The sequence below is a fragment of the Buteo buteo genome, chromosome 12 (assembly GCF_964188355.1).
Source record: "Buteo buteo chromosome 12, bButBut1.hap1.1, whole genome shotgun sequence".
Lineage (NCBI taxonomy): Eukaryota > Metazoa > Chordata > Aves > Accipitriformes > Accipitridae > Buteo > Buteo buteo.
This window is the reverse complement of record NC_134182.1, coordinates 22,491,634-22,562,191: the sequence shown is the minus strand read 5'-3', so window position 1 is coordinate 22,562,191 and position 70,558 is coordinate 22,491,634. Positions and strand designations below refer to the sequence as shown.

The following is a 70,558-nucleotide window of genomic DNA, read 5'->3' as shown; positions in this document are numbered from 1 at the left end:
AGCCTTCCTTTTTGCAGTGGTATTTCTGGCATAGTTACAACCCCAGAAGCAGCAAAGACAGCTCCTGGCCGGAATGTTGTGGGCACCTTGATACTGGAGAGAGCAATAAAAACCAGCTAAAAAGCTCTGTTTTATGTAAGAGAAAACACATGCTACAGGTGCCCTGCCAAGTCAAAATACAACCAGGTTTATGGCCTTGTTTGTTTGTTGACATTGTGTGATCAGGACAAGAAAGAAAAATGGGAAGAGGGAATGGTTGCCTTGATTTTGATGTATGTTTCAGAACCAACAGATGTCTTGTCTAAATTTACAGTGATTGTTGACAAAGATGTTATTCTTTTCCTATGTTTATTAGGTGCCAATATTAAGAAAAAGAACTGAATCCTTCAACTTAAAATGTCTACATGCTATTCTTTTTTTTCTTATGATGTAAGAACTGTCAATAGTTCTCACACCATCTCTTGATACTCAGGTTATAGGAGTCTGAGTACGAGAATGAAGAGAAATCACTCCTTTTAAAAATGCTATGAAAGCATTATTAAACATCTAACTCTTAAAGTCTATAAATTCAAACAGCTTTTATTGGGAGGTCAACTTTAAAACATTCTTAAAAGATGATGCCATAATACAGAAATTTAGAAGAAGAATCACATTTAGAGGCAATCAGAGATTTTGAGCAATTGTTTTTCTCTAGTTTTGATTCCCATTATCTTTTTTTTCTTCATATCCTTTCTGTTCTTTTTTTTAATTCCTCATGGAGGTCAGACATTTGAGGCATCCAATTCTGATTGATGGCTGTGGAAATTGTGATGGGGCAAAAGTGAGAGCGGTGACATCATGGGAGAAACAGATGGCGAGAGCCGATGAACTTCTAAGAAACAAAGACACTTCTGCCAGTAAGTGTTCCTAGAGAACAAGAAGAAGAAAACTGAGAAAAACAATCTTAGGTCATAGTGCTTGGAAATTACTCTTTACCGGTAGACTGTCTGAAAGGAAGAACAACTAGCGTTATGGCTAGCTTTTTGGACTCCAGTAGGCCTTTGACTCAACCTAAATTAAAGCAGTGTTGAATACTGAAAGAGCAGAGAGTAGAAGGTCATGTAGGGTGCAAAATCTCCCAGACACTTCCACATTATTAGGAAGGTAGTTTAGAGCAAGCTCACAAAAAAACTCCCTCTTTGCTCAGGCATCTTTGGAAAATTTGTTTTTGGGGAACAAGAGTCCTCACAACAAACCAGGCTCTTCTGTTATGGGGTGATATTGCTGTCTTTAATAATCTTGTTGAAATGCTGACATTGTGAAAATGTAGCTAAATTTGAAAAGGAATATGGATAAAATGACAGTCAGCCCTGCTATTAAAGAAAGGAAAAACCCAGAAATCTGCACAAATGGTTGTCTGTTGTCTTCTAGTGTGAAGAACATGAAGAAATGGTTGGTTTGGGGGAGGTGGGTGGCAAGGCTTTTGAGTTTTATTCTACTGCCTATCATGATACTGGCATTACTATTACTTTGGTGCCTAAATGTGAGAGTAGTTTGTGATTACAAGCTTGATTAAAAGCCTGCTATCTAGGGTTGCTGGACTGTCTCTGGCTGCATCATCAGTGGGGGTAGTAATTGCAATGTCTACTTGTGATGTCATTTGGAGGGGGTCTGAGTGTGGCCTCCTGTCATGAGGTGGACAAGATGAGGTCTCACTGGTGACGAATTGCAAACTGTGCTAATGAAGGCAACTGAGTTGACACACCTTCTTGATATAAATTCAGAGATGATAAAGTATTTTGCCTCACACTACTTTGAGGAAACATGAGCTAGCATTATGGAAGACTGCATCTTATTGGCATCTGCTCAGTGACAGCAGACAAGCAGCTCTTTCCTTGAATGGAGTTTGCTGTGAAGTAATTCTTGCTTTTGCTGAGACAGGGCAATCTGACTCCACTGATGGCAGCAAAAATAGTTGAACTGAAGTTGTTGGGTTTGAGGCTAAGGCTAAAGCCTAATTTTCTGTCTTCAGACATGTGAGTGAATACCACTGCAAGACAAGGAGTATAGGGTTGTGATTCCTTCATAGAAAATCCTCTTCCTTACTTTCTATTACTGTTTGATCACTTCATGGAAAACACATAGATATTGCTTCATGTACTACAAAAGACCCAAAGCCCGATGACTATTGAAGTAGCTTTGTATTAGGCACTTTGAGGACCATACACTTTCATCTCTCTTAACTTTTGATGTTTATGTTTGAGCTTCTGCTCCAGGCAATCTTTATAGCCAACGGAGAGAGATAGGCACTTCCAGGGCTTGGTTCATCTAAGCACTTTTCAACATCTACCTTAAATTGTGATTACCCATGCCCCAGAATGCCTGTTTCTCTCTGCTGACTGTTAAAGTAAGTCTAGACGTCTAGCTCTGATGTAAATGCCAACATCTGGACAGGTTTATCCCACCAGCAAAATGTCCCCTGGTAAAATCCAGAGCAATTACTTTGTTCTCTTGAAAGGATAAACAGCTAAATCAGGAGTGAGAGCAGAAAAGAATGAGGCTGATGAGAAAGCCAGGGAGAAAATGATAAAGTGATCAAATTCCCACACCACTTCAGGGCCAGTAAGTAACAGAGTTGGTGCAAAGGCCTGGCTCATCCCCTTATTTATGGATTTGGTGGGAAGAGTTTATAGATTTCAGGAGGAGGAGACAGGAGGATATGAATATTTTGATATGGTCTGTAGAAATAAGCTAATAAGTACTGGCCCTGTATGTAAATGAAATTATCCCATTAGCCTAAACTCTGTGATAGTGTTCTGGCTTTGAAGCATGAGCTGTTATATGCAAAGGATCTGTACATTGTAAAAAAAAAAAAAAAAAAGAGGAAAAAAGAGAAAAAGGAAAAAAGAGAAAATGCTGTGGTGTTCTAGAGGAAAGCAGAGCTGTAAGGATTAGGTCACCCAGTGACAACCATCCTGCTTATCCGCAACAGGAGCAAAAAAGCAGTGCTCAGTGGTGTGTCACCAAAGAAGACCGCTTCTTTTATCAGGTCCCCCAGAACAAAGGAGCCTAGATATCTGCTTTCTCACATACTTGAGAATACTTGACGATTTTTTAATTTCTTTCTTTTCTACCTGTGCTCTTCCATCAAACCAACAGACACTGAATTCTGTCTTTAAATTTGATACCTTAAGATATTGTAGCTGCAGAGTTGCTGAAGACCAAGACAGCACAACACAATATTACTTGGCATTCATTCATATGTATAGATGCATTTTTCTTCTTCCTCTTTTAAAATTTCCCTCTCAAACATTAAAAGTGCATCTGTCTTAAATTTTCAGTGTCCTGTTACTGCTTGTAAAGGCAATTACTATTTTGTGTGAGGAACACTGTGTGACTGCAGTGTATATTTATTACTGGCTTTTCTGCTGTAATGGAGTCAGTTAAAATTCATTTAGTGTAAGGAGTAAAATATCAGTGTGACTGGTAGAAAGTAAACCAGCAAGAAATGTCCTACATAGGTGTCTTCACATATGACTTGTTATAAAATACAACATAAAATAGGAGAAGAAGAATGTTGCTATAATTAAAAACAAAGGACTGGAAGCAAGAATATCTGGTTTCTGCTTTCGGCTGTGTCACAGACGCTCTGTGTGGCTATGGAAAGATCACTGCTCTCCTGTGGGTTTCCCCATCTGGAAAATGGTCTAATGATACCTTTCAAAAAGGTGCTTGAGAAGCATGACTCATTAATATTTGTAAATATCCAGGGATCAAAGGGCCTGTAAGATATACAATGTAGCATATTATTATGCTGCTGTTCTTTGCCAATTTCCCTTCTCTGGAAGGATGAGTTCTTCGAATTTATTGCTTTTGACTTGGGAAGATGGCCCCATAGGACTCTCTGTTTTTATTGACTCCAGATGAAGTTTTCTCATGTTTACAAATAAAGTGATAACTTACTGACCTCCAATGCCCACCATGCAAGCCTGCCCTTGGATCTTGCTCCTGAAAGTGGTTCTATCTGGTGCATGGCAATAAGCAAAATGCCACATTTCTGGTGAGCAGAACCAGTTTTCTCTCTCATAGCTGGATGGGTCCTGTGGGACTAGCACCGAGGGAAATGCCCTGGGTGGGAGTTTCAAGCGTAAGCAGCACAAGGCAGGCACAGAGAGCTCAGCTCTGCCGTAAGGAGTGGTCATGGCTACAGATATTTTGCAGACCATGATATGATGCTGTTCTACTAATGATTGGTCCTGTTTTCCCTGTCCTGGGATGCAGATAGTTTACAGTTCTTCTTACAAGGCAAATCACTTCTGCAGCTGCTCCGCTGTGGGGATCTTTCAGAGTCAGAAGAGCCAGAGAGCAGCTCCTGCAAAATGTTTTCTCTGACTGAAGAGAATGTATCACCAAACAAAAACGGTCTTGGAAATGCTTGAAAATAACACCAGGGTTATAAAATTCCAGCTATTGGAGTGTGTGAGAGAGTCTGAATGCGCTGGAGTCCACTGGTAGATGGACAGAGAACGATTCTGCATAGCTGCAGAGTTGCAAGTGTTTCATTAGCCCTTAAGACAGAATTTACTTCAAAATTTACTTATTGTTATTTTGTTCTCAAGGGACAGCTGAAAGAGTTTGCGATCTGGTAAGATGAATGGGTAGCTTTTATGTACTGGAATACTTATGTCTTTTGGAGGTGGTTATAAACTGTGTTTTTCTTAAAATAAAGTGCTTGAGCATTTCAGATTTAGCTGCATTTCTCCAAATGCACCATACAACCCACTAGAGAAGAAAGAAGTGTGATGGCCTAAAGCCAACATTTGCTAAATTAGGGACAGAAGTTTTACTCAGGGGAAAACTGCTTTAGTTTGGGGTAATTTTTTAAAAAAATTATTATTAAAAAATGTTATCTTCATGGGAACAAGAGGTTGCAGGAGAGGCCAGGGCTGACCACTTTGGGCAGGAAATTATTAACGATTCTTATCTTCTGGAATTTGAGTAGATTTGGTTGGTGATCTTTATAGAACAATATTTATCTTTCCCTGATGGACTTTCTCTTTGTCTGCACTAGCTATCAGAATTATAACCTGGTGTTCTGCATGAGTGGTCTTGTAACTGTGACCTGGGAGCAAAGACAATAGAATTATGATTACAGTTGGCAAATTGTGAAGACTTTTTGTTTAAAGGTTGGATGGTAATCACAGGCGATTGGGTTTTGTGATTACTAATGTCCTTTACTCCCCTTTCCCACGTGAGTCTTTGCATGTACAGAGCTGCAATTAATTGCATGGAGTGAGACTTTCTTTTTTACGTGCTATTAATGTTTCAGTGTGTTTTTCCCCTCCCCCTGTTTATGCTGCTTCTGTGTTTACAAAGGAGAGGAAAAACACAAATGTTCTTTGGAGATCTGGTGTTTAAAACTTTCTCATTCAAACTCGTGTCTTCCTCAATCTTGCAACTGCTCTATGCAAAGTTTCTCGTTTTCTTTTCTTCCTACATCACCTTATCTGTCCTTCTTCATTGTGCTATCTTGTCCCATAAATACCCCAGAATCTATATGTTTGTATGACTTCAACTATTTTTCTTACGCTATCTTGAGCTATTCCTGCTGCATATGCAAGAATAAACAATGATAGCACAAACTCATGGCTTTTTTTACTCTTTGTATATAAATGTGTCTAATCCCAGTTGTTGGGAGAAGTTGCTTTTCACTTCCCTGCTTGAAAACTGGTAGTGTTGTATGGGCTAAGAGTGTGAGAAGTGTCCTACCTCAGAGGAAATCAGTGCTGGATTCCTTACCAGATAGGCCAGAGAAATACTAAAAATTTAGCTTATCACTAGGGGGGGCATGCTGTCCCTGTTACAGCAAGGTCTGTGCTCCCTTATTGCTTTATTCCAAGTGTTTTGTTGGCGGTGCGCAGCCCACAGACCAGGCCACACACTGGTCTGTTGTGTTGGTAGGCACATCAGAATCCTTTTGTACGAAAGCCTGGACCATATTTTCGCCAAGGATCCAAGTTCTTCTGAAAGATAGACTAGGTTGGGTTGGAGGGGGAGCTTCAGCAGGAGGTGGCAGGGTTATTTTGGCAGAAAGATTTTGCCAGAGAGATGGAGGTATACCACGGGCTTCTTGTGCCTCAGCTCTCTCCAACAGGAGTATAGTCCTGGTTTTCTTCTTTGGGATTTAGCAGCCTTGCCCCAAAGTCCTCTACGCACAAAGAAAATGCTCAGAGTAGCTTCAGTGTGCTCAGGGTCAGGCCTTCTAATGGCCTGATGGGAGCTGGGGAGCACAAGAAATATGAGGTGCAAGGCCAGTTGCATTTCACTCTGGAATTTTTCCATCTTCTCGCAGCTAGAATACATTCCCTGGAAAGCCCAACTAACATGCCCCTCCATTAGCTGCATGTTAATTATTACCAGCTATCTCAGAAACGGAAATCTTCACTCATTTTTCTCCTTAATCCCTTAATCTTCAGCAGAAAAGTCCTGTCTTCAGAGGGTGGCTGGCAGGAGGGGACAGACCATTCTTTTGAGTTAGTACTCCCATATCTGGCTTCTTAGTAATAACGACAACAACAACAACAATACTAATAAGTTATTTTTTAACAATCTATTTCTGCTGGGGTTATGACCGTACTGTCAGAGGGTGCAGGTAATGTGCTTCCACTTCCAGCTATGAGTCATGCAAAGTGTGAGGTAACATTCAAGTTAATAACATTCCTGTTCGCACACCTGCGCAATGTCCTTCTGTAGCTCTTTGATGCTGTTGAGTCTTTCCTACAGCGGCATTTGCAGGCAGAGGCTTCCTGGCTTGGGTGACTGTGTTTACATGGGCTTTATTTTCTTGCTAGCATCAGCCGAAAAAAGAGGCATTCCTCATTGCTCCCCTCATCCAGGCAGAAATTCATGCCCTGTCGAAACACATGGATGAGGCATACTTAATCCTGCGTACCTCCAGGCAAAGGACCAGGTGCCGTCGTGATCTTTTTCTGTATTTCACCTCCAGAATTGGAAGTAGCCAGAAAACTAATACAGTGAGAAACGGGCCAGCCTGCAGCGAGGGCCGAGCGCCAGTGTGACCAGCAGGGGGGAGTGTGGACAGCATGAAAATTTAGTCGCTTTGCTGTGCGGGGTAAAACCAACCAACCGACCAAACACGGTCCAAGGTTTTGAATGCTGGTGCAGGAGATGGAATTCTGCTCTGGGTCCCTTCCCCGCTCTGCCACAAACCTGGAGTATGACATGGGCAAGCTGTTCGTCATGGAAGTTGCCCTACCTGCTCAAAAGTTGCCTTCAGCTGCCCCCAAATTTGCCTCTGACTCAAGTCTGAGGCAGTTGCATAGCTGCTCTCTGTAGCCGAAGAGAGACACATGGGCATCTTTCAGGGCATTTCTAGTGTCTTTCTCCAGAGATGTCTCTTGGGATTTAACAGTAGGAGTAGTAGGGATTTAATACTGGCAGAGCGTGAAGACTTGGGCACACTGGGACAGGAATGGAGCTGTGGGGAGCCAGGAGTGGCCTGTGAGGGTTTGAACCTTGTGGAAAGCAAGAGGGAAGGTAATGAAGCAGACTGCTGCTTCTGGCTACAGAGATGAAGGAGGAAAACAGGCCATCAGGAAGGAAATCACTGCCGGATGCAGAGAAACAGCACTGACTGACCAGCAGGAAGGCATGAATCCCTATTGCAATGAGAGCAAGCAACAAGTATACCCACAGAATCCATCAACTTTTATAACAGATTCAGAAACATAGGGCAGAAGGGACTGTGGTGACCATCTCATCTGATCTGTATAACACTTACCAAACAATCTTCCAGAGTTCATCCCTGTTTGAATTAAGGAGAAACATCAAAGATCTTTTCTAAAAGATAAATGACTGAAAGATTTCCAGTTTTCAAAAAAATCCATCAGAGCTTCTTGTAATTTTCCTCAGTTGTATTTTTGCCTCATTTCTAATCTCCAAGATTGCCTTGCATCATTTCCGCCCTTGACTCTTTTAATATTTGTAACTGCTAAACCAAAGAGAACCGTTTGTTATTGCATTGCTATCTCCAATATAAGACTCTTCTATGCCATGACCAAATCACCCACGACCTTCTTTTTCATCCATCAAACAGGCTGTGTCCTGGCAGCTCTACTCCATGGCACCTTTTCCAGTGCTGCGGTCATCCTCTGGCTCTTCTCAGCACCCTCCTGACCCCTCCCTGCCCATGCGGTGATCCCAGCAGCAGTTGTCTTGGTGCTAAAGGCTGGGATAATGCAACCTCCCTTTTCCTGTTTAATATTTCCTGTTTTGCAGCCCAGGATCTTGTTACCCTTGACACTGTATTTCACCCTGGCAGATACTTCCATGACCTCCAACTCCTCTCCAGATTTCTGGCTTGCTTGGGTAGAAATCCCCTTTTGGTAGAGGTCTCTTGCTGTCTTCCACAGCCGTAATTTATACATTTCTGCATTAAAATGCATCATGTTTGCATGAGCCCAGGCAATCTCTATTGTTCTGCAGCAAAGACATATCCTCTTCATTACTTAATAGTTCCATCTTTGTGCTGTCTTCAGACTTCAATAGGAATCATTTCATGTATCCTTCTGAGCTGGATTTGAAGAAGCTGGGCCAAAAGCACCACCTGCCAAATGGTGACTCTTCACTTACAGTATCACTTCTCAAGACCTACTAGTTAGCCAGTTTTTAATCCATTTAATAAGATCCGTGCTTATTTTGTATCATCCTATGGCATGAACTAAAACAGCCTGAAGAAGTCCAAGTGAATTACATCAACCCTGTTACCTCTGCTAAGCAAACTCGTAATGTCCCTGATAAAAGCTGTCATTATTCTAACTAGATCAATTTTCTGTGTATCTAGGCTCACTGATACAAATTATGCTATCCCCTTTAATTCATTTTTCCTAAATGAAACGCTCAGGAATTGAGGCTCCACCAGCTCTCTGGGTAACTTGCTGCAGTATCACACAACCTTCTTTATTTACTCATTTTAATACTGGTACAATGCCACCTTGTTTCTAGGCCTATGAAACTTGTTTTCCAAAACTTATTGAAGCCCCTCAGAGTCTTCTTCTGCCAGCTCTTTTTAATGCTTTGCAGGCTTTTTTTGGTGTGTTCAATCTAAATCGCTGCCTTCAGGTTTCTCGCACTTCTGTTAAATTTTTAAAAAACACCGTAGTCCCTATTGGGAAGGAAATACGTGTCATCACTGTCCAAAGTCTACAACAGTCATACTTGTTGGCTACAACTGTTCTCTGTATCATTATTGGATAATTATTTCACCACTATTTCCACGTAGAAATGGACTAGAATTGTTTTATGATATCCTTTGTTTTTACTCTGCTTAAAAAAGCTGTCTTACTGCCCTTAAATCTCCTGCCCACAGATATCTTCCCATCCTTTTGCTCCCCCTATCAATTTCCTACAGTTGCAATCAATTAAATTATCAGTCACATTAATGATTGCTACCCACTTCTCTCTCCCCCCCACCTTGTATCTATATACACACAAATCCATACAGAGACACCAACACCTACATATTTCATTATTGCAACTGCTTTATTTTCCCTCCAAACCAGCCTTCTTTCTCAATTGTGGTATTTCAGCACCAATAAAAATATTCAGTTTCCCATCTATTCCATTTATTCTGTTTGTGCTTCCACCTCATTTAGCTCAAACCTGAATTGTTTTCACCTTTGGAAACTGGCCCTTTTAAAACTCCAGGTTTGTACATTAGCAGTTTGGACTTTATTCTGTTTGCCTGTAAGAAATCACATTGAGTCACGCTCATTTGACTCTTAACTAATCAATAATTCATTTTAGTTCTGTCTTTAGTTAGCAGTCTTAATCTAGTGCAGAATACCAATAGGGAATGAGTTTTCACCAAAGAAAAGTGTTTTGGAAGGTCCACCCTGACCCCTCCTACCCCACTTGGCCTCCGTTCTGCATGCAGGTATGTGCTAGCTGTTGTGGGATCACATTCCACGTTAGCCTAGGCGCTACTAGTGCTGGTCAGAGTAAAATATGCCCTAGTCACAAGTCTCCTGGGATGCAACAGGCTGTTTTGCTTTTAATCCTGCCATGCTTTGGAGCTGGACGTGCTTTGGTGCCTTCAGGACAGGAACAGCCAGCAATACACTGCCCTGGATAATTTTCCCTATTTGCCAGCAGGTGACTGTCCCCAGGGTGTCTGCAATGACAGAGCACAAGCCATCTTCTGTAAGATGGCACAGAGCTGCTTTGCTGGCTGGCTCCAGCTGTGTGCTTGCATGCCTCCAGCTAACTGTTGTCCATCAGCATGCAGGGACCTCCCCATGGCACACGCCTTGATTCTTGTCTGGTTTCTGCTACCTGGCCACATCTGGTGAGGAGATTGCTCCTGCATGGAGGCCTGTCTCAGTGGTGACCCCATCAGAGACCTTCGTTCTCCCACATGGCCAGGTACATACAGGTGGGATGCCAGGAGAGAAGTGCCAGCATGGTCGTCCTCCCCCTGCCAGGGTGAGCCACAGACCTGGGAGAGCAGGTAGCTGACCTGGTAGCTGCTCTCTGAAGCACACGTGCACGTTGTCGGAGAAAAATGCAGCCATCTCAGGCAGCCTCAGCAGCTGCTTAATGAGTCTTGACTCATCCTAGTGCGCCAAACATTCGACCAGATGAAATTGGTGCTGGCTGATGCAGCTCCTCCATTCCCACTGCTCAGTCCAGAGCAAAATGAAAGGCAAGCGCTTTCAACTGAAACCTGGCACGAGCCCCCAGCCACTGGCCTCAGCTCTCTATGCCATACGATGCTGTCCAGCAGTGAGGCCAGTCTGCACATGGTCTGCACCTGGGTCAAGGACATATGTTATTAAAGAAGACAACTCCCTTGGCAACCACTTCATTCTCTGAGGTGGTAGCCCTTGGGCTTCTCAATGTCTCTGGTGTTGTCAGAGGTGCTCTGTTACATCGTGAACTGACGGGTTGTCCTCTTCCCGTGGAATCCTCCAGGAATGATCCCTCGGGTGAAGCGCTACAGACCTTCCACCATCATCTCCTCACCATGCACTCTCTGCCCAGCCCAGCCTTGTGTGCCCAGACCTCTCCTCAGTCCTGGGCAGGGCAGGAACATGGGTACATGCACAGCAGATGCGTTCATCAGTGAAATAACTGAAGTACAGAACGAATAAGGTATTTCCATTCTGGAAGTCAACTCTTCCCTGCAAAGACTGCAAAGACACCTTCCTTTCAAACACAAAAGGCCAGATAAATCACGGGCACAAATGCTGCCTCAGCAGAGCTTTGAAGCTGGAGCCATTCGCCATTGCAGGGTCCCTCTGCTGAGTACTGCAAAGGATCAAAGCAAGCTCCCCAGGTGAAATGCAGTGAAATGTGTCAGTGTGCAATGGGGAGAGTGAGCAGAAGTGTCAGAGATGGGACTGCTGGTCTCCAGAGCAGGGCTAGCTAGCCAGGCATGGCGCTGCATGAAACACACTTATTCTTGCATTGAGTTCGCTGCTTGGCTTTGTTTGCTTAATTGTTTGTCTTCATAGATAGCACTGGTTTGTGCAATCATTTTCTTTGAAAACGGGATTCAGCTCACGTTATTTCACCTAACTGGGCTGATGCTGAGTGAAGCAAAAGCTGTTTTGCTGATAGCCCTGGTCCCTAGCCAGTGACATGTACTCAGGATGTTGCCTCAGAGAACAGTTGTCTTATCCTGATGTCAGGCGCGTCCCGGGGCCCCAGCACAGCACTGCACATGGCAACTGGGAGACATATAAGCCAACCCCCCAAAAAACAATGGCATGCAGCTCCAGCTGTGGCATAAAGACATTTTGAATGGGCAGGAGGGGCTTTTTGCCTTCCAAGCTTCAGGGTTATGAGCATTAAATAGGTAAAGTGGTTTAAGCATTTAGTCCAAGGTAGAGAGGATGTTTTGAGGCTTTTGAAACTTTTGGGGGATAAATGAGAAAGGAAGATGGAAAGAAATGGCATGCTGTTATTTCTAAAGGGTAAGGGAAGTCTTATTCCAGCTCAGTCTGCTTCTCTTGTATTTGCAAACTGGTTGGCTCTGGACATGGGCTATCCAGATATAAATGTATTGCTGTAAGAGCTGTTTTATGGCTCGCTTTCAGGGAAAACAAACTGCTAGATACTTCATAGCAAGTTTTTTTGGAGCAAGGACTGTGTATTTTCCTTTGCTAGGAAAGCAGCTTGCTCTTTCTCAGTGCTGCTGCCTCACATTGTAATGGTAAGAGAGCACTGCCCTGATGGTCTTGTGCTGCCCTGCAACATAATACAGATGGGTAAGAAGTGAGTGGATAAGGTGGTACTCCACCCACAATGTACCTCTTGTGAAATGTCCAGGAAGGGGATGGAATAAACCTGCACTATATTTCTTGCTACCAGGATAGAGATAATATATTAGATTCAATGATGATTTGCAAACTCACATCCCTTCCTCTGTCCATTGTTCTTTGGAAAAGCGAATATTGCCCCTTGGGGAGAAAAAGAATATATGTGGGAATACAGACAATATTGAAAAGCAACTTCTCTATCAAACTATAGATGCTAGAAGCTAAGCTCTTTGACCTATAGCTTAGTTCCAGAAAAACCACTTCTTTTTAGATGAGCAGAAAATAAGCTGGAAATGATGAAACTGATCATATGTTTGACTTTAATTTTGCTGATGGATGGCAGTTGTATGAGTAGCTGCCCCTACGGTTTTTGTTTTAAGTCATCTGGGCTTTTAGTATTGTCCTTTCTGTGAATTGGTGACATCAGAAAACCTATTACCCAATTCAGATTTTGCCAATCTTCTTCAAAAGTAGTTTTATTTATGAATATCATATTTGTAAGAAAGGGGACATTTCTGGCATCTCAGGCATCTTAAGCCTTGGCTATGTTTTCTCCTACTGGTGTAAATGAAGTTTTCCCAGAACTGACACTACTGGAGTGTTGTCTCAAGCTGAGGCTGTTTTGGACCAAAGTTCCTTCCTCCAAGATTTGCCCTAAGAACTTGGTTTCAAAATGCTGAGAGGAAAAAGGAATTTGGGAAATTATAATTAGCAAGGAGGAGGCTGATGAGCTTGGCCAAGGATGAGGAAGGCGCTCTCAAATTCTGTTCTTGAGAAACGCTGTTCGGGCTGCATTTCAGTTCCAGAGCTGAGAAGTACTCCCCCAGGAGACTGAGAGCTGGCAAATTTAGGAGCCTCCTAACAGCCTATTTGTCCTTGTTTTGATCTTTTATTAGTTGGAGTATTGCCCAGCCTTTTTTTGGGTGTGAAGGTGTGGCTCTGGGCAGACGGCCACCAAGGTGTGTGGGCATCTGTAGAGTCCAGAGGCAGAAGGAATTTAAGAAAACTCCCCTGCTTTGAGCAACCCAGTGTGCTCTCATGAAATTGCTCACTGACCTGTACTCAATACGCTCTACTTACGGTCCTGACGAAACTGAAATACTATCTTGTGTAAACTGTGATTCAAAAGAGTTATCAAATTTCCATTTATCCAAAACAATTTGTTGAATTCTGTTATTTAAAAAAAAAATCTCATGTTTTTGGAGTGTAGAGCCAGACATTAATATACCTCTGAGATGGAAGCTTTACAATTGTACATATTGTTTGTGGTTTACACATCAGATAATAATCTAGCATAAGTATGAAAATATATAACTGGCATCCAGTTGTAGATTTGATTGGAGCATCCTTTGGTTGGGGTTTATAGCCTGCACAGTTGAGTGGGCAGGATTTCCTGAAGGGATTGGGCCCCGGGTAATCTGTGGAGGTGAGACTGGGATGAACACAAGTTACTTGTGGGAAAGATGGTGGGAGAAGGAAATGGTGCAAGGAGGTCCAGAGTCACCTGTGGGGAAGTGGTGTTTGAGGATGGGGAGGTTCCCTACCTCAGACCCTAAATGCTGGAGAAGAGGCACAGGTGTTGCTTTGGTGCAGATACTTTTCACTCTCCTCTGGTACCCTGGGATGGGGAACCACAAATGGCTGGCTGCTCCCCAGCTTTTCAACCTAAGGAAGTTATAACTCCCAAATCTCCCCCTTTCATTGTAGCGGGGCTTTTGAGTCTCACCAAGGAGATCTGAGAGGAGGCTGGGTCAGCACTTGTTGGCACCATGGCTGTGCGGCAATAATCCCACACTTCCTGAAGGAGGCAGGAAGGGTTTCTCCTGCCTTTGAAGAAGAAGGAGGCTTCTGGGTTTCTGCTGCAGCTTCTTCCTTCTAGAGGAGCACTGGTGAGTGACTGGCCAGAGAAAAGACATAATTTGTGACAAGGTGTATCCGTGATCCCATCCCTGTCCCCCCAGCATTTAATCCAACTGTCAGATCTGTGGGCAGGAGGCAGTTTTTCCTTGATCAGATGGACACTACCGGTTGGGGTTTTCTACCTTCATCTTTGGTGCTGACAACTTCTGAATAGTCGTGTGGGGCACTGGTGCAAACCACAGCCTGCCACTGCCAGGGCTTGGACAGAGCCTTGCACTCTTCTGTCTTTCTGTGGCACGTTTCGTTTGTGGTATTTGGCCTTTGCTACAGCTCTGAAGTGTGGTGTGAGTGCTGGGAGGGACTTTGTGGCCCATAGCATATAGAATAGATGCTTTGTGGGTTCCTCTTGACTGAAGTCCCATTTGCTTGTCTCTGCAGAGGACTGCACACGCTGACTGTCCAACTTCTGTGTCCCTCTGTTCCTGTACTCATTTGACGCATCATGGATGTGATTCTGATTTGATTGTAGCATAGGTTTATTTGTTGTTCAAGGCAATATTGCTAACAGCCACTTGATTTGCAGGGGAGGGATAGGCATGCTTGAGTTTAGTTTTATTTTTGTTTGGTAGTTACCAAAATGATGAAATCTGAGACCAAGTCATACCTCCTTCAGCAAACAACATGTGTCCAGCACCTGGGACGAACCTCAAGTGATCAACCTCAAACAACAGAACAGCTTTTCTGAAATTAGTCTTTGGTTCTTACACCCATAGCCATGAATAACACCCACTCCCTATGCTCAGAGTGTAAAATATGAGCTCCAGGACAAATGATAATAAATGAGCCCAAATGAATTCTCCCCTCCAGGAAATGATTTAATACCTAAGGCTGCCCCATCGGATGCTTCTCCAGGGACTGTGATGTAAGTGTAAGGTGAAGTACTATCACAATAACTGTGTGTGTATATTCCTACCAGCTCTATTAGCTGGGGACATGTAAGTCAGGGTCAAGATGTCTGTACCCTTAGGCTGACATTACATGTAGTTCTGGCAGGAAAAAAGCTGTTTGAGTCTCTTGATCTCTCTGTAGATATTAAAACAGTCCTGCTGATGGCTGAGGACCCGTTCTGTTACCTCCAGTCACTTGTCACTGCCTCTGCTGCTTGCCGCAAAAGGATCAAAGAACCAGTGAGAGACAGGAAAATAGAGATGAAGAGTAAGGTAAGGGGAACAACTCCTTATAACCTGCTGTAATTATTGACTATGGGAGAGGCACCCAGGGTACAAAATCAACCCAGAAGGACAGCGTGAGTGATGGTACTGCGGGTTCGTGAGCGTTTTTCTCTCTTTCCAGGAGCTGAAGATCTTTGGACAATCTCCTGAGTGACAGAGGCAAGTGAAACTGCCAGTGGGTGGTGCATGGGCATCTCTAATGCTTGCAAATACAAGCCTAGTGCTGCCCTTGCCCACTGCATGTATTCTATTTATACCACAGCAGAGGGAGCGTTGGCAAAGCATCCAGGAGGAGCAACCTTTTGTTATACCTAGAGCTGCTCCCTTCTCTGTTAGTACAACCGACACAAAAATAATCACAATAATAAGGATCGTGCGGTTAATTGATTCACTGTCTTGTGATCATGCTGCAGCCAACTCGGCCACAGCCTGGTTATTGCATCTTGTGTCCCTGTGATTTTCTCACAGGGAAGGAAGCACCTGAAATACCTCAGGACGTTTAGGATCCATTCACCTGGCTGCTTCTCTCAACAGTTCACTCCATTCTGGCCTTTTTTCCATGTCGGCTAGAAGGCTGGATCGAGATGTTGATTTTTCCTCATGCTGTTCTCCAGGCTCAGCGCTGAGGGACTATATTTGAAATCAGAGAGTGTGCTGTGTGTTAAGAAATAGCTCTGGCACTAAAATGTTTAAAATTACTCTTTGTTTCCCTGACTTCTCTCCTAATTTAGATTATCCAAATCCAGATTCCCCCCAGACTTGCCCACAAGATGGAATTCTAAGAAAATATTGTTTTGTTTCATTTGTTTTTTAATGTCCACATTTCTCACGTTTCCTGTTCCAATTTCAAAGTGGGCCTGAGCTCCTCTGCTAACATTGCTCCAGCTGTTATTTTGGGGATCTGAGAGATGGGAGAAAAAATAAACGAAGTGCAGGGAATGCGTTTCTTGCATTTTCCCCTTGTCAGCCACAGGTTCTTTTAGGCAAGTTGGTAAAGAGTTACTGACATTCCTCTTTTCAGGTCAAATAGACGGATTAGACGAAGGGTATTACTAACATGGGTCAAGGTATTAAAAAATGGATGCCTAAATTTAGGCTCCTAATTTTGTATTTTGAGCCCCTAAATAAGGGCTTGATCTTATGCCCTTTGAAGTCAATGCCAAAGCTTCCACTGAATTCAATCTGCAAGATGAAGTCCTAAATTATGGTCAGGTTCTTAAAAGTTCTCAGCGTCTCACAGCTCCAAATAAGTCATCACCCAGCCTCTCTGCAAATCACGCGTCTTCCCTTAAGTGCCTAAACATGGAGCTCGTGCTTTTAGGTATTCCACATTTAAAATCCTGCCTGTTGATGCCGTCTTTCTTTCTGCCTCAGGAGCCATTGACATGGGAAAGATAACAAGGCTAATAAAGAAGTGTAGCTGGGACATGCATTGATTTGCTTTTTTGGTGAGCAGTGCTTAGCACGAACACTGTAGATACTATAGCAATGTCAGTATTACGGTGTAATGTTAACATGGAAGGCACATGAATGTCCTTGCTGGTGCCAGAATTCAGGCAAGTACATGACCATTTGCACAAACTTCACATACACCGCTTTCCTGGTAACAGGATGTTGGCAGGTGGGAAGATCACAGGATCCAGATGAAATGTAAGACGAGATGAGCAATCCTGTAGTGGTAATTTTAGAAGTTGGGTTCTGTACATTATTTACAGTACCTTGTAACTTTAAGGGGATAAGGCTATTCCTTGCCACTTGTGGATTTAATCTTTTCTGTGCGATTTCTGTATGGGATTTTCAGCAGTGCAGCAGCCAGAGGGATTTCGTCCATCCAGAGGAGTGTTAAAATTGCAAGTTACTTTCAGTAGAGCTACATTCATTCACAAAATGCTCACCTAGCGGGAGGGGAAAAGGCACCTAGGACCTTCTACCAAATAAAGAGAAAAAAGTACCGAGCGAGTTATCTGCTTGCTGCTGCTCTGAAGTGCAGAGGCCTGGTGTAAAGAGGGAGCTGCTCACAGTGAACTGTGACACAGTCGGAAGCGGTTCCTGCCTCTGGCAACTTTAATCTGGCTTTATCTTCAGTTGGTGAAATATCCCCTCTTTTTCCCAGGGGAAGCTTGAAGTCTCCCTATGTCTTGGAGGACATTTTGGGGAATTGCATTCTGAATATGGGAAACTCTGGTTATTTTGGATGGATATTTGTTTCTCCAGAGCCACCCTGCAACAATTAGTAAAAAAAAAATAATGGAGAAAGCAAAGAAAAAGGGATTCTTTTGCAATGTTTGAACAACACCCACCACTCCTCTGTAGAAATGTGATCCCTGAGGGGAAAGGGATTATATTCACCTCCAGGCTTTTGACTAGGCTGGATTTCTCCCCTCACCCAGAAGGAAGGCCGTGGGCACCAGGGGTGTGGGGTGCGAACCTGCAGTCGGGGCAGTGGAGGGGCCAGATGGGAGCTGGAGTCATTCCTTGCTCAGACAGACGTGTCACTCATGTCCGAGCCCTCCTTGGGATCATTGTGACCCGGGCGACATCCCCACATACTGCACCAAGGGGTGCCACAAAATCTTTAAAAAAATAAACAAAGAGAAGAACAGGTCTAAGATCTACCAAAAGCAAAGACTGTTGTTCTTTCGTGTGTTTCCCTCAGCCAGCAGGTGCCTCTATAGAGCCGGCGCTTTGCCTGTATCAGTAAGAGTCTGTGGCAGAGCACTGGAATACCTGCTTTCAAATGACAATATGGCCTTTTCTTTCTTCCGTGTCTTTTTCCCCTTCCCCTTCCTCCAGCCCATGATGCACCCCAGAAATCTGCCAGTCTGGACTTCCACTCCATCCGTCACCCAAGGTCCTTGGAAGACACTGGCAAGAGAGGGATTTATGTATGTTGACACATGCATGTTGTTACTATATATCCCGCATGAGGGAATTTTGCGTGTGACACGAGCGAAGCTCAGTTGGGGAATGCCTGTCGTAACCCCAGTGAGACAAAGCTGCCTGTTTGCCCTTCAAATACCATCCCAGAAAGCAGGGTGGGGTTTGTCTGGCAAAATCTTCATCCCTTCAGTACGACACCCTTCCACACACTGGGGCACCGCTCAGCCAGTGCTGGCAGGCCCCCTGAGCCAAGGATAAAGAGAAATAAAACCCAACTGAGGATGACCACCCCCCCCCCCCCGCCTTAGCACATAGGTGCTCAGAAATCACTGTATCTGAAAAGTGAAGGCCTTGGGGGGGACACTGATAATGACTGTGATCACAATTTGTCCCCTGCTGCCCCCTCCCCTCAAATGGCTCTGCTGGACTTTGGAGCAATTCACACGGGCAAGGCGAATTTTGACCCGAACGCCGCATCCATCGGCAAGACAGAAAGCGTGGAGGAAGCGCGGCCCGTGGGGCGGCCGGGGGGAAGGCAGGGCAGGGAGCCTGGGGGCGAAATGTGCGAGCCGCGGGGGGCTGCGGTCGCGAGTGGGGCAGGCGGGCGGCGGAGGGGCGCGCACCCCTTACCTCCGTGGCCTTTTCGCCCAGCGCGGAGAGGGATGGGAGGGGAGGAGGGAGGGGAATCGCCGGGGAGGGTGGGACTTCGCCGGAGCGTCTCTCCCCGCGGCCGCGCCGAGCAGTTGCAGAGCGCCGGCGAGCGGGCGGTGGGGCGGGCGCTGCGCGGGGAGCGGGCGCTGCGCGGAGCCGCCGCTGGAGTGCGCGGAGCGCGGCTGCCGCCGCGCCGGGGGCGAGGAGCGCACGCCGCGCCGGCGGGGGACAGCGCGCCGCGGGAGCAGCCCTCCCCGGGCACCGGGACCTGCTGTTGGCTTGCCGCCTTGCTTTATCCTCTCGTTTAATTTATTTTTTTCCCCACCTATACTTTGATCCACTGGGATTTTTTTTTTTCCTCCCTTTCCTGCAGAGCCTCCCCCCGCCCGAGTTCCCTCTCTCTCTAGCCAGTTTGGATTTTTAATCTTTTTTTTTTTTAATACATCACTGTTCTGATTGGTTTTGGTTTTTTTTTAAGCGGTGGACAGAGAAAGGGCGAGAGAGACAGAGAGGGCAGGCGGAAAGCCCTCTGTTCGTCCCCTCCGCCACCACCACCCCGACTTGCGGAGAGGGGTCGGGCCGAGCGGCGGCTGGATCAGCCCCTTCCCTCCGGGAAGGCGACCCCGGCTCGGGGAGTCGCCGGAGGCAGCCGCCGCGAAAAGGGGGCGCAGGAAAAGAGATGCATTGAAACTTTCCGCGCAAACTTTGGCGTGAGTGCGCGAAACCGAGCGAGCGCGGCGCGGGTGCCTGCCTGCCCCGGCGCGGGGAGAGCGGCCGCGGACGGGCGCCGCTGTGGAGCTCGGACCGCCCGGCGGCGGGGGCCGGGCGGCGGCGGGGCGGCCGCGGAGCGTGCGCTCGGCCCGGCGGAGCGCCCACCGAAAGCAGCAGCGGGGGCCGGCGGAGAGCCGGGCTTATGGAGGGGTGAAACCGGAGACCCTGAAGAGGACCCCCCCTTCCCCCGGAGCCCCTCGCAGCGCCCGGCCGGCGGCAACCCAGGAGGCGGCGGCGGGCACGGAGGAGGCGCGGGCGAGAGCGCGGCGGGGCGGCGGCGGCGGGGAGGCGGCGGCGAGGCGGAGCGCGGCGGGCCCCGCTCCGCGGCGTGCGCCGGCAACCATGAACTTTCTGCTGACTTGGATCCACTGGGGGCTGGCGGCGCTGCTCTATCTGCAGAGCGCGGAGGTAAGCGGCGGGGACGGCGGCGGGACGGGGGCTTTGTGCCCCGCGTACGGGGGGGGGGGGGGGGGGGTGTCGGAAAATACTTTTCCGTCCCGTTTTTTTTTTTTTCCCCTCGCTCCCCCCCCCCCCCCTTTGCCTCCCACCTGCTCGGTGCGGTGCCGCCGCGCTGCTGGCACTGGGTCCGGCTGGGTGCCTGCAGCGCGCACACGTGTGCGTGCGTGCAATTGCTGCAGAGGGGTGGAAAGCGCTGCCCGGCGCTTCGCGGGCCCCCGGAGCAGCCGGCAGCGCGGTGCGGAGTGCCCGCGCACATGTGCGCGCATTGCACGTCCCCGGCGTGGGGCTCCCGGGGCGGCGGGGCCGCGACCGGGCCCCGGGCGCTGCGGCCGGCGGGCGGCGCGGCGCGGGGCTGGGAGGCAGCGCGCTGGCTTCTTGCATCAGCCTCGCCTCCCGTCCTCGGGTCTCCTGACATTGCAAAAGGGTGTTTCAGCGGTATTTGCCTTGGGTCCCAGCTCGGGTTCGTGCCGCCGAGTGGAGTTCAAAATACCTAGCTGGAAAAACAAATAGAGATCAAAGAGGACAAAATGGATCCTGAATTTCTTCCAGATTGAAAAAAAAAAATATCAAAATACATATCTACTGCACCGAGATTACAAAACTGCGCATTTTTCTCTTCTCTTCCTCCACAGTCACTTTTACTTTTGCCTCATTGTCATTCCTGAGGGATTAGAAATCAACTCTTCCTCCTTTTTGTTTTTTTAAGAAAAAAGAAAGGCAGCTTTCTGTGCAAACCTGTCCTATAAATCTGTTTTCTAAAGAGCCGAGAGGGCTGTGTTGCCAAGAGATATTAAGGGGTTTAGACAGAGTGCCCACGTGAAAGTGGCTGTTCGTTAGATGGGCATGGATTATGTTTTAAAGGCTATAACAGGTTAGTACTCTCCTGCCATTTCTCCTTGGCACTCTGAGACAACGTGGGCCACATAATCTCCCACAATCATGAAAATAAACGTCACTTGCAAACTAATCAGTTATTCACATTGTTTGTTCAGCACCAATGCTGGAAGGTAACTCCCCAGTTAGGAGCCATTTCAGCTGTAACTGAAGTCATGCAGGCACTGCACGCTTTGTTTCTAGCCTGTTATATCTGCACTTTCTCCAGTGACAGCCACACATTAGGCTGTGCTTGATGGGAAGCGAGGCGCAGCTCTCACTCGATTGTGGCACAGAGCAGCTCCGTGCTGCCTGCCTGCCAGATTTGGCTCGTGGGACAATTCTTTCCACTCTCCCAAGAGTTTTTCCACCGTGACCTAAAACAGGGGTTTCTTTGCCTCCCAGCTCTTCAGTAAACTTGTACAGTAGCATCTGTTCCCTGGCTATAGGGTAGACAATTCTGTATCGGTGTCTAGTGATAATACCCTTTAACCCTCCCCTTGCTCCTTCTCCCCTCCCCTTCCTCTTCCCCAGAGGAGGAAACGGCGGATCAGGTAGAGTCCAGGTCTGTCTGTCCTCAGGAGTTGCTTAAAAGCCTTGTGCTGTCTTTTTCTCCTAGGCAAGATGATGGTGCCAGTGAGAAAAGAAAGAGGGTAACAGTGGGAAAAAAAGTAGAGGGGAATTATGGGGTGTTGGTGGGGTTGGGGGGAAATGTTGCAGGGGGTAGATACATGAGAGATGGTGAGATGTTCAGATAGCTGGGTGATGCGGGCCATATAAGTGCTCAGGCAGACCAGCGGTGAGGTCTGCCCTTTAGTTCTGTCCTTATTTGTCTGTTGATCGCCCAGGCACCACGGTGATGGGAACGTTAGAAATACCAGCAGATCTCACGTAGGCAGCTTGACGATGACTCTGGGCATGGCAGAAGGCATGACTCTTCACGCCGGGACTAGGGTTTTGTGCTTTGATGATAATATTTATCTGTACTGTTAATCTGGCTGTCGCGCTGAATAAAACCTATCTAGCTAGCCAGGCATGTTGGAGAGCATTAAATAAAAGCCCTGGCAGAGGCTGAGTTGGGAAAGTGGGGTCCAGCGCGTGTCAGGCAGCTTTCCAGAAGGTGAAGGAGGAGGGATGCAGGAATCACGGTGCTCCTCTGGTGAAAGTGGCAGGGGGATGACTCCTTACTGAGGGAGTTGTTACGGTCACTCCTGCAGCGAGGCTGGGATGGTGGGAAATCATGTCACGGTCAAGGCTTGGTGGCACTGATGCTACAGGTGTCTGCCTCCACTGGTGGCGATAGCCTTTCCATGCAGGAGAGGGAGGAAAAGGTGGTTTTGCGGTGCCACCCTCCTAGCTGTTTGCCTGTGCTGAGCTGCGGTGCACAGTCCTCACGCCCCACGGGGTCAGAGAGGTTTGGTGGTGTCCCCTTCCAGTTCCTCCTTTTCCTAAAGAACGGGGGAGGGTCAGTCGTTCCCTGTCTTCCTTTGTCTGCGGGTCCTGGTGGCAGCCTGGTAGCAGGTCACCCCTAATGATGGTCTGGGAACTCTTCCCTGCCTTCCCTGGACTGTGGAGGGACCTGGATACACCAGCTGTATTGCCATAGGGAACAGGCAGCAATCAGACATCGAGGGAGGGAGAGCGAGCCTGTGACTAGACTGCTAATGACTGCACACCCACCAGGCTCCCTGCCTTTGGTGTGCCTCTGCGCCAGGCCACGATGGGGAGCCACCAGAACCTGCTTCCCCAGCCCGTAGGCAGCCGGGATGCGGAGGGTCACCTTCCCCAGAGCTGCTCTGGGCCTGTGCTCTGAAGACAGGCTGGGAGGAGGAGCGCTCCTTTGGGAGCAGGGGAGAGGGAAGCCCATGCTGACATCTCAGAGGCGCTCACTGATTTCCTGAGCAACCCCAAATCCACTCTCCTGACCATCCTGCTCTGTGTCAGGAAAATGCCTCGGCTGTGCTGGCAGCTTCTGGGATTACTGACCTCTGTCTGCATGTACAATGGAGAAGGAGTGCAGTGAGTCCTGTCCCCCTGCCCCCCCTTAAGTAGAAACCGCTGAGAAGAATTTCTAGTGCCTAAGACGAAAAGTGCCTTAACTCCTGTCCCAGAGTCCCTCACAAAGTGGATGGATTGTTTGTTCCAGTCCTAAACAGTTACAAAGCTCTTTTAATGAGGCTGCACAGATTAGGGGGAGGGGAAGGGAGAGAAAGAGTGCTGGTGGTGGTGGTGAGGGGGGTGATGGTTAGAGAGGAGTGACTTGATTAACCTTTTCTCTCCCTTCAGTGAGTAACTTGCTTCAGGCAGGGACTGGGGGAGAAGAGGGACAGGGAAGGTGCAGACACATGGATGGTGTGAAGTGGGTTTATTAGTTAGGGAGGGTTTTACTCCACTGCAGGACGTGCATTCGCTGTGACCTGCAAAGGGCACAGAAAGGAGCTTCCCCCTGGGCAGCCCCATTCCCGGGGTCATTTATCCTGCTCTCGAGCGCAGGGCTTGCTTCCACACCTCTGTGAAATGTTGAAAATCTTTTGGAAGGAAATTGTGTTACAGAGCTGTTGGGAAATGCCAAAAACCAGCAGAGGAGAGCGTGACCTTCAGGCTCCCACTGAAGGGCACACCGGGCCTGCTTATCCCTTGGAACGCTTTTGGTTCCCCATTGCCCTGTCTGATATGTAGCAGACTGGTTTAAAGTGAGGCACAAGCCCCTGCCTCACCTGCTGTTCTAGTGGACGGGCCTTGAGGGCACTAGCCACAGGTGAAAGACACTGCTGAAAGGGCAGAAAAGTTTCTTGGTATAGTGAGCGGAGAGCATGTTACTGATAGTGCTAGGAAACCCTTTGGCTTTTTGCTGAGAGCTCCCCTGGGTGAGCTCAGAAGCTCTCTGCAGACTTCGTACCGATCTCATTTCCCGTCCTTGGGGTGGGATCGCAACCCAGGTCTAGGTGAGCGCTGGGAGAGTGTTCTGGCTCATGCTCTGGTACATCAGGGGCAGAGCAAGGTGCTAGCCAGGCGCAGGTGAGCAGTGAAAGTGTGTGGCTTGCTTCTGCTTCCCATCACCTCTGCACCATGTGTGCTTGCATGTGAGGAGGCGGTGGGCTTGGCAGCCAGCTGGTCAGCCTCGCATAGAGAATGGGTAGAATGACCCTCAAGGTGTCTCTGAGCTAATTTTGCTCAGTCCATCATGGTCATTTGGTGTGTGAACCAAAAATCCCTCTGCGAAAGGTCTTGGGGGCGTTGTGACTTGGATAAACTAACTTAGCTCGTGATCCTCTTCCTGTGCTACAACACAGATTGAGGCTTTTCTGGCCTTGATGCTGTTTTCTTTTGACCCATAGATTGTCAGGCGCTGAGTGGCTTTGGAAGGCTGTTGCAACCTCCACTGCCTCCATTTTGTTTGTGCTGTTGCAGTGACCTTCACACTTCAGGAATGAAACTGTTTCTAGGAACCTGCTTTTTAAACTGTTGTCACAGTGCTGAGGTTGGGCACACAGCCCTCCCCAGAGAAGAAACAGGTCCACACATGGGGTGGCTCAGGTCTGGGCTGGTGAGTTATGCCCAGGTAGAGAAAGACTTTGGTTGAAATGAGAAGTGAGGAGTTCGGTCGGGGGACCTTAGACAAAGGGAACAGTGAACAGGCACAAAGGAATGGCTGGAAGAGGGGCTTCTAGGGCTTTGTAGGCTCTCTTGCCCCCTCCTTTTAAAAGCTGACACTTCGGGCTGCTTGGATGGTGGTGCACGGGGCTGCCTAGAAGACCATAGGTGGCAGATTCCCATTGCAAGCTTGGGGTGGACTTTGTCGGCTCAGTTCAGTTCTGTCTCTGGCTACAAGATCAGAGTGCCTTTTTCTGAGCCTAAATGCAGCATATCACTGATGAAGCAGTAGTTTGTATGTATTGCCATGCTCTTTTTGGGCCGCTGCTGAAAGGCAGCAGGTTCTGGGGTGGATGGCATCACACAGGTGGCAACATACCTCAGAGAAGTGAAGCAAGCCAGGCATTTTTCGGTTTTGGTTCAGAACAGAACAGCAGGGGGAAACCTGACTTGGCTGGAAAGTTACGTCAGAGCTAAAACCCTCACGCAGAGCAGGAAGAGTGGAGTTTTTGTTTCACCTGGAGTTAAAAAGACTTTCTTAGTAAAGCAGTGTAAGGCTTCTCCATCCCGGTCTGGGGGTGGGTTACCTGTCACCACTCCTGCCTGCGTCAGCGGTTTGGAAATGCCCCTTGACACAAAAGGCAGCAGGAGCGAATACAGAGCTTGGGGCCTTTTTGGTGTTTGTCCAGGGGAAGCCGCATGGAGCGCAGGGACGGGAGCCGCGCTGCTGCTGGGCCACGCAGGGGCTGGGGACTGGGACCGTTAGGTGAGGGCATGCGTCGCCCTCCTTTCCAGAGGAGAGGAGGGAAACCCGGACGGTTTGGCGGCATTTGTCGGCAAAGCTCTGCTGTCACAGATAATTGCCCTGACGCCCGGCCAGATACCAACACCTCGGTGGCCACCACTACTCGGCGACAGACATCTGTGACGTTGAGAGGGGAGCGATGCCCTTTCGCGCCTGGCTGCCCTTCTCCCCCTTCTGCCATCCCGGGCTGGATTCACCTTTGCGGGGGTAAATGGAGGCCTGGGGGAGAAGAGTGGTGCCCAGGCCCACCGGTCGTGTCAGCGGTAGAATGTCACCCCTGTTATTTTTCTCCCCCTGGGCCCGGATTTGCTCTCTCGTTTTTGACCGTAATCACTGAAAGCTCCTCTCGAGGGACGCGTTTCTCCCTTTGGGGCCTCTCCCGGGCCCGCCGCGCTGGAGGCCCGGCTGCCTCCCCCCCGCCTGCCCCTTCCCTCGGCTCCCCGCGCGCCTCCCGCGTCCCTCTCGGCTCCCCGCGGGACGGGGGGAACAAAAGGTCCCTCTGTGCCCGCCGGGGCGGCTGGAGGGGCACGGCTCCACCTCGGGGGGCGTCCCCTCCCTCCGCCTCCTGCCCGGTGGGCCGCCGGCGGCGGGCCCGGGAGCCCTCCCGCGCCCCGGAGTCCGTGTTGTGACTGATTTTCTGTTATCTTTGCAGTTGTCGAAGGCTGCTCCTGCCCTGGGGGATGGGGAGCGGAAACCCAATGAAGGTAAGCGCTGGGCGGCTTCCCGGCGGGCGGGGGCGGCCGGGGGCTCGGGGTGAGGAGGCCCGAGCCCCGAGCCCCGGGAGCCGGTGGCGGCCAACACCGCCACCTCCCGGGGAGCGGCGGCGGCGGGAGCGGGGCGGGGGGGGCTGCCGGCGGGAGGCCTCGCCGCCATTAACCCCTTCGCGGCGGCTGCGCCGCCCCCCGCGCCCCCCCGTGCGGGCCCGGGGCGGCCGCGGGGCTGGCCCCTGGGGTGGCCGTGGGGCTGGGCCCCGGGGCGGCCGCGGGGCCGCGGCGTGCAGCAGGGCCGGCCCGGCCCGCTGCTGGCTTCCCACAACTCTGAGGAAAACTGCGTGCGTGCGCTTGTGCACATACACATGCTCATTTATATATATATATATATACACACATACATACACACGCGCGCGCTCGCACACAAAGAGCTGAGTAGCGGCGAACAGTTTGCTAGGGATTCGCCACAGTGCTGTAGGAAGGGATTTGTCATCTTCGCTGCCCGCCTCTTCCCTGGCGGCGCTGGTGGTGCCCGGCTGGGTGGCTAGGGCTGATCCCCGAACAAAGGCCGAAGCAGCGCCCCGACCCTCCCCAGACAGCCAGGCGTCAGGTCACTGGGGGGAGAGGAAAAGAAAAGGGCAGCCCAGGATGATTTTCTGGAGTTTTGCCTCCTGACAGTCCCAGGTACCTCCCCCAGTCAGGGTATCGCTAAGCACTGTACAGAGCCAGGCTCGAAAAATGCACCCTTTTACTCCGGTTTGAGCTAGCAGGCATAGCAGATTCAGGGGACAGCAGTCTGATCCGATAGGTTCTACTTAATGTGTTGCTGGTGGTCCAGTACGAATGGGACCATTGCCTGGTGAGGAAATGAGGTGGTGCCTCTGCAGCCATTGTGATTTTGTGTCTCTCCAGCTGCCTAAAGGCCAGGCTGTGGCAGCGTCCTGTGCCTTGTTGGTTTGTGTGAGTAAATGTAGACCAGAAGAGCAGCCAGCCCCCAGGTTAGTCAGAGATGCCTCCTGCAAGTGCCCTGTCTAGTTGGAGCCCTGTGCATTGCAGGAGGTTGGCTTTCTGTCCACAGTCCTCAGTTCAGAAGTTAGGTAAAAGGGCTGTGGACTTTGGACCCTTCAGGCTGAGGTGATCATCAGCTGCTTTAAGACCATCATGACCGTGTTTTCCCCATACCTTCATAGCAGAGCAGACCACTTGCTGCATGGCAGGGTTTGGTGAAGATCTTGCAGAGTCCCCACGGGTTGTGACCTCCAGCGTTATTTCAGCCGGAGGTCAGCAGAGGGCTCTAGCAGTGTGGGCCCAGATCGGCTTTTTTTTTTTTTTGTCGCACTTGATTTCAATTTCTGTAACTTCATTGGTGCGACAGACTGCATGTGCATTGCCAGAGGTTTGTGGCAGGCTGTGTTTGGGATAGGTGTCCATTCTGCATGGGCAGAATTTCTGATTTGCTGGTGGGCTGCTGCCTGTTGCGCTTGACCCTTGCTCCTGCTGAAGTCAACAGAAGAAGGTTCAGTGACTCCAGAGAGATCAAGATGGAGCCTGCTGTGAGGCTTATTTTGGTAGCCAGTCCTCTGCTGTTGGTAGAAAAGAGCTACTGTCCTCATCTGTGCCATTTGTTGTATAGCTACCTTCCTGGGGAGGGGAAGTATCAAACAGAATTTAATTCCCTGTCACAAGAAGGCTGATGGGATTGTAGGAGAAGTTGGTCTGACAGTGTGATCAGTGAGACTTCGGTGCTATTGCCTTGGTGCTATTTCTGGTTCTGCGATGCAGATATATCTGTGAGCTAGAAATCAGGACTCTTGGCATTACCTTCCTGGCTCTACTTCTGTCCTGCTGTATGACCTTGGAGGTCCTCTCTCTGTACTTGAGTTTCTCCTCTGTGAAGAGGAGACAATGATGTGCCTCTGTTCCACAAGGACAGTCCTGTAGCTTCTTCCACTGAAGCTCTTGGGGGCTTTGGGGTTGGGGTGAAAGATGATTTTGTGTCTTTGGTCATTTTGTGCTTGCTCTGAAATGTCGAGCTGTGACAGGTTTTTATTTGGGATGGACTTACTCTGGTTGGAGACTGTAATTTTAGCTTCAGCCCCTACCCTTTTGTGCTCAAGAGAGCCTTCCATGTGTTTTGTGGCACGGGAAGTTGTAGAGGAGTCAGACAAACACTCTTTGTTTGTTCCACGAGAAAAGATTTTCTGGTATAAATAAAGGAAACCACCAGCACTTGTGGCTGCACTTTTATTTTTAAAAGAACAGTGTGTCTGTATTGCTGCTAAGCCATTGACGGGGAGGGAGGCAAAATGATCATAGACTTGCTGCTTTTCTAGTCTAGCATGTTCCCACTCGACTGCTCCAAATTTGGACTTAATCCTGCCTGCTGTGGCTATGTCTCCCCTGAAGAGTTAATGTGGGCCCTGACTGGATTTTAACCTTACTTCTCATTCCATTCACAAAGAAGAACCTCTGACTCAAATCTGGAGGTGTTTTGCAGGGTAGTGGTGTGGGTTAAATGCGGGATTAACTTTTAATGTGGGCTGAAGCCCAAATTGCAGGAAGGGAGCAGGCCAAGTGGTGTTAGTCCTTCAGTGACCTTCCTGTATTTCCCCATGAAAGACAGACCTTCTTCCGTCCCTGACACAACCAATGGGAAGGAAGCACAGGCTGAATCAGCGCGGCAAAGTGTGGAATACGACTCCCAGTACATAGGAGTAAGTGTAGGTATGGTAGCAGGGGCAGGGTTTTGCTGTGAGGATGACTGTACCTCAGTCACGTGCTCCAGTTTGGGCGCTAACTGTGCAAATGCATTATCGAGTGTTGCACAGTCTCCGTGTGAATGCTCTGTGTCCAGCAAAATCAAGGCAATGCGCCTTTCATGGCAGGATCTTCAGATGGCAGCTGGAGAAAGATTCCCCGTTTCCTTTTCAGAGGCTGATTCAGACTTTGGAAAATCATTGTATGTTAAAGTAAAGGCAGAAACTCCCAGATTCTTTATGGGAAGGATTTGGTCCTGTCAAATCTCCCAGATCTCAAATGTAATCATCAGGGTGCAGCTGTGAAAGCAAAAGCTCTGCAAAAGAAGTTGAATGTGCTGTTCTGTGGCCAATCTGTAGTCCACGTTCTCTGGTGTAATCCAGCTGCTTGTGCAGTGCAAACATTTAAAAAGCATGGCAGACATGAATCAGTTTCACTTCAGTTTTCTACTCTGTTTTGGTTTCTGCCTCCTTTATGCCCCAGACTACTGCGGTGAGCAGCATTTGATCTGCACAGGTAACTGCTGCTTTCCCTCCTTTTTTTCTTCCCTCCCTCTCTCCCATGGACATAGGTCTGTAAGCGTTTTTATCCAGAACTGTGCCTTTACTGCCAGAGTTCCCAGATCCTTTCTGCTGGCACAGCATGAATAATCAACAGTGCAGTTCAGCGGCTGTCACTGTGCCTGCAGAATTTTGCACATATTAAATTGTTCAACTTGTTCAACATAGGCGGTGACTAAGGTCACTCCGAAGGGGAATGGGAAGAAGGAGGTAGCCACAGACAAGATAGGAGAACAGACAGGAGGCATACTGCCATTAGGGGAGGAGGAAAGAGGAAGGGAAGGGACAAGGAACAGAAACATGCTGTCTTCTGGACAAGGAATACCAACAAGCAGTCCATGCCTGCCAGGCTACATTTCCCTTTCACAAGCCACTTTCTGTTTTAATAGCTGCTCACGCTCTCTGACACTTCAGACTCCCTGGATGGAAGCTCCTCCCATCTTGTACCCACTCTCAGCACTGTGGCACTGTCAGCTCTGCATGACCTAGAATTAACTTTCAACAATTAACTGCGGGCTGTGAGCTCCAAGCCCTGCAGCTTTTGCATTTTTGTGGCAAAGTAACCTTTATGCCAGTTTGTCACAAGTTCAGAAGCGCTTACTGGAGACCATTTTTTTCCATGATGCAAGCAGTTTGCTCTTATCACTCAGAGTTATCAACCTTGGTGCTGTAGGACTGCATACTGTACAGGTGGATCATTATAGTGCTTAACAGCATAGGGCAGGCACTATCTCTTTGTGCGTATTCTTATCCTCTGCTCCGTTTGAGACATCTTTCTTTGCCTGCATGCTGGTGGAGCTAGGAGGCCTGGAGGGCTTCCGGTACTCACTGTTGGCAGAACTACTAGCAGCTGGGTTTTGTGCATGTGTACTTATCTATCCTATCTCTCATCACTTTAAATCTCTCCAACCCTTGACCAAGCAGCACAATGAAGCTTTGGCAAGAGGCTGGGAAACATTGAAAAACGCTTATGAAATCAGTGCAGATCGCAAACAGTTAGTGTTTGCTCCATTTGTAGTGAAGGCAGGGGATAATGGCAGATCGGCCCTGTTCCCCCACCCACACTGCCTCATTGTGGTTCGGTAACCAAGCACATGGTCTAGTTAATCCTGGGGGTGCTGTGGGCTTGCTTTGAATCTTTCAGCGGGTGGCTTGATTCCTTGGTCTGGGAAAGTGGTCAGTGTGGAGACACAGAGGCTGTGACTTGTAGAAGGTGCTGTCATGGTTCTGAGGTAGCCTGTTGAGGTGGATGTTCTGCAAGGGCGGAAGAGGTGGCTGACAGGAAGAGAGCAGATACGTGGATGCATGGTTCAGAACCCTCTGCTTCTTCTCAGAAGTGTCTGTGTGCTGAGGTCTGTAGAAAGGAGGCTTCTGGCTTATCCCCTTGCCTTCTAAAACCCACTGGGGCATCCACTGGCTATTTTGAAAGGGTGTAAAAGGCAAACCTGTGAAGGGCCTTAATCCAGAGTGCAGATCATCTGCAATACCACAGGTGCTTTTTAGCTGAGCTAATATGCTTAGTGGCAGCATATCCGAGAGTATGGGGGATAGCAGGGAAGGGCTTTGGGGAGGAGGCACCTGAGGGACACATCGTGGTGCCAGGCAGGCAAATAGTGAGGCTCTGTTGTCTATCTTGTCTCTGCCCTGAAGGAGCGCTAGGAAGAGATTGTCTCTTTCTCTCCCCCACTTGATTTGTGTGTGTGTGTGTGTAGGACAGATACAAAGGACTTAGGCCTGCGAGACTGTTAGTGAAGAGCATAGGGTAGATGTCTTGCAACTGTCTGGCTCGTTTTAAGGGGTGAAGCACTAGACATTCTTGAGCTAAGTTTGCATTAACTTACTTCCTCCATTCCTCCTTTTAGTTATCAAATTCCTGGAAGTCTATGAGCGCAGCTTCTGCAGGACAATTGAGACCCTGGTGGACATTTTCCAGGAGTACCCTGATGAAGTGGAGTACATATTCAAGCCATCCTGTGTGCCTCTGATGAGATGTGCGGGTTGCTGCGGCGATGAGGGCCTAGAATGTGTCCCTGTGGATGTGTACAACGTCACGATGGAGGTGAGGGCCCATCTTGCAAGCTGGCATGCTTGGGTGGAAGGAAGCAAGTCAGCCATCACAGCCACCCCAAGTCCCAGGTCCCAGCTAATTCAGAGGGAGGGCAGCCTATCCCAGGGAAATGGAGATTGTCGGACTGAGGGGCTTGCCTCTTTCCTGACCCTTGTGCCCAGCATTACACCATGCAGCGTTAAAAGATGAGTTGCCCGTGTCTATTCAAGGCTAAGATGAGAATCTGTTTTTTCGCTCTGACCTCGCTAGTGCCCAAATACAGTAGCTAGGGGCATGCAAAGGAGCATTTCTGCAAAGCAGAGAGTGCAAAAGACATTTCTGGTGCTATTATCTCTGAGGTAACAAAGAAGATACTCCTTGGGCCCTTGCTCCACCTTAACTCTGCGTTTGGTCCAGACAGCTGTTGCTCTGAAGGCAGCTGAGTAGTGCAAAAGGGGAAAGCCTGTCAGTACTCTCTCCCGGAGGGCATGTGAGGTCAGCCTTTACCAACAGAGCAGGGGGATTTGGGTCATTAGCTACATTGGCACAGCAGGGGTGGAAGGGGACTCTAAGAAACACACTGCTTCAGTGTCAAGTGGAAAAGCCTTTCTGCCTCTGGGCGTGCTCCTCCTTTGTTTGGAGGCTGCTGAATTCGCTCCTTGGAAGAGACAGAGATGGCCCCGATAGCAAAGGCTGGGCACATGGGGAAGATGCAGACTTGCTTTAGAGAGCTTTGTCACTGCCCTTGTCTGCCAGTCTGGATGCCAGCTTGTGTCCACAATGGCACCCATTACCTTTAACCCATAGCTGCCTCACCTACTTGTCCCTCAGCCTCTTGAATGGCCACTGTAAATATTGCCATCACTTTTTGATATGGATGAGAGACATGCAGTACTAAGTGATTAACCAGCAAGCTCTTTTTACTTGTCATTTAAGCTGTGTTTGAACAGCGGTGGAGAACCTGTCTGTGCCCTTCCATGATTCCCCATACTGCTTTTCCACTTGCAGGCTCCAGCCAGGGCTAGAGCATACTAGCATGGTGTAGCTAGGGATGGGTTTCTTACTACCATTCCTTGCTGAATTACAGTTTTTGGCTGGTATGCCTGCATGCCTGTAACAGGTCAGAGGCACTTGAGCAGATCTCTGGTGCAAGTGCTAGAGCTAGTGGTCCAGCCGGGTTCTGCATTGAGAGACTGTGACAATACATGCATAGCTTCCTTGGAGGCACCTGGGGATGGGGGATGGGCAATGTCTGGCTCTGCAGGGCTGTTTTAAGCACAGATCACCAAATCTATGTTGTGTGTCAAGTCACTGAGAAAGTGAGATGCCAGCTGGGAAGGAATGGTAGCTTAGGGAAAAGGAGTTGGATATGGTATTTTTGCTTTGGGCCTTTGTGTTAGACTGAAGCATGCTTCTACGTGAGAGCAGGCTGGATGCCCTCTTACTGTCTCTCTAGGATCAACCAGGGACGGCTCAGTGAGAACCTTGCTATGGTGTTATGCCCTCTCTCATGCCTGTCTCCAAGGCAGTCCACCAGTGCTGGCACCTTGCATGCATGAGCAAACAGAGCTTTGGCACAAGTCTGGTGTTGCCACTTGCTTGTGATCAAAGACCTTCCCTGACTGGGAGAATGGGGCCCCAAAGCGAGCTCAAACTCTGCCATGCTCTTCCCAGGAGCTCCTGGGGTGCAAATGCTTTGCTGTGCAGCAGGCTTATTTGGAGCTGTGGATATAAATAGTGAATGGGCAGTGACCCTCTCTGTTTCTTTCATTCCAGATCATGAGAATTAAACCCCATCAGAGTCAGCACATAGCGCACATGAGCTTCTTACAGCACAGTAAATGTGACTGCAGGTGAGAATGGAGCAGCACTGGTTCCTCTTGCAATAAACTTACTCTGAGCCTTTCCTTTTTTTTGCCATTGGGTTGGGACTGTTGTGCAGAGGCTTCTGCAGTCTCCTCAGTTGGTTTGCAGTGGGATGGCTGAGCCTGGGAAAAGAAGTCCTTTGCTGGCGAGGCTCCTCCATCTCTAGTTATCACAGGTGGACAATGCTAGCCTGAAACCTGGGGTTTTTTGGCACTGGCTGCCCGCGAGGTGCAACAGGAGAGCAAACACTTTGAGAAGGACCACTGTACCTGTGCCATGGGCATCCTGCAATGCCAGCTGTACATGTCCTTCCCTGGACTTGGCGGGAACTGGGGATAATACTGGAAGCATATATAGTAAGCTGCCTTCTAATGAGGCCTTTGTTCTCTCTTCCCCCACAGACCAAAGAAAGATGTCAAAAACAAACAAGAAAAGTAAGTGACAAGCCTTTCCTCCTTTCTCTTTTGGTGGTTGGTTGGCATTTCCTCTCCCCACTGCCCCTTGTCCTTTTCTTTGGTTGGAGGTACTTACTTTGAGAAGGTGTTTTTGGAAATGGCATATGATAGTGCATGGGGCGACACTCTGAATCCGTTCCAGGTGGGCACAGAAACCCAGATCTGACGGTCCTTCCTTCATACCCCAGACCTGGAGCTTGCATGACGCACGACCATGGCAGTCATTCCTAATGCTTTATCCCGAGTCAGGGAAGTCCCATCGTGTGTGTCCTACCAGAATGGATTCAAGGTGCAGCCCCCATTCTCCCCTCTCTCTTCCTGGGGTGTTTCTGGTTACTGCAAATTGCTGCCTTTCTTTATTATTAATTTTTCTTTCTTGCTACTTGAGTGAGTACTTGCTGGCTTCTTTCACAGCAGCTTGGGTAGGAACTCTGCTGGCTACAGGGAGAGGTGGCAGTAGAGGCCTGGTGGAGGCAGAACTGATGCCATGCAGGATGTGATGCTGGTTTTGGTTGGGTGGGGGTCCAGGAGGGTGTAAAGGGAGGTGGATGTCCTGTCTGGGTCTTGGTGGAGGCTTTCATGAGAGTTTTTTTCAATCTGATGGATTTGCTGGTGACCTGAAGGAGGTTAAGGCACAACCTTCCCTCTCCTTCCTCCCCAAAATAAAAAGGTTGTGGAAAGTAGAGAAATAAGCTCTTGTCCTGCAGTAGTCGCAGGGACGATCACAAAATGTGGAACAACATCGAAAAGAGAGAGTGACCTCTCTGAGTGAGAGGGTCAGCTGGACTGCGCATGGCTGGGATAGTGAGTCTGTCATTTAGAGGTGCGGAGTTGGAGAGGAAGGGGGTGAATATTGGGAGATGAGGCTGAAACAGACAGAGAGAGCAAGTGGGAGAGTGAGAGAACTTCTTTCACCCCTCTCCTGGTGATTGTATATTTCTAGCTGCCTTCCAGCCTCTCCTACCCCCCCCTGGAAATCTGCTCCTGGCTGCATTGGGCTGTGTGCAGCCAACACTCCTCTCTGTGCAGGGCCGTGTCGGGGACGGTCGGTCTGCGTGGCTCTGTGGTTTGAAGCTGTGCGAGAGTTGGGTCTGTGTGAACTCTGGTGAGGATGGGGTGTGGGTGAAGCAGCCAGCCCAGACTGTGTTGCATTCCCTTTCCTCTTCTAACAGCACCTTGCCTGCTCTTTGCTGGTTCTGCACTCCCCGGGGAAGAAAGGGAAGGGATGGGAGAGGTTGGTGTGCTTTGATCTGTGCTGGATGGAAAGTCCTGTTATATTGGTGCCCCTGTCCTCCCTTCAGGTCAATTTTCCTCCCCTCACTGCCTCCCTGTGACTCCTGACATGTAGGGCAGAGACTGGGAGCGAGCTGATGCTCTGACACTCGTTCCAGTGAGATGACTTGAACAGGGCCTAGGAAACACCTATGGTGCTTTCCCTTCTGTCCCCCCATGTCCCCTCAACAGCTCCCTCCCAAGGTGGGCTGCACCAGGGATCAAGAGAGCCTTTGCTGAACTGCCACAGTGCTGGGGCTCACTTGTCTGGCAAGCCCTGGTGCTTTGCCTAGGGCCTTCTCCCTTGGTCCTGTGCTAATGTGGCTCAATGAGCAGCGCAGGCTCCAGCCTCCCTCCTTCCCTGTGCTCTCACTGGCCTGTAGGGATCCATGGTTAGTGTCCAGGCCTGCACATCCTAGCCCCTGCCTGTCCCAGCTCCTGCCCAAGAGTGAGAAGCAACTGGTGAATTTTTCAGAATGGAGTCAGTGCCTTGGCTCCGTCTGCTTGTCTGTCTGGCAGATCCATGTGGAAGGCAAGAGGAGGGAGGGAAAGGAGGGAAGATCTGAAAGCTGCTTGTTGGTTATCTCCTGGGTGTCATAACTAGGTCAGGCCTCCCTCTTTCCCCTTTGGTACTCAGGATGGAGGCTGCCAGAGGGGATGTTAGCAGACATCCAGTGAGGTATTCTGGAGTTGTCCAAACTACAGGCAGGAGGTGGGGTGGGTGAGCAGAGCCTTCGGGCTAGATAGCCCTCTCCCACACAGCACTGGTGTGTAGACCAGGTCTCTCCCCTTGTCTGCAGGGTGCTGAGGCCAGGCCCCCTTTGCTCCCATCCCAAGGCAGGATTACCACCGGCCCTTTTGGAGCTTAGCTGCCCCCTCCTAGGCCTGGTGCTGGGCAGTGCGTCAGGTCAGAGTGGTTTCCTTTTCCCTGGGGAGAGCCCCTCCACTCAGATTGCCTCTTGTCAGTCAGTGTGTGCCCACGCTTGTCGCCTGGAAAAGTTGTCTGCACTTGCTGCGGTTGTGTGATGCTTTCACAAAGCTTTCTGTTCCTTCCCCCTCACCCCCTGTCCCTTTCCTACTGGCCCTCTCTGGAGGGGGCAGGTGCCCCTCTGAGGCTCCAGCAGAACCACCTCTACTGGCAGCAGCCCTGCTGGAGGTGGTCTCTGCTGAGTCCCCAGGCGTTGGCTTGGCTGTGGGCAGGCTGGTTGCAGTGCTGGCAGGAGTGCAGGAGGGCCAGCGAATGTGTGTGTGAGGTGGAGATTTGTGCTTTGGCCCCGGGACTTGCCCTCCAGTCCTGCCTCATGTGCTTCCCCCCGTCCCAGCAAGGCACATGGCTGGTTTTTTTCCCTCTTCTTCCTTGCGTTTTCTTCCATTTTCTCTCTCTCTCTCTCCCCCCCTTTCTTTCCTTCTCTCTCTCTCTTTCTCTGTTTTTTTTTTTTTTTCTTCCAGAAAATCAAAGCGAGGAAAGGGGAAGGGTCAAAAGAGAAAGCGCAAGAAAGGCCGGTACAAACCACCCAGCTTGTACGTTTGTGTCCTCTGCTTGTAGACTGTCTTCCCTCCCTCTCCCCAAATCAATCCGCCTGCTTGCTGCTCACTCAAATCTCACCCTCCCCTCCCAGTCACTGGTGGGCTGCAGATCCTGCAGGGGCAGCACTGGTGGTGGCACCGCTCTGGCACTAAGGGTATCTCAGGGAAGGTGGCTTTAGCTTGCTTGGCTCTCTAATCATCAGTGGTGACCATTTTCCCAAGGCACAAGAGCGTGGGTGGGTGAGCGAGGCCCTGCACCTCTTTTCCATGCCTTGTGGTTGCAGCTCTGTCATCTGCTTTCCCCCACTGGTCTTGTGCCCTCACTGCTACGATGACAGGCGACAGGCAGGCTGGCATCTGCCATGCATGTGTGTGCGTGCGTGCGCGCGTGTGTGTGTGCGCGTGTGGTGGAGTCACAGGCGGAGAGGAGAGGTGGGACGGTGGGAAGCTGGAGACGGGGTGCTGGGGAACTGGGGGGGGCTCTCTCTCATTTTTTTCTCTCTTTCTGCTGGATTTGGTGGCTTCTCTCTCCCTGTGTCTCTCTCTGTCTCTTTCACTCTGCCTCTCTCATGGTGGTTCACAGAATTCTGCATTGTAAATTCATGGCCCCTCTGTAGGAGACTTCTAGGTGGCAAGGTTGGGATGGGGCTTACAGAAAGGACGGCAGTGCAGGCTGCAGGGGTAAGCATGTGATGCTGGAGCCCAGATGCTTTCCAGGGAAGAAGAGACCCTGTGTATTTAACTCGTTTAGCCACTGGCCTCTTTCTACTCAAATAACCCACTTCAGAGAACTCCTTTCATTGATATGTCAGTAGCTGGTTGGGACTCCTCACCTTCCCATCCTTGCTTTCCTCTTCTTCCTCCCTCTGGCATGTGCCGATGGATCCAATGCAGCATTTGTGAATACTATGCAGAGAGCCTGTTTTCTTTCTCTTTACGCTAATGCAAGGGGGTGCTGTCCTGGGACTGCCGGGGTGCTGCTGGAAAGTCCATCAGCCCGTGACGCTCCAGTGGGCAGCATGGGGGCTGCGGGAGGGGGCAAGGGGATTGCTTTGATGTTTAGGGTGTTGCATGTGTATTTTCTTTCTGCTGAAGCGCTGTAGCTTAGACATCTTTCCTTTTGCCTTTTTGCAGTCACTGTGAGCCTTGCTCAGAGAGGAGAAAGCACTTGTTTGTACAAGATCCCCAGACCTGTAAATGTTCCTGCAAATTCACAGACTCACGTTGCAAGTCGAGGCAGCTTGAGTTAAACGAGCGCACTTGCAGGTTTGTGTCCTGAAGGATGAAAGAGAAACACACAAAGAGAAAGAGAGAGAAAGAGAAAGAGGGGGGAGCTTGCTTCCTGCTGACTTCTGGCACCAGTGCTATATGATTACTTCTTTTCTCTGTCCTACGTGGGCCAGAGGGCAGAGGGGCTAACTGAGATGAGGACAGAGGTTCCCTGTGTCAAAGGGCAGCTGTGTGTTTCAGATGTGCTGTCAGGACTTGGATGGGGATGGTTCCCAGAGCGAGGGCATTTGTATCTAAGGTATCCTTTCCCATAGAACAAGATAACGGAGTTCATGTTGCTGAGGTAGCCAGGGGGAGAGTCTGTAGCCCTCCGTACATTATTAGTATGCAACTCTGAGCATACTGACAAAGACAAATCCTTAGCTGACTAGGATTTGACCACCCCTGTCTTCCAAGCCCTTTTTATGCGGCTTGTGGACACTCTGCTGTGTGCAGAGTGAGGAAAGCCAGGCCAGGAGCCTCCCCACATTCTCCTTTGCCTCTTTGTTCTTCTAAAAGCCAGGGAGAGCACTCTGTCCTCTTGCACTGTGCTCACAGTTCCTTGTCCATGTCTTGGCCAGAGTTGTGGTTTGAGGGGCTGCACTCAGGGCTGTGACTGGGATACAGCAGGATTCTGGGTGAAGACAGGTAGAGGTCTGTATTTCAGGTGTGAGGTGGGAGATGAAAAGACACTGTGTGGTTAGTGTTTTTTCAGAGATCCATGCTGTGCATGTGTCATTTGAGTGCTACCTGTCATGCACCATCTGTGGCATAGACCTGCAGAAACTGATTCCTGGTTCTCACCTGAGCGCTTTGTTGAACTCAGTGGGGTCTCTTGACTCGCACCACCTGCACGTACATCTCTGGGGTGTGGGATCATCCTACCTATCCAGAGAGAGACATAGAAATGGGGTTGCTATTGGGCCTTTGGCTGTGACTCTGAACTCGGGTCCCTTTCACAGAGATACAGGTGATTCCTCCTGTCAGCAGAGTGTTGCAGTGGCAGTGGCTGAATGGGAGAGAGTAAGGGAGAGAGATCCAGGGTCCTCTGTGGCTACACCCTGAAAGAGACTTCCATTTGCCTCCATTTGCCTGCCTGGAATTGGCTAGGTGACTAAGGCTGCTACAAGTAGCAAATGCTTCCTTTAAGTGTGAAAAGGCTTTGTGCCCAAACCAGAGAGGTGTTTGCACTGCCAGTGTGGTGGAAACTGCTCTGTATACAGAGGATTTTTCTGGGGTGCTGTAATTTCAGTGGGAAAGTGATTGATGGAGGGTCAGAATAGAGCAGCTTCTGGAGTTAAAGTTCTCCCAGTGAGCATAACCTCTGAAGCGTGAGACCAGACCTAACTTTTCCCTCTGCCTCTATTCCCAAACTCCAGAATAACTGGAGATTACCCTACAGAGTTTGAAGGGTGAGAAATAGTAACAAATACAAAGAAAAAACAAAGAGTACCCCAAAGAAGTCATGATGTCAGAAGGGGTTTCCTAGTTTCTCTTACTAGTCCCTCTCTGTGGTGGGATTAATTGGCACTAAGGAAGGTTTCCATAGCTGGTGTGTTCGCGAGAAAGATGGGAAGGAGTCATAGAAGTGGTAGCTTACCTGTTTCCAGAGAAAAAGCTGGTTAAGCTGAAGTTCCTCATGCTCTTTCTTGTAGAATTAGAATTGGGCCCTACTGGGGAGGGTAAATTCTCATTTCTCCTGCTGCTTCCTCAGGCTGCTGCTGCTGCTGTTCCCTGGTGCTAACCCCTGCTCGTGGCAGCTAGTGGAATGAGAGGCACTTTCTTTTCACCTTCTTGCCTGCATGAGGCCGTGTTGTCTGCACTGCTTCCAACCCAAACAACAGGATAGGTGGAGAGCTGAGGGAGTGTGTCATTCTGCATGTATTGCTTAGCCTTGTTTTTCTATGTGTTTGTGTGTATCTATGTGTGCATGGTGTGAGAGAGTGCAAACAAGACACTCAGCTCATCTGTGAGGAAACCTCTGATTCTGCTCCTAAATTTACCCCTGTACCAGTATCGCCCCCACCCCGTGTAAGTGAGCCTGGAGGAATAGAATTTATCGACCCATTCATGGGTGGAGATTCTCAGCTGTTTTGCCCCATCTGCACAGCACTTCACCCCACCAGTGACGTCATGCCATGTCTTAACACCATGTGCTCTTAAACACATCAGCCACCTCCCTTCCTTCCCTTCCCTGTCCTACTTGCACCCCCATCACAAACATTAACCCCTTTTCTCTTTTTTTTCCTTCCCTCTCCTCTCTGACAGATGTGAAAAACCGAGACGGTGAGCAGCGGAAAAGAAGGGGGAACAGCCCTATTTCTGGAGCCTGATTTCTCGCCTGGACAGAAAAAACAAAACAAAACACTAATCCAAATGAACCCTAAAAATGAAGGATCGGTAGAGCACAGCACTTTCAGTACGGACGATGGACTCCGGAAGGAACATTCCCCAAGGCACCCGCCGCACAGAATTCACCTTTGGGTTTTGAACTGTTTTATTTTATTTTTCTTTTCATGCTGCTAAATAACAGAGCCAGGAAGACTATAGGGGTGTATTTGATGGGTTTTCCCATGCATACATATATATGTGTGTATACATGCATATACATATATATATATATATATTAACCACATCTATATATACATATATGTATATCTTAACCACACACACACATATATATATAATATATATATATATATACTGATTATTTTTTTTAACATTGCTAATGTTATTGGTGTCTTCACTGGATAATACTCGACTGCTGTGGACACAAGCGGGCTACTTGGGGTATAAGAAACAAGCTAAGACTGGACTTGAGTAGAAGCGCTGGGTGTAAACTTCTTAACTCTTAACTGACTCGTGCGGCCTCCGCTGTTTCTCTGTAGAGTGTGCTGTACCACAAACCACCTTCTCCTTGCCTGGGACAGGGAGGAGAGGTGATGGAGAGGATGGGCAGGGAGTTCCAAAGAGCGGCATCCTAGGGTGCGATGGGTCAAAGGCCAAGGAAATGGCCGTCTCCGTGATCAAGGATTCCTCCTCCCCTCTCTTCCCCCAACCTTCGCCCTTACTCGTCTCATAACCTGCCTGCCTTGCTGGGACATGGGATGTCAGTGTACATTTTGCGTTGACTTTACTCGCTATAGAAACTTTGCCAGAGAGACATGCTGGCTTCTCTTAAGGATGGTGGGCAGCTGATGCGCACTAACTTTCCATTCAAGGAAGTATCACAGGAGTCTAGATTTCCCGCCCTTGGTGGCTGCAAAAGGACACAAGGCCTACAGTGTGCTGAAGCAAGAATGGGGACCGGTGCATAGCCACAGAGTTGTTCAGCACTGTCTGCTTTCTTCATGCACAGAGCTGCCACTCAAGAGCATCCAAGATGCTTACGGAACATTTCTGGAAAGGGATATTAATCAAAAGTATATACACAGTAGGGGGGTGTGTGTATGTGAATGTGTGCATTTGTGTCTGTGTGTATGTATGTTTGTGTTTTTCTCTCTTTTTTATATATATATATTTATTTTTATACATATATATATATATAAAAAAATAATATGTATGTATGCCAAGATTGAAGGGGGGGGAAAGAAAGTGACTTCTACTGCCTTCAGTTTGCGTGCCCAGTGTGAATGACCCGTAAGAACGTTTTTATGATGAACTGTAAATATCAGGCCCCTTTTCCACGTTGGGCTGGGGAATCAAATGTGAAGGCAGCTGAAATCCCAAAGCAGTGTCTGAGAGTCTTGGCTATGTGTGTATCTGCAATATATGCTGTGGTGTATGTGAAACCCACCTTACACATGAGCGCACACACACACACCCCTGAAAGCGTGTTTGTACATCTATGTGGATATATATAATCTAGTTCTGTGATTAAAATTATTAATAATAATCATAATAATCAAAAAGGTACTCAGTTTGTGTCAGAATGCTGCCAAACATCATCTGCAATTGAATTTTCAACGCCTGATAATGTACAACACGGAACGCTTCCAAAAAGACAAGACAGTCTAAAAACAGATTCACAACAAGCGACTACTAACCACTAGGAACTCCCCATCCGACTGATGGCTTTCAGAAGGAGAAAAAACACACGGGTGGGTGCTTGCATCTGCAATGTATGATACTCATGCTGCATCGTGCGCAAGACAGAGGCTTCCGATGGGGGGGGGGGAGGGAAGAGAAAGTGTTTTATATACTTATTTAATATCCCTTTTAAAATTAGAAATTAAACAGATAATTTAATTAAAGAGTAGGGATTTTTCAGTATTCTTTGTTAATATTTAATTTCAACTATTTATAAGCCGTACCTCCTTTTTTTTTTTTTTTTTTTTTTATTTGTACTGGTTGTGTATAAATTTAACCTTCCTGTTGTCCCGTCCCATCTCTCCCCAATTGTTGGCAGAGTCAGTAGCATGTTATGGGCAGTTATTTAATTAATTTGTCTAACACCTACCCCTACACATTCCTATTGAGACAAGGGTTAGATATACATCTACATACTATATATATATTTGGCTATGTGTTTGTATATATATATATATGTTTATGTATATGTGTGATTCGGATTAAATAGACGCTACGATTTTTTTATATATGTAAAAAAACCAGGAAAAATAGAAAATTCTACATCTTGAATCTCTCTCCTTTTTAATTTTAATATTTGTTATCATTTTATTTATTGGTGCTACTGTTTATCTGTAATAATTGCGGGGAAAAAAGATATTAACACTACATATTGTGTCTAGTGAATTTTTTCAAGATATTCCTTAGTACATATTTATTTTTAAACAAAGAAATTACAGATATATCTTAAAAAACCAACAACGACGACGACAAACAAACTTTTTTTTGTATTAAAGAATTTAATTCTGACCTTGATTTCCTTTGCCTTCTCCTTCTGCCTTGCATCCTGGTTTTCTTCCATTGTGTAATAGACCCTCCAGCATTGCCTCTGGAGGCTACAGGGCACCAGCAACCTGCCAGCTGGACTCTTTGATTTGGGCCCAGAGCCTCCAAAAGCATCTAGGTACCTGAAGTCCATTGAAATGCATGGGAGGTAGGCAGACACCAAAATACTTGTGTGGAGCTCAGCCTGAGTTCCCTGCTCAGTGAAAAGAGGGTGGTCTGATGGGCAGGAACGAGGGGGCAGGACTCCTGGGTTCCTTTCCAGCCACTGATGCCAAGGAGCATGGTGATGGTCCCAACCCTGCCTCTGCCTTGTCAGGAGCCAAGCCCCGTGTGCCGAGTGCTGTACAGGCACGAGTAGACGCGATCCCAGTGGAGCTTACAATCCAAGGTGAAAGGAATGCTCTGAGCCTGCTCTTCACTGGTAAGGGACTTGGTGTTTGCAGCTGAAGCAGCCTGTATGTAACCCACTGCCAGTGATGGCTCAGCAAGACCTCACCATCCTGGACGATGTTGAACTAAGAACTGTTCAGCTCTGACCGTGCTCATCACTTCGTGAGGGATCTTGATACCATTGCATCTTTTGTGCTGTGCTTTGGGGTCTTTGGGAGGAAAAGCTCTTTGGAAGTGGTGTCATTTCCTCAACAGCCATGAACGCGAGTCTGTTGTGTGTCAGTTGCCTGGCCGCACTGGAAAGGAGCATACAGGATGTTCCTGCATGTCTAGGAGGCGACTCACCCAGGCTAATACAGACCACTGAGTTCATGGCTGCCTTGCTCCTGCTCTTGTGAAGGTAAAGGATCTGGCTTTTAATTAGGATGGACTTAGGTAGCTCAACAGGTGGATCTCCGGTCACAGACTCTGCAGAGGGCAGAGTGGAGGAAAGAGGACAAGTACTTGAGGAGGCTCTGGTTCGTCTTGTTCAGTAACATCTTGTGGAGTGCAGCGGTGAGGTGAGAAGGTGAGCAGGGGCCATCTGTGGATGCTGCTGCACAAGGAACCCAAGGAGTTGCTTGCGTGTTCACCACTGGCTTTTGGTTTGTGAGGATCTATGGGCTGTTTCACAGATAGCTGTGCAAGGTGACAAAGATAGCAAGCCTATCCTCAGTAGACCTGCATTGTCTCTGTGACCTGGGAAATGTTTACAAGTCATAAATTGAAAAGATTGAAACCGGCAGGTCAGTGTTGCTCCCCTGGGCTGAGCTGCATGTGAAATCTCAGCACGAGGGAGCCCAGGTCTCCCGGATGGATGAGGCAGCAGGTCCCTACTGTCAGTTGCAATACATCAAACTCTTCCCGCTGATGGTGAGCTGGGCTGGCCGCTCCCAGCACCTAGAGGAGAAGAACGTGCTGCACCCCTCTCTTTTCCTACCTCTGATGGCTCAGGAGAAGTAGGACACCTGCAGAGCCAGGTGACCTGGTAGCCACCTACTCCATGAGACAGTGGCTGCATGGCATGCTTCAGCTGGGACAACTCTACCCTCTCAAAGGATTCACTTGAGTGTGGCTGCAGCAGAGCCGAGGCAGCTGACTCAAACCACTGCAGCAAGAACCTGCCCAAGCCAGCTCTGAATGAACTACCTGGGGCCCTGGAAGCAGTCCAGCTCTTCTCCTTTATCCTCCAGGGTGGATATGGCTGGGCTGTCTCACCTCTTGTGAGGAGAGCAATTGCAGCTCGATGTTGGAAGGGAGCTCAACCTGGCTGGAGAGGCTGTGTGCGAGTGAGGACCCTGGTCCTTGAGGGGCTGGGACGCAGGAGTGTGGCTGCCCCTCACCCTGCCCAGGGTTTGCACCTGGCTCACCGGTGCTCCGTCCCAAGGTGAGGCGAGGACACGTGGAATGAGGCCAGGTTTGCAGGCTGGTGCTCTGATCTTGATGTGCAGCCTTTCACCCTGCACACAAGAACTTTCCCTCAAAGGCTTCCAGTCACGTCCACATTTTGGTGGCTGGCTAATTAAAATGCTATCTTCAGGCAGCCGGCTGGTGCTTTCTTCGTGCCTGCTTCATTTATTCTGTGGGATTCAAAGAGCGGAGGCACCATGAAAGGCAGAAAAGGGTGCCCTGGGCAGACATGACTGAAAACCCCAATAGCAATGAAGAAAAGGGTGCTTTTGGTTGGAAACCCTTTCTATCTTTCCCATTTGGCACCCGCTAGCTGGTTTAACCCCTTGTTGCTGATGTCTTATACTGCTGATTGGGCCTGTAAGTCAGCCAGGCTCTGCTTGGGCTTCACCACCACCTGCAGTGCCTATGTTAGAAATGCATGTAAAGCTTCTGTCCTTCAGCATGGTCCCACGAGGGATGTTGGAAGCCCAGAAGAAATCTGTTCACAGGCCACATCCTCCACTGTCTGCCTGCAGGAGCTTTGGTAGCGAGATGGGTATTTTTATTCCAGACCATGCAGTGAGCATGCAGGCAGCCTCTCTGTGCTTGGGACACCTGAAATTTAAGACTAATCCTCATCGTCCAGCACAAGGTCTGCAGTCCCAGTCCGTCCAAGCATCATGCTTGCTCGCAGCGCCCTGATCAGGTCTGGGCCAGTGTGGCCCCAGCAGCACTGTGCCACCCCACAGGCAGCTGCTGGCCCCTCCTGTGCTCCACAGTGCCCGACACCCTGCAGTGCGACGAGGCAGCTGACCTGCCAGCCGTCCCAGAGGGACCAGGCACTTGTGCCTGGACCTCCAGCCAAGTACCCCATATCTCGTAGGAGGTGGCAAGTTCTGGATAAGAGCAGGGAAGTGATATCCCCTGCACCAGCAGTGAAGGAGGGTGGGAGAGGAATGCAAACAGTGCCTGACCGCAGCTTTGGGGAAGGCTTTCCCTTCAGTTTGGTGAGCTGGGAGGACCCTGGGGGCTTTGCACCATGGAGGGGACAAGGGTCAGGTCCCCCTTCAAATGTCAGTGGTTTGTTGGCTGCCCGCATCAGGGAGGGGGTCCCCAAGTACCTCCCAGAACTGCAGCTCGCCATCTGTGTGAGGAGGTTACAGGCTTATATGGGCAAATGGGCTTGTTGGGTACATGCCATCTGTTCACCTGCCCAAGGGGGACCTCCTGAGGCCAAAAAAGCCTTCCATAAGGATTTCTTTCAATGTGCTGCCTGAGCCGACTCTATACATTCAGGCGGGAGATGCTGCATGTTCACAGCTGAGGGACACGTTAGAAAATATCTGCGCTTCTGGGCTGTAGCTGTGCGTTGTGATACTGCGCTAATCTTGCTGGTTTGTGCTCGTTATTTTTACCTCGCACTTTCGGATGCCCAGACATTCCTTTGGGGGTGAAAAAAAGCCCAATCCCTCCCTAACCTGAGAGTGCCCAAGCATCTCCTTAGGCATTGGGGCTGCCTGCTGCAACTTGCTGCTGTAGGCTTCTACATGCCTTTGGCACCCAGGTACCTCTGCTGCCCACCCTGTGCTGCCTGTCTCCTGGCCAAGCTTGGTGCACACAACAGGGAAGGTGGGCTGCAAGCCTGATGCCAGCATAGCAGGGGTTCAGCTAGGGGGTTACTTTGACATCTCCTTTGCCAACTATTCTGGGAGCTGTTGGTGTGCTCCATGCTTGGAGCGTGTTGCGTGGTAGGACCCAGGCTGGGAAAGGCGTCTGGCTCTGCTGAGTGCCCTGCCAGGACTGCTGATGAGTGGCAATTCCTGCTGAGCACTCCCCAGGGAGGCCTGTGTAATGCAAAATAATCTGGGATGCAGGTCAGGATGTCTTGCTCCCAACCCGTGTGGTGCCTTGGAGGTGAGAAGCTTTGGCTCTGGATGGCAATATCTCTGAATCTTGGTTGAACGGGCCTGTGGCAAAGGAAGGGTGTGTCTCACACAAGTCTTTGGGCTTTTTGTGTGCAACTCTGTTCAATGGGAGTATTATCTAAGCAAAAGGGGGAGAGACCTAACCCTTTATCTGGAAGCCCTATGGACAGCTCAGGAGAGGTGGCACAAGATGAGTACAATGATCAGCTCAAGTGAATAATTCAGTTCCATCATCTCTTCAGAGATTTTAAGGCCCAAAGCATGACCTGCCTGAGCCGACCAGAGCCCTTCACCTTCATCTTGCCCATAACTCCTACCTGAGCCATTGTGGACACTTTGGAAAGGCATCCAAGCTGCTGTCTCACTGCCTGTCCTTACTGTCCTTCTCACCTACAGAGAACCTGGCGGCACTGGAGGCAGCCTGTGCCATGACCATATTGATACCCAGGAAGTGTGTGTTTGTGTCATCAGCCTCTTCTCCAGAAGCTGGGCTCCCACCAGCATGCCTCCCTGCCCTTCCTGCCTGTGCTCCACTCTGGCTCCATGAGTGCAGAAGCAAAAGCCCCAATAGAGCTTTATGATGGACTCATTCCTTTCAAATAAACCTCATCTGGCTGCTTGGAGGCCAGTGCAGGTACTAGCTTTTGGAAATACAACTTGCTGTCAATCACCTCCACTTTTTTTTTCCCAGCTTGAATTGGCTCATTCCTCCTCCAAGTCCCCTTCCTTATGTTGGGCATGTTGCCGGAACGTTCAAACCTTCTTTTATTTGCATTGCAAGGACCTCACATCTGGGAGAAGCAGAATGGAGACTCCTGAGCAGATCATGTTTCTTCTAAGGTGTTGTTGCTCCTGGGGAATGAGGACCCAACTCCTACTTATTTTGATTTACCATTAGAAGTGCAGTGAATGGGAGGTCAACAGCACTGGATCTGTTTCCAGTCTCCATAGGCACCATAAGTTATGAGTCACAGGATTGTCCTGAGTTATTTGGTGACTAATCTGAGGCTGGTCTGGAGGCTTACAGCCAATTACTTGCTTGCAGTATTGGCTCATCAGAGCTCTGTGTTGTGAATGTGAAGTCTAGACCTAGTCAATACACAGCACCTAGGAGAACTGGCTGAGCTGCTGAAGGAGGTGCTGAGTCAGGGAGTGGCACTGCCCTCTGCACCAGTACCCCACTGGAGTGGCTGGATGTACAGTGCAAGAGGCTGTGACATTTGTGAGTCACTTTGTGGGACTGAGTGTGATCCACACCCCTGCTGAATTGTTGGGACCAGTCACGGACTCAGAGACATCCCAAGAGGAACAATTTCTGGGTTTAGGTTGTCTTGTCAACTAGTTGCAAATGTGCTGCTGTTCTGAACATGTCTATCTTTGTGTAGGTCGTAGCCCACAGCCTAATCTGTTGCACTGGACTCTGTCCTGCTCTTTAGCCTCTTTCCTCTGCCTTAATTTCACCCTGTTGCTGTGAGTTTGAAGATGTGTCAGTAGGTGTGTTCCCTTCCTCTCTGACGTAGACCCCTCAGATGCTTGTGGAGTCTCATCACATCTCCTCTGCGGACGTTTCTTGGATGGTGACATAAAATGGTTCTACAAAGTCCCTGGCATCAACTCATTGAGCTTTGCCCTCAATCATTCCTGTTCTTCATCTCCCGACACCTTTCATATATAACAATAATACTCCTTTTCCTTCAAAAGTTGTCTACTGCTGAACACACTCAAAGGTGGATCGCTCCAGAACCATAGAAGAAGAAACAGGCAGATGGCTCTGAACATAACCCCTTGTGTCTTGTGTTGGATGCATCTCTCCATGGTTGCTCTTTCTCAACCTCTTCTGGCAGTTCTGCTTTCCAGGGCGTCCCCTCTCACTGCAAAGCAGCTTTGCCCCAGAAACTTTAGCTTATCTTTTCCCAAGTTAAATCTCATTTTGTTTCCTGCTCGTTTCTAATCTCTCTAAATCCTTTTGGAGGATTTCTCAGTTTGCACTGGAATTTGCAATCACTTCTGCTGGAGGTGCCAGCTTGGGGAGTTCATGGGGGAACCTTCTCCTTGGTGCTGCTGAGTCAGGAGGGTGCTGTGGCTCCCAGTGCCGGGGTGGGGGTGCCCCACAGTGTGGGTGCAGGTGTGGCCCTGCACGTAGCTGTGTTCAATTATCTGGTGAGCTGTATTTCTCCCTCACCATCAGATAGGAATTGCCTAGTGCAGCTGGAGGAACCGTGGGAGTCAGCGGGTCCTAGTCTGTAGAGCAGAGCAGAGGTGTGGGAAGTGAGGGAGCTGGGTTCAGTTCCCAGCTGGGTCACCAGTGCTCTGCTTTCCCTCCTTGCCTTGATTTCTCCATACATGAGACAAATCCCATTCTCCTCTTTTGGGACCCTTGACAGACAATCAAGTGCCATCACTTCTCATAATTTTATTGCCAGTTAGTAGAAGGCTTCCCATCTTGCTGAAGTACTTGCTGTCCACTTTCCCCAAAAGCAGGTAAGTCATTGTCCCCTCACCACCCAGTCCCAGTTGCAGTCATGTTTTTGTGCTCCTCTCCATCATTCAAGAGAGAACCTCAACAGGTATTTTGGTACCGATAGTACCTCCCTCTATCTGCTGTTTGGGAAGGGAGAGGAGCATACGGGGTATGGGGGTGGAGGGGAGGGGAAACAGCAAGGCACAGCTCAGGAGGGGCTTTGCTGGCTGGGAGAGGTGGGAGGCAGTGCAAGGGCGATGAGGGCAGAAGGTAAGGGATGCCCTGTAAGGCATAAGGATGAGGAGGAATAGGCTGACTGTGTCTCAGGAGTGGGGTGGGGCAAGCCTGAGATTATCTGGCAGCCCCAGGCAGGGAACGCTCCCAGTTACGAAACCTCCTGCACTCCCATGGACACATCTCTTGCTGGTGTGAATTGCTTTGAGTGCTGGAAAACTCATGGGTAGGGTTTTCAGGAGCACCTGAGCTGCCAGCTTCACAAGCACCTGGGGAGCCTTCCCTGGGCAGACCCTCAGCCTCCCCATGCCACGGAGAGCCCTGCCTCAGAAAGGGCAGTGGTGAGATGCTGCACGGATGCCTCTACGGCTATTGACTCCCCGAAGTCTCCCATCTCTGTGGGGTGACCATGCAGGCAAAGAGGCAGCTGCTAGAGCCCAGGTTGGCCAACACTGAGAATCTTGTGCTACTTACACCAGCACAAGAGCTGTGTGGTGTGCAAGACTACCTGCTTTTAGTCAAATCAAAAAGCTTTCAATCCTTCATACTCGTGAAAAAATAAAAGCCAACATGACCAAAGTATATTCCAAAAGCTTGGAAGGCCCAGATAGTGTTAGTTTTCAAACTGCTGTGGGGTTCAGCTGGGTGGGTGATTTGCCAGCTTCTTTCTACTTTCCTTCCTAGCCCTAAATCCTGCCAGGCCAGTGAGTCTCCTGGGGCATGCTTCAGACTCTGCTCTCCAGGCTCTTGCCATATCCCTTTACATCCAGGTTCCACCCTATTTTTAATCCATGCCCCATCTTCTGGTGTTGTCAATCTCAGACGTTTCCTAAACCTGGAAGAGGATTGTATATACGTCCTTGTCTCACTGTGGGTATTTTTTACAGTTTCTCTCCCAGTTTTAAGTCACTTGAGCTCTGTTTGCCTTCTGGGTTGTAGATACACACAAAACCCAGGCATCCAATTGCTGAGGTATCCATGGCAACTGTTAAATATTTTTTGCAGAGGGGACCTTCAAGACCCATTGGTGAAGAGGTGAAGTTTTGGCTGTTCTGTGCCAGGGTATGTCACCTTGCACCTATCCAGGGGCTGTTTCAGAGGGCTGTTGCGCTGCTTCAGTCCCAAGTATCTTTACATCTCTTCCAGGCTCCTCAGACATCTGAGGACCATGAGCCAAACCCATTAGCTCCTCATCCTCGGTGTCCTGGGATCATTCAGCAGCGACCAGAGCACTGGCACCCTGCAGCTTCCTCATTGGATGCTCTGCTCTGAGCAGCGAGTTTTCACTTTTTCTTTAATCACATCACCAAGTTTTAATGCCCAGCAAGAACTTTGACCCTTATCCAGGGATTAGTTGTTATCCTTAAGAGCTTTCTGCAGCAAGCCTTGTAAAAGAACTCCAGCTTTGGAGAATGCAGGCAAATCATGTCCACCGGGTTAATTTTCTTTATTAGCTGACTACCTTGTTTTTTCATCCCCAGCCCTTGGATATTGTCTCCTCACTCTGGGAGAAGGGCCATTCCCATCAGTTCACAGGAATTTCACTGCCAGGATCCTTGTTACCACCAAGCCACCCTCAGCAAGAAGGGGAAATCTTGGCCTCGGTGAAATTAAGGGAAAAACGTTATGTTCCCTCGTTGGGCTGTTTTGCATCCCACAGCAGCAAAATTAGGCAGTGATGGAGGGCTGCCAGACAGACCCTGTAAAGAGGCAAAATGTTTTAAATAGGGGTGGTAGAGGCAGCTGGGGTTAAGCAGAGGTAGCAAAATCCATTCAGCTGTTTAGCAAGTTGTCTTCATGAAAAGAAATGTGGGCATCTGTCTTTCCTTATATCTCTATCACAGCCTATTTCAAGTATAATTCTGTTTACTGAGCAGGATTTTAAGTAAGGCATAAAAGGGGATTTTTGTTCTGGTTATTGACTGTTATTTTTCATGTGTGTGCAAGGTACTTGGATACGGGAAAACCGGGAGCACAGTATGTTTTGCTCTAAGTAATTAGAGGCAGGATTCACAGGTATATTCTGGCTGCTTTCAGCCTTTCCCGTGACAGAAAGCAGCTGCACACCCAGCATTAGCCAATCTGCTAATAGGCTGTGTCACAAGACACAGCATCACCATGTCTCACAAAGCAACTGCATTGTCCTCTCTAAGCTTATTGTGCGAAATATCACGGGAACACCACCAAATCGTGTCCTGCAGACTGTTCCAGACAAAACATCCACAGCCCGGCTCCCTGACCTGGATTGGGGTCCTTGAGGGAAGAGAGGAGGTACCTAGCTTTTGCTATGCTGGGAGCACAGGAGGTCCGTGCGCTCATTCAGCATCTCCACGCAGACCTGCCTGTATGCATGGACTCCAGATGCTTCCCATTTTCTCGTTCAGACAATAAGTGCGTGGAACATGTTAGTGACAAAAATTGGTCTGTGGGTACCTCTGAACCAGGTCCTTGGCTCTCCCAGCCCAGGTGGCCAGACAGACTGAGCCCTGCACCAGAAAAGAGTGGATCCTTTGAGCTGGGGCTGTTAGCTAGCACTGGATGACTGGTCTCTAACTTGCTGAGCGTGAGGGGGTGTGCATAAAGATGGAAGGCAGAGTAATGACAGGAAACCTGCTTGGAGGCTGCTACAAAGAACAAAGGGAGTTTTGGATAGGATCTTTTAGCCAAGATGAACCAAAGCTGCGGCCTCTATGGAAGACTTTTTTGCCAAACTCTGGGTTTTGGCTTCGTGTAAGAGAAAGTGGCTAAAAGTTACAGGGTTGTACAGTACAGGTGATCCTGTACCTTGGTTCTGTGCCACAGCTTGGAGTCCCAGGTCCTCTTCCCAGCCCTGTGCCTTGCTAATTAGGTCAGTGTCAATCACTACTCCAGTCTGTGCCTCAGTTTCTTCATCTGTTAGTGGTGATAACATTACAGTGGCGATAACAGTAGTGAGCTACCCTGGGGGATGATCTATAAGTGAATTAATGGCAAGGAGTTAAAGAAGAATTAATTGGTAGCCTCTGTTGAGTGCTCAGAGATTCCACGATAGCAGGCAGTGAGTGGCGAGCCGAAGTTTTGTGTGCTGTGCAAAGCACAGCTTTGCTTACATTGCAGCTTGTCTCTGAGTCTTTGCTCCTCTCTGTGTGGCTCCAAAGGAAAGTCACGCCTTGATTAAGACAAGCGCTCATCAGTCACGTAATGTTGTTTCCAGGTGTGCAGCAGTCTGTGTGGGCAGGATGGAGTAGCTTCCCAGCTGCAACTGTCTTCCCTTGAAGCAATATGTAAAGAGATAATCCAGGGGTAACATTCTCTATGAGACCCCCACATGTTGCATGTGATGACAGAGCAAAGAGAAAAAACTAGAAGAAACAGAGCTAAGTGGGATGTTGCTTGTAGCATACTAGTGCTGTAGTGTTTTAACCATAAACTGGTAAAAGCTCAGCAGCATGGCTCTGGAGGAGAGAAACTTGGAGGGAGCAAAGTATCACACAAAGTCCGCTGGGAGGGTAAGATCAAGGATTGGAAAGAAATGTCTGCTGAGGGCTGGATTTGGCCTCCACCTCCATGGTATGAACTGTGAGTCTGGGGTATGACAACTACTTATTAGGTTTCAAGTTTTTTCAGTCTCTGAACCCCTGCCCCTCTTCCAGGAGTGTTTAGGAGCTCTTCAGAGAAATCAGATGCATAGATCTCTGCAGAGCACCCAGCAAAGTGCCCTGCTTTGTCACTACTTCTGGATCACTAAGATGTAGTCGCCAGATCTGTGGAGATCTCTGGAATGCAGGTAGATGATCACCCTTGGTGGATTTTTTCACCTCTCTGCACCTCAATTTTCTTCTCTGTAAAACAGGGATGTTAAAACCAACATGGTAGGGTCCATAAGGCAGGAGCGAGGGGTAGGGGCAGAGCTGGGGGGCCATGTGTAGGTCTGAGCAATACCCCAAAAGACCAGGACTCTTCGTGGATAGGGGATGATGCCTCCAACGCAGCCGAGTGCAGGTGCTGGGAAGAAAGCGGATGCTCAGAGCTGGCATGTCTGCTCTGCACCCGTTTGCACAAGCTGTGCTGTGTTACGCAGGTCACCCTGGGGAGCTGGGGTCCCCCAGTCCATGGGGGCTGCCCTGCGCCTCAGGTCAGGATGGTCTGCTTGTAACCCCCTCCCCTGCGCACAGCAGGTCCCCGAGGCAGCTGGGCACCCACCTCACCCCCCATCCCCACAGCTTCTACCTCCAAAGATGGAGCTTCTCTCCCCTGAGAACAAAGCAATGTGGCAATGCTCTCAGACCTTGGCTTGTAACAGCAGTAACCTCCGAGCTGCTGACTGTTGCTCAGCAATAAACACCACTCGTGCTATTAATAAACACTATCTGTCAGCCTTGGTATTTTTAATGCTGGGACACTGTGCCCTGGCATGTGGAGCCACTCAGAGACTGAAGGCTGGATTCAGAGATGAGCCTAAACTGGTGTAAGGTGCTGCATCGTGCAGTCCTGCAGCTTGCGCCTGTTGCAAGGTGGAAGGTCTCTGCTCTCCTTGGTGTATTAGACAGGATCCAAGTTCCTCCCCACAAGGGATTTCCTCTCCCACCATTGCAATCCCAAAGCACTGAGACTCAGAGACAGGGTCTATCCACTCTCATAGCCTGGGATAGATCTAACAGGATCTCTGGACCCGTGTGAGTCAGTGAAAATACTTCAGCTTTTTCCCCGTGATGTGCCAATATGCTTAGCTGAATCAGCAAGGGAATGCTGCCTGCTTACACAGTGTCTTTGGACTCACAGTCCTGGTATAGGAGTTTTCAAGCACCAGCTTAAGATGTGCTCCCCTCTGCACAGAGGTCATCAAGAAAGCCCTGATGGGATCGGTGCCTCTGAACGGGGTGCCTGGATCCTGCCAACCGCGCATGACTCCTCCGCTGGCAGCCTGGAAGAAAAATAGGAAGGAAAAGTAGAATGAAGCATGTATGGGGGCCAGTCACGTTGTACTGAAGCTCCCGGCTGCTTCCACCTGGCTGGGGTGTGAGCCATCCCTGCATTGAGCTGATTGCTCTCCACTGGGGTTAGTCTATGCCCAGGCAGAGCTGAAGGGGGCTGGTGTGATGCTGCAAGGGGGTCTGCATGGGAGAGGGTCCAAGGCAGCGGGAAAGAGCCAGTTTCACCTGCAGCCTCAGCGTTTGGCCCTGGCAGTGCAGCTCGGGTGGCAGGTGGGTGGCTCCTCCTGTGCTCAGGGGCAGGGAGTGGGTCTGTGGGTGCTGGCGAGCCGGGGTGGGGTGCGGGTGATGTCAGAGGGGAGCAGCGTGGCCCCGGCACTGGCTGCTGCCAGGGTGCACCGGGGGCTGCCAGGCTGGCTGAGGCTGCTCCCAGGGGGGGCTTCACCCTTTGCTACTCTGAGCATGGCAAGGGAGGCTGTGGGGGGTTTTGGAGGGGCAGTGGGGAGGAACAACTGAGCAAACAGTGAGCTGGCCAAGCAAACAGCCACCAAAGTGAAACAATGGTCCCGTTCAGGTAAAGCTCAGCAAATACTGTGTAAAACCTGCTGCTGGCAGTGGTGCTTGTCCTAGTCATCAGGTATAGCACTATCAGAAGGCAGATACAGAGCAACCTAGAGAGGCAGGGAGAGGTTATGCAAGAGAAAGCTCTGGCCAGAATGACTCAACACTCATTAGCAGTGGCACACCTATGAGAAGCCCATTAAAACTGAAAGAAGCTCAAACACTTTATTTCTTCTCTTTGCTGTAAACCATGTCTTTCCCATGTGCACATCTCAGTGTCTGCAGTGATGGCAGCAGAGAGAGAAGCACTCTGTATCATAATCCCTGGTTCTTGGAGCTGCACAGCATTTCTGGAGAATTACTCTGTGGCCTGAAGAGCTTCCAGCATCACTGGAAGCAAGTCATTATAAGGGAGTGCACATGGCCAGGGGAAAGGGAGGTGCGAGAACAAAGTAACAGAGGTAATTCCTTACCCTGCCACTTTAACCCCCTTTAAGTTCCCCCCAAGCCTGGGCCCAGCCCCCCTGGCTCTGCTTCTGCCCCTCTCTCCTGCCCCATGGCTCCCACCAGCCCAGCCCCAGGCCCCCAATACCTCCCTCCAGCCTGATGGGCTTGTCAGTGATGTGATCCAAAGCTCATTTTTCAACCAGTGCCTCGGACTCTGGTTTCTTCAGAGCCATCCACCCTGATGTCTGCAACCTGTTATAAAGGCTGAAGAATCTGAATGATGGCACTGCCCTCGTGTGCTGTGTGCAGCCCTGCGCTGGGTTGACAGTGCCTGTAGCACAGTTGTAGATCTGCACCTAGGAGATGCCCTCAGCATTTAGGGTGAAGCTGTGCTCTCTGAAGACCATCCACCTACCAGCTTGCCCTTGCCTGCTGCCTGGTTTCTTGGACATGTCCTTGATGAAAGCACCAAACTAGAGGGAGAGGACACTTCTATGTGTCTAGGTATAAATATCCCAACCTGGGGTGTGCAGGGTAGGGACATGAGCAGAAAGCATGTCTGCAGCACACCTCCCTGACACTGGTGTCCCTTGCTGGTACATCACTGGGGAAATGGCTTCATTTTTCTGCTCCCATTAAATACACCAAAATGTAGGTTTACCTTGAAGTGCTTAGTATAGAGCTCTAGGACTGGTCTTGTAGTAAAACTCCCTTAAGTCACTTCTCCATTAGTATTTTATGAGGAGATAGATAAATCCAGTCATCCCTTGGGTATGTCTGCATTGCATTCCAGAGGTGGGATCACAGCTTGGTAAACACACCCTAACGAGCTTGGGTTTTAATCTGAGTTTTAACCTAGTTTTCTGCCTGTTAGCGTGGGTATCTGTAGCAGTGTGTCACTAAGATGTCTGGATTGCAGACCCCTCCTAGGCCAGGCTTGGATGTCTGCTGCTCTCCCATTAGTCCTCAGCTAGTTTAAGTTGGCTCAAGGATGTGTCCCCAAGCCATCCTCATGATTTTGGACTGCTGTTTTGGCACTTTATGTCACTGCCAAACTCCCACCACTTCCTCCAGTCTAGAGCCACCGCAAGTGCTCTGCTTTTGCCCTGCTACTCCCAATACATGTCTGAGCTCTTGGGCTTGCTGGTTTGGACCGAGGTGCGCAGCTCTCTTGTAATTTGGATGAAGGGATCTTGCTCAAATGCAGGGGCTCCAGAAGGTGTGCTGCATGCTGCAGTGGGGACGGATGGTCCCAGCCCTCTGCACTGAGGGTGGCTTTGCTGTTCTAGACAATTATCTGCCACAAAGGAGACAAGTTATCCTGCCCCACTCTTCCTCCCAGTGCCTCTCTCTCCCACCCTCATGGTGCCCGCAGCAAGTCTTTAAGAGGGGTCTTCTCTCTCAGAAACACCATCCTAGGCCCGCTGCGAGCAGCCCTTTTATCTGATTCAGATTAGGTTTCTGCTTTTCTTTTCTCTCCACTGACACGCAGAAGAGTGATACCCCCCAGGGGAGGGTCTATGCATGTTCCAAATGGTATCAGTTTTGACTTATTATTTTTTAATATCATGTTGCTTACTGTTGCCATTGCATGGAGTTAGCTGAGTTTGGGAAAGACTGCTCTTCTTTGGACAGGACAGATGGTCTGAAAATTAATTTTTTCCCTTGCCTACCTAAAGATCCAAAGCAGGCTGTTCTGTCATCAGAACTTTGCTTAGGCAAGATCTTTCCTCAGCAGAAGTGGGGGAGAAGATGGGGATAAGGGGGAAAGCAAGAGGGAGATGAGTGCGCTCTACCACAGTTGAGGTTTCTGTTTGTCTCCTTGTCTCCCCTCCGCAGAGCCTCCTTCCACTCCTGCCAGTTTCCCAGTGGTCTAATTCAGAGCTGCATCTGGGATGGGGCCAGTGCCAGACACTGCAGGGAAGAGGGGCAGGAAATGCAGCTGCAGGTAATTATGAAACAACCTGCTCCAATGTGTCATTTTGTCTTAATCCCTGTCAGTCAGGGCTGGCTTATATCCTGGAGCAAGAGGGCTTAGATCTCTTACGTTTTTATTCTATCTTGTGTAGCTCTGGATGCTCTTTTTTACCCATTGAAACATCTGATCCTTTCGTGCTTCCTGCGAAGCTCTTGGCCTCCCTGATGACAATGATTTCCATCTGTGCTCTCCCTCAGATCATTTCCAGGCTCCTTTTGGTGAGTGTGTGGGTTCAGGGGGATCTGAGCTCCCGTTTTGTGAATGAGTTCAAAGGCTTGCTGGGAAAACTTCTTGAGCTCTTGCTGCCTCACAAGCTCCACAAAGCTCGGCTCCCTGTCCTACAGTCAGCAGGACTGTGTGGGTCCTGGTCAGTGTAGATGGGTCCTGTTGTGCTTCTTGCCAGGGTCATGAGCCAAGCTGTTGGGCTGTTCAGAGTGGCGAGAAGAAGACTCCAGGCAGGAAGAGAGGAAGGGAAGATGACCAGAACCCACATGCTCAAGCCAGCTCCAGTATCAGTCTTAGGAGGGACACTACCTGACACACACTTTACTCCTTGTACGTCCACTGGGCAGACGAAGAACACTACATTTATTGCCACTACTACTTTTAGTATGCAGCTCTCAAACGCATAGACCTATATCGTCTCAAAATGTTCGCTTATTTTGTTTGGCCTGAATCCTAGAGGACATAACTGTGGGTTTCCGAATATTTAAGGCCAATGTGTTATTTATAAGCCATGTCGGAAACATCCTGAGCATGCGGATTTTTAGTGAGGAGAGTCTGGGTTTGGTATGTCTGCACACCTCGGGTTTACCATTCTGCAGTGCTGTCTGTGGTGATTGCATTTGAGGTTAGCAATGTCTGTAGCTGCACTAGTCTCATGACATTCTCTTCTTAATGCCTTCAAATCTACTGGCAAACAGCAAGGAAATAATAAGGCCGGTAGCAAAGGACTGAGGGAGACCTTGTGTGCTTTTGGATCCCTTGCAGCATCTCCATTTAAACTTCTGGCAGGCGTCACACCCCTCCTCTCTACTCTCCTTTGGCCCCCAACAGAGCCCTTGCCCTTTTCTTCTGAGATGGTGACCACCATCCTTGGCATAGCACCTCAGCCTGCAACCTCCTCCCCAGGGAGGAGCGAGAGACAGAGAATTGAGCCTCCTCCTCTGACTACTGCTCCGTCTACCCATCCCTCATGCTGTTTAAATGGAACTCATCTCCATGCTGGCTGCCCACAGCATCCCTCCTCAGCAGCCTTTCCTCTGCAATACATGATCTGTGCAGCGCAACTGCTCGGCAACTAGCCAAGAGCCCGAGCAACTCCTGGGGCCCACGTTTTCCTTCTCCTGCAGGAGCAATTAGGCTGCTCCAAGGCTGTCTTCAGTAGGCTGATGTTATCTCCACCATGACGCAGGCGAGCAGCACTAAGCCCTTGTAATAACCATGCCAGGGTCACTCTCTCCCCGCTGCCTGTGTGCCTCTACCTGCGAGATAGGCTGAGCTCCAGGACTCTTCCGCCTATCTTCAGCCAACAGGCAAAGCCTTTCCTTTAGCAGCACTAAAGCTTGAGAAAGCCTCTCTGCTCTGTGCTTGAGGCAAACCTGCAAGGCTTTTTGGAGGGGAGATGCATCCCGCAGTTCCTGCGAAAGCTACTCTTTGCTTGGCATGTTGAGGCCAGGGAGCCACTCTGGCTGGGGACTGGTTCTCCAGGGGAGAGCCTTGGCTTTCCGACCAAACCACAAAAGGTCTGACATTTTGCTGCCTGCTAATTGAGACAAGATAAAAGTTTGCGTCAGGGACGCCTGCTCCTACTGACACCATCGTATCCAGCGGGCCTGCTCTGCTCGGGTGTTAATTGTGTCTAAGAGTGCTCCCAGCCACCCTGTGTCACTGCCCAGGGAGAGGCAATCTCTACCCTGGAAAGCTTTTACCTAATTAGACAAGACAGGGAGGGAGACAGAAAGAAGGAAGTGGCAAAATAGCTTGCTCAGGGCCACGTGTCGGGTGAGTCGTAACAGCAGGACATGAAGCCAGGTCTCATGGCACTTGCACTACGGGCGCACATCGCCTCCATGGCAGCGCTCTGGCACAGTGTAGTACCTGACCCGTCCCAGGGCCAGGCACCCTCCAGCCTACACTTGCCCTTCACCCATGGGCTGCAGGAGGGCACTTTCCTCTCCTGGCACAGACCACAGCTTGGCAGGGAAAGCTTGGCCTGGCTGGGGGCATGGGTGGGAGGACAGGGAGGCGAGCACTGGCCAGCCCGCAACCCCCGAGAGCAGACGGAGGGTTTGGGGCACTGTTGGCAGTGGGTAGTGACACCTGGGCAAATGAGGGGTGTGTGGCCCTGGAGCCAGGGGCAGGCAGGTGGCTGATGCCTGTGATAAATGCATAGCCATGGAAGTGATGTGGTGAGCCATTCCTGTGTGCCTGCAGGTGGGTTCCCCTTGCCCAGAGAGACCTCAGCATTGGTCACTAAGCCTGGGGAAAAATTCCCAAGGCTGTGGTGTCTGATGCTGCATCAGTCACCAGAGAGAGAATACCACGGGTCAGGCTCCGCACAGGGCACTGGTCCCATTGTATTCTGTCGCCAACTAATGCGGAATTTGCCATGGGGCAAAGGGGCTGGACTGGCACCAAAACCACCCCCTGATACCTGTCTTGCCTTGAGCATCATTCCAAGGTAAAATTAAACCAGACTACCTATACTTCTCTGTATGCTGTGGAACACATTCTTGTAGGTCAGCGAGACCCCTCAGCCCTGCCCTGATCTCACACTGACCGAGGTTCTACCCCGTATCATCCAGTTTTGCTGCAGAGTTGAGGGGTTTGAGTGACAGGACATGCAAAGAGATTAGTCCAGGTTAGGGCCCTTCTTGCTGAGCTATTTTATTCTGCTACCCACGATTATTTGGGGTACAGCAAGATCTTTAGTTATACATCCTAGCAGAGCACTTTATATCTTATGGTGATTGCAAGTTCTTTAAACATCAAGCCAAGGTCTTGCAAAGGAGGGGAAGGGCAGGGGTGGAAGAAAATGGCCCTGAACTGTGAGACAATGAGTGGAAGAAAGATCCTTGTTTCAGCTGTTTCAGCAGAGTTTCCTTTAGATACCAGCAACCCCTTGGGAGCTGCTTGCTGCTCCCCAGAGCTCTGAAGCATGAATGGGAGAGGAGGTAAGTTAGGAATGATGTGCTTCCAGTGAGCTGGGAGGACGATGGCTACCAGGCTTCAGGTTCAGCCTGGTCTGCAATTTCATTTCAAATTCATTTCAGCCTTGGTCTGCAAGCCATTTCAGTGCATGCATGCTCACATGTTATTGCCCACAGGATTACATTAGTGGGACTTTTTGCCCCGTTCAGCTATTTCTGATGCTGGGGTTCACCTGGCATTTTTGCTTACAGGCTTTGTTCATTGAGGAAAGTCAGCTGGAGCAAGCAACGAGGTGTTTCACCTTTCTCCCTGATTAGATGAGCCAGTCCCATGTAATTAAGCAGCTTAGCTCAAGGCAACAGAAGCCATTATCGCTGGGCTCCTCTGCTTTGCTTGAACTCTGTTATTCATGCTAAAAATGTCAGAGAAAGAAAACATTTCCTTCTCTCCCTGGCGTCTCCCTGGCGCTGGCTGAGTGGCAGGTGCATATCTGACATGCCTCTATGCACATCTATCTGATCATGCTTTGTCCCCACTTCAGGCTGTCTCATTTGAGGTGGGGTGGGAGTCGGTCTCATGAGAGAGCAAGAACACCTGGCCAGGTGTGACTCTCAGCCCTTCTTGGGGAAAAACTCTTTGGTTTGGCAACCTTCCCACCTCTTAGGGAGAGACCTCATCTTGACTGCTGAAGGCACCATGCAAAACTCTCCACCTGCCTCTTAGGAAACAGCAAGGGTTGAGAAGAAGCCCTCTGAGTGTCTCTGTGCTTCTCCATCCTTCTTCTCCACTGTGCCTGCACCAGGCCTGCACCAGAGGAGAGGCTATGCCTGGGCAAGGTATGTAAAACACCCCACTTTTGGGGTAATCCCATAACTTTTTATCTGAGCCTGATCTTGATGTGTATTGAAGAGTTGGGAGGGGTTTTGCAGATAGGCATAAGTATTGCAAGGATTATTCTCTTCTGGTTATGAATGTTCATTCTGCAATCCTGCTTGGCCTTACCTGGGCAAAAATGTGTAACATTCAAAGAAAACCACACACACACACAAGCATGCATGTACATACATACATACATGTGTAATGCACAGAACTGATCCCTATACCTAGTCCCAAACACAACTGATGCTTGACGGCAGGGTGTATTCACTCTAGTCCAAAACCACAGACTGTCTCTTCCTTCACAACTGGTCCCTGTTGATCTCCTACCTATCTACCCAGATGTCACTAAGCATTGCTCTGTCAGACATGTTTCCCAGTCATAACTCATTGCCGGTTTTCACATTCAGGTGCTATTATTGCTCATTCATGTATTAATAAAGACAATTAAAGGCCTGTTTTTAGAAAGAGACGTCATTCCAGTGAAGATGCTTCTAATCCATCTTGCTGTTAGAAAGTCCTCGCTGTCCGTTGGCACAACAATAGCTGTGTTATTGTCCAGTGGTTGCTTCCAGCCAAATGGCCTAAGAAGGTGTCCCAAACTCTCTGGGTAGCTCTGAAAGGGATGTGGGTGCTTCCATAGCACTTCAAATACCACTTTTGCTACTGGCAGTGAAGTGGGCTTGCAGGAGATGTTGGTGTATATCATAGCAGCTAGAACATGTGCTGCTTAGGAGAACAGGACAGCAGAGCTTGAGAGTCAGGGCACAGAGGGCAGAGTGTGAACCCAGGTGGGAAAGAGTAAGAAGATCTGTGGAGGTAAACTAATCCAGCTTGTACTGGATGCTTAAGCATGTAACCTCCAACAACACAGACTAACGTGGACATAATTGAACTTTGCGGAGACACCTTTTTCTTTCAGGAGACTCGTACTGTCACGCTGCCTGGGAGAAGATCAGAATGAACTGGTTTGGCTCCAAGGTGAGCAGCCATTCAGGATTAGGTAGAAATATGAGCTTTTGTCATTATGAAAGACCTCTGATTAGAATGGAAGATCTCAGCCCCTTTCCTTGAAGAGATTGCATGGGATTTAAGAATGAAGCTGTAGAAATGAGCAATAGAATTTGCTGTCAAATGGGGAAAGCTTCTCTGGGCAGGAGGAGAGGTTTCTGGTGGGCTAGATAACCGTCTGCAGGAGCAAAGGACTATCACGAGCCTTCTTCCCACCTTCTGTCTTACACGAGGGCACTTCTTCAAAGCTGCTTTCTCCAGCTATGATACCTGGTGAGCAAAATAAACCACTTGCATTACCTGTGTATGTCTGTCTGTGGGAGAGGAATGAGCGAAGGAGTCCCATAGGGCAGATGTTAGTCAGATTGCCTCAGGTGCTACTAGGATGTCTTCAGATCCCACCATGATATGTTTGTGTAAGGAAGGGAGCAACTCTGAGTTTGCGTTACTGTGGGCTGGGGGCCACGGCTGCTGGCGTGGAGTCTGACATTTGGGTAGGAGTCAGCAAAGCATCAGAAATGGGAGAAATGTCTGGTCCTATCAAAATGACACATGGATGGGGGTAGAGAAAGGAGGGCCTCTTCTTCACCTCTTCTCAGCAGGTGGCATGTCCCCCTGGGACGGGCAATGACGGACTCATTTCTGAAGTTGCTTGTCCCCGTGTTCCTGCAGACACAAACATTCCCCCCAGTGCTTTTACACAGAGAGGAAAGTGACTTCATGGCATTCCTTTTTTGACTGTTTCTCTGGCATGTGCTTTCTAAACATAGATCTAAAAATCAGAAAGCACCAGGAGAATTACGGGTTTCTACACCCTATTGTGCTTTATAATAATTATAATTATTGTAAATACGGCCCAGACACTGTAATTTTCTGCTCTCCATTGGGTCTTTCTTTTTCATTTTCCTCTTCTTTTTAGGACTGTTTTCTAAGAAAGTTTTCATATGTCACCTTATAGATGAGAAATGGCAGAGTCAGCTCTTAAAATAAAAGGAGAGGAGTGGCTTGGGGGAGTTGGAGAGAGGGATGAGAAGGGAGTGAGGAGAGAGAAATGTCATATAGTCTGTGGTGAGGGCACCAGTGGGGACAATCAGGAGACCTGGTGCTGTACCTAATCTAATGCCAACCTGCTGTGTGATTATAGGCTCCATCTTTGTACTTATTTTTGGTTGTGGAGGCCTTCTTTTATCTCTTATCTCATTGCCCGTCTCAGCAACTATCAGATCGTAAGTTTAGAGGTGCCAAGCACTTCTCACATGCAATGTCTGGTTGAAGTTATTGTAAGAAGATACGATATAGATATTTGAACAGGTGGAGTTTTTGCAGCATTGTTCAGGTACACTCAGGAAAACCTGGTTTACACTATGGATAGATGTATGTTATGGTATAGGCTCTGATCCTATGCCCTGTGAGTGTCCAGAGCAGAGATGTGGCTGAGATGTGTCTTCCTGCCCAGGCAACTTGGTCATATTCCTGTGGACATTAAGACATGGGGTAGAGTAGAAACAGAATGAGAATCAAGTGTATCCAGGTTTTGTCCCACCAGGAAATCAGAATGTGGCCAGGATATGGACTTAGATGGGTAAAGTGGAAAATGCTCCTACTCCTCAGAGAACAGACACAGCTAATGCCATCTGGTGCTTTCCACAGGAGTGGTGAGGAAAGGAAAGATGCAGTAAACAGCATCAGGGGAAACAAAAGACAAAATATCTAGATACCCTGAAGTCAGGCAAGAGAGTTTACACTGAATTCAGACTGAACTTAAAGAAAGAATTAGAAAGAAAATGGAAGAAGGTAGGATAAGGGTGGATAAGACCTGATAAAAGAGGTGGGGGACATAGTGTGATGGATAGTAGAAAACGAGCAAAAACATCTGTGATGTAGAGAATAGGAAAGCAGAAGACAGGCAAAGGAGAAGTCACTTGGAATGACAATCACTGTTTTTAAATAAGGAACTGAGTTGAAATATCATCACCAGAAACCCAGCAGAGATTCAGATTGAACTGCATTTATCCAACTTCTGCCCAAACAGGATAGTTGAATAGTCTCTTACTGAGAACCTGGGCTTCTTCCTCTCCTCAAGAGTCTCCCCTGGAGACTTCCAAAGCAAACCAAAGAGCAGAAAGCTGCTCTCCACCACATGACCAGGGGAACCTTGGTTTTATATAATTTTAAAGCAAACAGAGGAGTCTGGGTGACTTTCTACAAAGAGAGTAGGGTTTACAGTGTGGACTAGGAACTTGAGAGATGTATGTATTATTCTGCCAGTGAAAAGAGTAGTAGTTTAGAGGTTGCAGCTCATGATGGGACTCAGGATTTTGGCTTCTAGTTCCAGGCTTGGGAAGTGACTGACTGTAGCCTGGAAGTGAAAAGTGGGTTAGTGGAGTTTAATTCCTACCTCTCCCACTGTCCTACAGCAACCTACTGAATCACTCTCTTAGTACAGCAACACCAATTAATTGCCTCACAGAGGGTTTCCCTGATGCTGAAGCCACTGTTTGCAAAGTGCCCAGAAATGTGCTGCTGAAAGGTGATTTGGAGGAACAATGATTATCCCTTTACCTTATAGGGCAAGAACTTCTTACAAGAAGTTTTGTATATTTGTCTCTGGCCATCCATAAATACACTGCTATTGCAGGCAATGCAATAGGCTGAGCAGAGCCCTGTGCATTAAAAGGAACAGTTGCTGTAGTATTTGGAAAAAAGTCAAATCCTCTGCTATCTGCATTTCTTACAAATACCACAGATTCCTTATGCTTGTGCCTCCACCATTCCAAGCTGTTGCTTTGACTTGCTAATAGGTCTCTGTTGTAAAAAAAAAAACAAATGTGTGCTGCTTTTTTTTATGGGGCTAACACTCAGATGTTACTTCATGCCCAGCAAGATAGCAAGAGCATAGAGTCTGCTGGATTCCAGAAGGAAAGGTCTGCAGGGATACTGGAGGGAAAACTTCCAGCCAGGTATTTATGAAAAGGAGGCGATCTGGTTGGATTCAAGAATGTACTACAAACTAGATGCTTAGCTGGTGTCAATTGACAGTTTCATTGAATTAATTCGAGCTATGCTGATTTGTAATTACTGAGGATTTGGCCAAGTTTTTATATAAACAACTCTAATTAAGCCCCTTTCAAGGCAAAAAGAATTAGTACCAAGAGGTAAATCTTGATGAGCTATAGGTCCTTTGCCTATTGTCTTCCAAACTCTGCTCTTTCTTGTCACTGAAAGAATGTATGGAGCTTTCGTGATCCACGTTCAGCCAACTCACTTTCCACTCCTCTCAGGTTTACTGATGCAACTCCTCCAGCCTGTGCTGAGTCACTGATCACAACTAAAACCAAACAGCAAACCTAAAGAGATGAGCAACCCCACAAGCAACTGCATCAGGTAGGAGCCAATGTATAGAGCTAGGTTCATGTGCCAAATTCTAGCTTGACCCATGGAGAAAAATATAGCAATAGAGTGGGATCACCAAGCCTTACACAGGTTAAGCTCGGCTGACTTTCTAAGAAACAGGCTTTATCTTGTTCAGCAATCACCAAGACTTGCGGAAGAAAGGACTGGCAGAAATGTTATGGCTGGTACTGAGCAGGTATTAAGCAGAAAGCTGGACTAAAAGTGCCTGAGGATCCCTGTGGGCATGCAGAAGTAAGGAGGTAGCCACTTGGACAGCAACCATTCTTTGTCGGCTCACATCATCTTCCCTGCAGACCTGCTCATGGTGTAGCAGCAACCCTCAGTGGCTATTTCCCCAGCAGCAGGTGGAGGATGGCCAATACGTTACCCACCATGCTTCATTGCAAGAGTGCCAGAGGGCTGTGTGGCACCTGCTGCTCTTCTGTGAGCCCTGGGTATTGGTTTCACAAGACTCAACATGGAACCCGGGCTCCAGGGCTACGTAAGTTGCTGAGAGGACTCAAAAAGGGGAGACCGTGAGGATCTCCAGAGTAGGCAGCTGGCAGTTTAATTTCAGCATGGGTTGGTACAATGTAATACAATATGAAAGACCAATTTAAGCTACTTATGTAACATGACAGGCCCTAAATTAATTATTTCTTACTCGGGAAAACATCAAGGTCCTTTTCAGGCTCCTTGAGCAATAGTGATCACAATAGCTAGCTAGCACTCAAAAGGTTGTATTATAATACCTTCCTATGAATTGAAATTATCTCTACATTTGAAATGATGTGCTCAGATTTTGTCACTTTTCTGAAAGACATATCAGAAATAGAGGGTATCTAAAGATAGATGATGCAAATTATTAGAAGACCTAGAAGGATTTCACAAAGAAAAGATTAGGACCATTAATCTAGTGAGAGGGATGTGACACGGGAATGAAAGGAACAATGGCAGGAAGAAGGTACATGAGACCCCGCTATTCATCCTTTATTAAAATACCAGAATGAGAAAGAAAAAGCTCATGACTTAAAATACTGCACCTGAAATACTAATAAAGGAACACACTGCGTTATGCAGTATGTAACCTGTGGAATTCACTGTTTGAAAATACAACTGGGGCCAAGAGCTTGGGAAGACATTACTCTCACATTTTCCATACAGGAGCAATAAAAATATCATCCACCCCTACACCAGCTGGGATAAAAACCTACACGGGATATAAATCTTCATCTTGCACGACAATAATTGCTGTGAGCTAGACGAGGAAGCCTATTGCATAACTGTCCACTATGAGGGTTTTAGTACCTCCCATGAAGCCTGTGGTGCTGGCTGCTAGTAGAGATTGGCTGCTGGGAGGGACACTGCCGTTTTTGCTTGCCATCCTTCCTCTCTCCACGCATACCCTTTCATCTGGAGCAGGTCTTTTAGCTGTGCTGGGGACCTCTGCAGCAGTGAATGGGACAGACCACCCTCCTCAATGCTCAGAGCAGCCAGGGCTGTATTTGGCATGCGTGGCGTTGTTCTGGTGAGCTGGCTGAAATGAGACGTGCCTCTGGCCTTGGGAGATGTGAAAGCTGGTAGTCATTCATCCAGCTCCCTGCAGGAGCAAACTCCAGGGGTAGGAGTCAGCAGCAGGGAAGACGCCCATCTGCTGCAGACATCAGCATTCCCCTCAAGACAGAGATTTTTGGGTGAATCACAGCTGCTGTGAGTGGCCACGATCAAAAAGCATGAAGCAGTTCCCTTAGGTAGCTGGTGCCCAGACTGTGAATTGGTTTGGAGAGGAGGGCTGAAAGTCTGGATTTGGCCCAAAATTTGGCACAGAACTGGTACAGACAACCAAAGGGTCTGGTGTTTGAAGACTGTGCCCAACCTGGAGTTAGGGGGAATAAATCTGGGGGGCGGTCGTCTCTGGAAAGGCTGCATCAGAATGCGAATCCAATGGGGAAGAGGTGCTGTCTCCTTGCCAAAAGATGCTTTATTACTATTCATCTGCAGTACGGTTAGGTGCCAGCCAAGAATGGGACTCTGCTGCTTGAGGCAATGTTCATACAGAGCAGCAGATATGAATCTAACAGATGTGGCTATTTCGATGTCTAGAAGCGATGAGGAGCTGAGGGAACACCAAGGCTGCAGGTTGTCCTAACATGCCGAAAAATTGGGCCGATGATGTAAGTTCTTCTTAGCCCTTGCCTGCTGATTTTCAGGGTGAGACCCTCAACTTTTCCATGGGAAGAGAAATTCTGAAAGGTATTTGCAAGCCAAATGTATTCTTTTGGGAATTTTCTTACAAAATGGATTCTCATAGTGTTTCCAGTTTGGGGTTTTGGGGTTTGCCTTTTGTATTTCATTCACATTCTGGAATTTCAAAACATCAGTTAGAAATCCTAATTCATGTCCTTTTTGGTGTTTTACAATGATTACTGACTGGTTTAGGATAAAGTTTTAGTGCATAATATGGCAAGAGATTTGAAGCCTTCCCTTCTATTTTTAAACACAATTAAGGGCAGCTGTTATATAGTACTAATTAAAAATTCTTATCTTTCTCTACAGATCAAAGTGACTTTTGTTTGTTTTGTAATGAAACAGTCTGACAAAAAGTCAAACACAAAAAGTGTCAAACTGCTTCATTACAAAACAAACAGGAGACACTTTGATCTGTGAAAAAAGATAAGGTGTTTTAATTAGTACTAAATAACAGCTGTCCATCATGGTTTAAGAAAGGAAATAAAACTCCAATATTTCAAGTCTTTCATATGGTGATGTGCGTGCTGAGGAGCTCTCATAAAGTTAAAAAGCATTACAATGAAAATTGGGATAAAATTTTTAATTTGTGAAAATATATTTCTCCACCCAGAACAAAGAAGATGCCCATACTGACATATTTTGCCAGGGGAGATTTCCACTGACATCAATATCTGGTTATTAAAAACAATGCATTTAATCAAAACTTCTTTTAGGACGAAAAGCTGTGTTTAAAAACATTCCAGCCTGCTCTGCCTGCAGACACTGGTTTGAGCTGTGGCTCTGCTGGGTGGGGTATGGAGGTAAATAACAACACAATGCAGAAGCAGCTTCACCAACATGTGGCTGGCACATCTGCAGCTGGGTGCGATGCAGATGCAGGACTCCAAGCACATATCACCTGCTTAAGTCATTCTGAACTTATGGCTGGGCCCTTGACACCTCTCTTCACTGCACCATGAAGCCACGTGTTCATGGAGGTGTTGGGGGGAAGGCAGGTGAGCTCAGGTTTTGCAGGTAGCGCTGGCCATTGAGAGGCAGCGACTGATCCCAGCCTTCTCTGCAAGGAATGAGGTGCTCTCTCAGTGCAGTCCTGCTGAGCTTTTCCATGTTCCTGGGCCAGAGCAAGTGTTTTGAAGCTGGCTGTGTCAAATATTGCCAAGAGCAATGCAAGTCTGCTCTTACAAAAACAACAGTTATCTATTAGTAAGTATTTCCACTGATTCTCCCCGGGTCTGTGTGTTGTGCAAACCTGGTGAAGGGAAACTCCCGTCCCAAGGAGCTACGCTAGCGGAGGGAGCATAAACTGCAGGAGGACTCTATTCCTGCTAATGAGACCAGGGTGATGGATGACCAGGCAGTGGGTGAGCATGTCAGAGGGTCAGTCAATGGTCTGAGCCGCAGAGTTAATTTTGCTCTTCCCTTCCACCTTGCTGTTAACAGCCAGTGAATTTCATACAGGAACCCCATGGAAAGGGGCCTCAAAACAGCTTTCTGTGATCTCAGGGGCAAGCAAACATCAGTTTCAATTCTTGGACGTCAACTCTGCCCCTTGTTCCCGGATCATTGAGAGCTGCTGGGCTATGCTGCTTGCTTTTCACGGCCTCCTGTTTATCTCACCTTTGGTCCTGCTCTGTGTTTACAGTTAAGCTGTTCATTCAAGTGCCATATAGTTTGTCAGGATTTGCTGAGGGAGCAAAGGTCTTCAAGCAGAAGACAAGAGCAAAGGAAAAACAGCCTCTGGCCGCCACACTTGTCCATGGCTTGCTTCAGAGAGGTTGCTCAAGACGGGCTGGCAGCTAATATGTACAAAAAAAGATAGCAGTAGCAGTAGGTCGGCAAAATTTGGAGGCCTCCGAGACTCCCCTTTGTGGCTGTTTTTGGTTGACTTCCTAGTGCCTTTATGATGATGGTGTAGTCATTGCTGATTTTACTTCTAGTATTTTATCAGGAATGTTTTTTATGGTTGCGCTAAATTCTGAAATATAGATGGGGTGACTGCTTCTGCTGCCTAATGCCAGCCCTTCACATTTTCAGTCTCTCATATTCATGTTATAGTTGTGGTAGATAAAATAATATAAATAAATAAAGTGTCATGGGGGGAAGTATGCCTTTTACTTGGACCAGATCACATAATTAGGAAAAAAAACAAGCTTTCAGGCACCTAAAGGCAGGTCTCCCCTCACTCGCTCATATCCTACAGTAATATAAGACATCAGAATTTAGCATTTTAGTTCTTCAAAGAAAAAAACCTTGGCAGGCTGGGCCTGTTTGACAGGATCCTTGATATCTATGTGAAGTAGGCACAGGCCTCCAAAGCTGTAAGAATCCCTCAGTCATTCCTGCGACTGAAATACCATGAAATTATTTGGGATGCAAGAAATTCAAGGCTGTGAGTGAAAGGCAATAACCTGTTGCTTAAGAGGTAAACAGAAGTGGGAGCCACTGGAGAATGCTAATTTAGGCAGAGACTAAGAAGACCCATCTGCATATTAAAGAACAGCAAAAATATTGTGTAAAGGTGGAAAACAGGTGATTGTTTACACAATTTCAAAGGAACTCTTGAAATAATATTTATGAAGGGTCAGGAGAGGAAAATCCAGCTATTTATCCAGGAAACCATACTGAATAAAACTGGAAATGGCAACAACACCAGGGGTCAAGACCAGGCATGGGCGTCACGTTTCAACAACTTCCCTCAGGCTGGTGGTGACGTTAG

The 70,558-nt window shown here is 48.7% G+C and overlaps 1 protein-coding gene across 7 annotated transcripts; it reads left to right on the top strand.

Annotated features, from left to right (window-relative positions):
• The first annotated feature begins 19,028 nt into the window (after positions 1–19,028).
• Positions 19,029–42,792, top strand: VEGFA (vascular endothelial growth factor A). Of its 7 annotated transcripts, XM_075042987.1 has the most exons (9): positions 19,031–20,122; positions 26,098–26,149; positions 31,335–31,531; positions 33,296–33,372; positions 33,787–33,819; positions 33,983–34,129; positions 36,562–36,633; positions 37,774–37,905; positions 40,177–42,792. In XM_075042987.1, exons 1-9 carry the CDS (start codon positions 20,057–20,059, stop codon positions 40,196–40,198), a joined length of 798 nt encoding a protein of 265 aa, XP_074899088.1. In that variant the 5' UTR covers positions 19,031–20,056; the 3' UTR covers positions 40,199–42,792. The 7 variants fall into 7 exon arrangements, with proteins under 7 accessions (XP_074899090.1, XP_074899089.1, XP_074899088.1 ...); XM_075042989.1 differs by lacking the exon at positions 37,774–37,905 and having other exon boundaries at positions 19,029–20,122; XM_075042988.1 differs by lacking the exon at positions 36,562–36,633 and having other exon boundaries at positions 19,030–20,122.
• Positions 42,793–70,558: the final 27,766 nt, after the last annotated feature.

Coding starts and splice junctions, on each gene's coding strand:
- VEGFA (XM_075042987.1), top strand. CDS start 20,057: ATGAACTTTCTGCTGACTTGGATCCACTGGGGGCTGGCGGCGCTGCTC. Junction 36,634..37,773: donor CGGTACAAACCACCCAGCTT/GTACGTTTGTGT, acceptor GCCTTTTTGCAG/TCACTGTGAGCCTTGCTCAG. Junction 37,906..40,176: donor TTAAACGAGCGCACTTGCAG/GTTTGTGTCCTG, acceptor CCTCTCTGACAG/ATGTGAAAAACCGAGACGGT.